Below are 60,948 nucleotides of genomic sequence, written 5' to 3'. Positions count from 1 at the left end.
GAAAAAATCCTAATGGGGAAATTCAAGAAAATTTAGGAAGATCTAAGTTCAAATCCAACCTCAGACACTTGCTAATTATGTGATTCTGAGAAAGTCACTTATCCCTTGGTTCAGTTCCTCATCTGTAAAATGGGAACACATTGGAGAAGGAAATGGCAAACTGCCCCAATATCATAACCAAGAAAATCCACGGACAATGTGTGTGTGTGTGTGTGTGTGTGTGTGTGTGTGTGTACACACCTATATGTACACATATTCAACAAAATATCTTATCAAGAACTCCACTGATTCACTGATGAATGGAAGAAAGATTTATTTTACATTCTTGCAAGAATGAGTTCCTAAGTGAATAGACACACCTTTGGAACTCTAAAGGCAGCATTTTATTTCCTGTCCCTAAGAACAATTCCCTCCTGAGTCCCCATTAATCGAGTTACACATCATGAATCTCCAGCTAGTCCCCGCTCCCAAGGAGTTTACATTCTAGAAGGAGAAGGATAACAGAGGAAGCTAAAGTCAAAGAACAAAAAATTCTTTTCAAATCTCAGGCATTCACCCCGATGACAAAAGTCAGTCCCTGCTCCCATAGTTCTTCTTTGGCCACATAATATCATATATAGAGACATAGAAATGTAAATATATGTTAATTTTGAATGTTGAGTCCATTATCAGGAAGTGGATAGCCTGTTTCATTGCGAGTTCTCTGGAATTGGGGTGAGTCATTGTGTTAATCAGAATTTCTAATACTTTCAAAGTTAATCATTTTCACAGGATGTTATTGTAAAAACTTCTCTTGATTATACCTACTTCGCTATCAGTTCATGATACCACATACCATAAAGTCCCCAATTAATAGGCGACTCTATACATTTCAATTCTTTACTGTTGGAAATAGATGCATCTTTTGTACCACAAAATTCATCAGTGTGTACTAGAAATGTAAAATACAAAAAAAAAAAAAAAGGGGGGGGGGAGGGGAAGAATTGTTTGACTATGCATGTTTGAAATGGGATTTTTCTTTTCTTTCTTTTTTTTTTTCCACAATGGCAGAGTGAAGTGAGGTGAATGATACTGATTGGATGAAGTTTTCTCATTTTGAGACCAAGTCACATGATCCCTATTCCCAGGCCTTGAACCCTGTATTGCAGGAAGTCACATGAAGTTAGTGAAGTTACAGGAAGTGACATGACCCAATGGAAGCAAACACTATCCAATGAAAAGGTTTGGGTCTTTTCCTATTTAACTGGGTGTTCTACTTCAGGCTGATCAGGTAGAACACATGGTGGGAGCTGGGATGCCTCCTGTGTGTGCTGGACCTCTCCCTGCAGGGACTAAATAAATGCTTTCTCTTTGTACCTGAAGATATTTCTGATTAATTAATTTGGGGAAGGAGGTCTAGCACCCATCTCACTCAAAAATAAATATTTTAAAAAATAACATTTAACATACATTGTGTTATTAACATACACAAATGGATTTAACAAGTCAGAATTAACAACCATCTTCCAAAGATAAGAAAATTGGGTGTGTGGTCCCACAGATATGCTAAAATAAGATATGCTTAATAAGAATCATGTCTCAGAAGCAACATTTTTGAAGGAAAACAAATATGGCTTTAATCAATAATTTTCTTCAACAGTCATTTTACTCTTTCCTGGTTTAATTCTTTTTTACTTATATAAAACTTTCTCCCCTTCCCACCTATTCTCATTTTATGTAAAAACTAAAGCTATTTAAACCACAAAAAGAGGATTTTTTTTTTTAAAGAACACGATAGCTATCTTCAAATCTTCATGTGATAGAAAAATTAGAATTAGAAATGTATTGCTTGGCTGTTATGAATAGAACTAGGAACAATGAGTGAAAGTTTCATAGAGGGAGAATTTGTCCTATATAAAGGAAAAACTTAACAATTGAAACTGATGCACAGTGGAATAAACAGCCTCAGGAGGTAGTGAAATCTCCAGCATCTAAGCTCTTCAAAAGGAGACCACATGACTATTTGTTAGAACACATTATAAAAGAGATTTTTACACAGGTAAGAGTCAGGCTTAGGTTTTCTGAATCCCTTCCAGTTCTGAGCTTTCTTCTTTTTCTCTGTTACTAGGGATAATATGAACCTAGCTTCCTTACATTCCTATTTTTGTCCCCCTTATTCTAAACTGCTTCTGGATTTTAAACTTGAGATTTAGCAGAGACAAATGAAATAAGTATGGAGTATTCTTTGCCCAAATTATTCATTATAATAAGCCATCCTGTTTATTGTATTGTCATAATTAGCTTAAGGCTAAGCATAAAGCTGCAAGTTCTCAAGATGTTGGTCATGTTATAGGGTTGGGGGGAAAGTATATAATTGATCTGTAAATCATAACCAAGTGATGTAATCCAGGAGCATAATTTACAATTCATGACTAAATGCTTAACTGTTTTTCAAAGGTTTTTCTCCACACCATTAGAAAACACACGTGGCTATATGACATTAATTTAAACTCTTTATAGTTGTATCAAACTTAGGACATTTAGACAACGTCTTTAGTAAGGCAAGGCAAGAAACAAAAGCACTGTCACAATATAATGCAGTCACATTGATCTCACATATGTAATTGGCTTTTCTACAGAATGGAAACCAGCTGTTTCAATACATACTAAGATACATATCAAGGTGTTCCAAATGAACAAACCTCAAGTAGCCTAAAGGACCTAAGTCACCTAAAGTAATTTTAAACAAAAGCCATCTACACCAGTGAGAATACACAATTTGGAAATGGCCATCTTTACTTCTTTTTAAACCCAGTGGTTCATGGTCATCATTTCTTGGGAACTTTTCTGAAGACAGCCTGTCCAATTGTTGCCTGACTGGCATAATTTTAAATAACTGCCTTTTTAAAAGTAAAGATGTGAGCCAGAGAAGTCCATCTCAAGGTTTTCTCAAGCTTTTACTTGGCACTACTTTGAAATATTCTTCTGTTGCAATGTTGGAGATTCCTCCATGCCAGTTCTGAAGTCACACATTTTTGACATTCATTTTCATGAAAAACCACTCATAGTGATGAGGCCACTTTCTCATCATTGGATGCCTATAAGAACAAAAAAAAACAAAGACAAAGATACCAAAGCACTCATTTCTCCTTAAAATATTTTTAATTTTCTTCTTTATTGTGCCTTTAATCATCAAATAAAAAAAAATTCAAGATACAAAGGCAAACAGGAAATAAGATTGTATAAGAAATTGTGAACTTCCATTAGAATAGTTTTTTAAAAAGGCATCTATCTGCTTGTTTCCTCTTTCTGTACTTCTTTTTTTCTTTGTGTTTTCAAAGATGTGTTAGTAATCCTCCTTTAAAATTCATATCTATACATCTATCTACACATCTGTTATTGGTCCATCCCTAATTTATGTCCTCATTCTGTACATTTTTTGTTTTGCACTTTAAAATTGTTGTATTAATACTCTTTATATTCATATCTGTCACTATCTATTAATCCATATTTCCTCCCCACCCACAAGTAGAAACTCTACTTTTAAACAAATATGTATAGTTAGGCAGAACAAATCAACACATTGGGCCAGGTCTAAGAATGTATCCCTCAATCTTTAGTTATGTGAGGTGAACACACTTTAAAAGCCTTCAGAATTCTGATCAATTTGTCTATTTATGTATATATATGTATTTTACTTAATAGTATTTTATTTTTTCTCCAATTACAGGTAAAGATACTTTTAAAAATTCATTTTTTACAATATTTTGAGTCCCAATTTTTCTTCCTCCTTTCCTTCCACCTGCAAAACAGCAAACAATCTGATATAAGTTACACATGTATACTCATGTTAAAAATATTTCCACATAAGTAATGGTGTGAAAGCAGATTCAGAACAAAGGAGAAAAAGTATGAGAACGAAAAAATAACAAAACAACAACAAAATGAAAAGAGTATATTTTGATCTTCATTCAGACTTTATAATTTTTTCTCTGCATGTGGCTAGCATTTTCCATCATGGATCTTTTGGAGCTGTCTTAGATCATTGTGTTGCTAAGAAGCTAAGTCTATCATAGCTGACCGTCTCATGATGTTGGTGTTAATGGTGTACAATATTCTACTGATTCTGCTCACTTCACTCAGCATCAGTTAATGTAAATATAGGTTTTTCTGATGTAGAGAGCCACAGACAGTGGAAAAACTCTCAGTGAGGTATAAGACCCTTCATCCCAGAGGGAACTTGCTGACAATGTCTGGTTTTGCTCTCATCTCCCCTTGAAGTGTCTCACTCTTCCTGAGAAGTGGGGGGGTGGGGAGTGGGGGGAGGGTTGTGTGACCACCTATGTTCTACTTGAAATAGGGATACTTACATTTGGTCCCAGTAAATCTCTCCATTAAATAAATTATTAAATTGTTCTCAAATCTCTATCTTGCTCAGTTTCTCTGGCATTTATACTCTGGTGAGTATAAAAATATTCAAGTGGGAAGATTCGTAAGGGCTAAACTAATCACTTTTGTTTTTCAGCCAAAATGGGGCAGATAGTAAGAAATGGGCCTCCCTCCCAAGGGAAATATGAAGCATGCTTAGATAGATTAGTAGAGAAGCAAGGTTTGTTGGTAACTCAGAAGCAGATAAAGTTCTCAGATTCTCAGAAGGGCATGTTTCCTTGACTCTTTAAGGAAGAGAGATTAGAGCCAGAGATATGGAAGGTAGTGGGAGAACAGCTAACTGAATACAATGGGTTAAAATTGGCTTTAAGGAATCCCTCAAGTTTTAAAACAAGAAAAGATTTTAACCTGGGTGGCCAGACAAGGAAGTATCAGAAGAAAAACAAGCAAAGGGCTGTAGCCCCGGAGAGTATAGCACATGGGATGTAGTTAAGGAGGTTTTTGTTTTGTATGTTGCTTGTTATTAAGTATTTTAAGTACTTTTATTTTAAGTATTGTTAGTTAAGTATTTTAAGTACCATGGCAAGTTGGGCAGAAAAGGAATTAAGTGCCTTAAATATATTGTTGATAAGAAAAGGTGTGGTGCTTTTCACTTTCACAGCTAGGCTTCAGTTCTGCCTATGCCCAAGCATTTACCCTTAGGATATTCCCTATCACCTGACCCTCCTCCTGCAAATCCATCTTTGAGCTTGGGAGGAGGGGAAGTGGGAGGGGCAATGATGCCATTGGTACCCCCCATGAAGCAGTCTTACCCACTCCTTATGTCTTCATTACAAGAACTGGGGGGCCCCAAGCAAAAAACACTTAGGGCATGATGTCAACTGCTGTTACACCCAGAGAGCCTTTAAAAATCTAGTACTTCAATATGGTCAATCAGATGAGAAGCAAGCTGATGGGGGGAAAGGATTGCAATTAGGAAGAATAGAGTTGTATTCCACTGGAACTACTGAAATGTCCTCTGGAGAATTGAAATCTGTCCCTGTTTGGCCTATGGATCCCTTGCCTCCACACAGAGTAGGCTTGGCTATTTCATCTTCTGAGAGTGCTTACAAAATACTGTCTATCCATACACCGATTTGGGAAACTGGGGAATGTGTAGCTAATATCCCAGTCACTAATATAGGTAGACAATGTGTGATTTATCCCCCCAAGAAAAGTAGTAGCATCAAGCCTCCTGATAGACACTCCTGAAATGCAATTTGGTGATATTTACCCAGATTTTTGCTTCCCAAAAACAGAATCCAGGAATATTTTAGACTGCAGCTATTACAGCTGACATTCCTATGCTTACTATCTATGTAAACAGTATACCACTGAATGAGTTGGTAGACATGGGTGCAGATGGTATAGTCATTAGAGGTGCCAGCTGGCCCAGTCACTGGCCAAAAATTATAGCAAATACCTATATGTCTGGCATAGGAGGATCAATAGTAGCTGAACTTAGTGCTACCCCTTTGAGATGGAAACGTGAAGATAAAACAGGAGTTTTTATTCCTTTTATATTAAAAAAATCAATCAGTGGGAAGAGACATCTTACAACAGTTAGGATTACAATCGAGTACTTTGGATTTTTAGGCAAGGCTGCTCATAGGCAACTTGACCAAGGACACTTACAACCTTCTCTAAGTCCTTGGAATTCACCTGTATTTGCTATTAAGATATATAAGGCAATCTTTTAAGAACTCATGGCATATGAGCTCTTTGATCTCAGAGGCAAGATGAATGAAGTGGGAGACTCATAGAGTGTGAAAAGAGCTCCAGTTTATTATGCCTTGTTGATATACATTTTTGCAAGGTGATCAGCGGAATGAACAGTGGTGTGAGTAGGCAATCCCCAATCACTATTCAGTGAAGCAACTACTGGGCTTTGCATATGCATGGTATCTGCCAATGGGAGGAGAGCCAATCCAGCAATTTAGCAACTCACTCACAGGTGAGAAGGCTTGTCAAGACATCCCTGATTATGAGCAATTAGCTGTGACCATTGAACACCTGTTCCCATGATTACAAATCATTGTTCCTTGCTCAACAAAGGAGTTTCTGCATCAAAGGTGAGGAGGCCTCAGTACTCCCTCTTGGAGGAAGCCATACCCTTGCAAACTTATTTTCGTGTGCAATACTGCCTGGTTTCAACATACCTTAGAGGACCAAGAAAAATGGCCCAATTAATGGGTCCATTAACTATAACATTCTGCAGCTTGATTTGTTTTGCAACAGACAAGGCTTCCCTAAGTCCAAGCCTTTATGGTCTTGTCCCAGGAGCCTAAATTAAGACAGCACTGCAGGACGCTGCTGGCAAAATCTAACAGAGGAAAATTAAAAATAGACACTGGGGACAGCTAGTTGGTGTAGTAGATTGAACACCAGCTCTGAAGTCAGGAGGACCAAAGTTCAAATCTGGCTTCAGACCTAGCTGTATCCCAATTGCCTCAGCAAAAAAAGAAAGAAAGAAAGAAAGAAAATAGACACTAACCTCCTAGGTGACCCCTCCTTTCCATGCTTCTGTGCTTCCATCTGTTCCCTCATGCAGTCCTTATCAGGAGGCCCAAGAATTGCTTCTGGGAGACATTTATATCATTATCTCCTCTTGCTGCACCATAGAGAAGAAAAAGAAAATCTGGGATCTAGCCCAGAAATTGGGATTATAGGACTGAGTCCTCTTCCTCCTCTGGTAGATACTCTCTTCCTCCTTTCCCCCTCTCCCCCCCTGCCCCAAAAGCTGAGGAAAATCTCCTTGTAAAGGCTCCAAAGAAATATACTAACCTAGACCCCACTTTCCCAGCGGGGACTACTGTCCTCAGCATGCATTTTATTAGTCAGTCAGCCCCATACATTTGGAGGAAGCTGCAGAAGTTAGCTATGATCTTAAATTCCCCAGACAAAGACGATTGGAAACAGCCTTTGGAGTTTTCAACAATAGGAATCAAACTGTAGCAAAAGTGGGGGAATCTAATCCCCACTAATTAACATAGAAAGTCCTACCTCAAGGCTTCTGGGATGACAGAGAACAGGCTCAAATTTGGGCTGCTGCCATAGCCAAGAACCATGGAGGCTCTGTGCCTCAGATGCCATGTCCAGGGGCCTTGGCCTTGTGACTGTCCTCAGAGGAAACCCCCAGGCCCTTGCCCTAAGTGCAAATGGGAGGGGCCCTGGAAGAGAGCCTGCCGAAGGATCCACCTCTAAGAATCAGGAGTGACAGTGCCCAGTTTTTAGCCAGGCTCCCCCTTATTCTACCATGATGGCTGAACCCAGGGTAAATTTGAATGTGGCAGGTAAGTCCATTGAATTTCTCTTTGACACAGGACCTCCTATTATGTCTTGCCCAGGCATCCCCTTCCCTCATAGAGTGACAGGAACTGAAGGAAAATTTAGGAACTGTTTTGAGACCTTCCCTCTGCTTTGCCAGGTTGGTGACCTGTTGTTCAAACACTCATTTCTTATCATCTCCTTTTGTCCTTCCTCCTTTCTTGGGACTCAGTTTTCCTTTCTCAGTCCTTTGGGTACACTTTTTCTGCTTCTTTTAAAGGCATTCCGTATCCATCTGAAATCTGGGAGGGAGTAGATTCCTCTGGCACCAAGGAATTTCTGGGTAGACTACTCATATTAGTTCTCCTCCAGGATCCAGCATGTTCCTTCATAGGCACTAGTACCCAATGAAGCCAGGAGACAGAAAGGGATTGCAACCCCTGATTGAAAAATTTCTTAAGTACAAGGTTTTGGTTCCTTACCAGTATCCCTGTAATACTCCTACTCTCCCCTTTAGGAAACCAAATAGTGAATGTGGTACAGGACCTTGGAGCTGTTAATAAGGCAGTTTTTCATATTTATCCCATTGGGCCTAAGCCCTATACTATCTTGATTCAGATCTCAGGGGACACGCAATTGTTTTCTGCTTTAAATCTTATACCACCACATAAAGACTCACAATTTCTTTTTGCTTTTGAATGAATAAATATGAGGGAATCTAACTCCCATCAATTAACATGGAAAGTCCTACCTCAGGGCTTCTGAGACAGCCTCCACTTATTTGGCCTGGCACTGACTAAAGATTTACGAGACCTGGAGCTGCTTAATAGCAGCCTCATTCAGTATGTTGATGACATTCTGATGTGCAGCCCAATCTGGGAGGATTCTCTGACTGCTGCTATAAAAACCCTTAACTTTCTAGGTTCCTGAAGCTCTAAGCTTTCTTTGTCTAAAGCCTGAATTGCCTATCAGTCTGTTAAGTATTTGGGCCATGAATTAATTCCTACTTTCTTGAAGCTATAAACTTTCTTTGTCTAAAGCCCTATTGCCTATCAATCTCAAGTATTTGGGCCATGAATTAATTCCCACCTTCTGTTCATTCATTCACAGTGGAGAGGAAATTGGTAATCTTATCACAACCTGAACCTGCTTCAAAAAACTAACAAAAATACTTTCCTAGGCATGGCTGGATTTTGTAGAATCTGGATGCTTTGGAATTATTGCCAAGCTCCTTTATGATTCTATTCAAGACCCTAACATACTTCCCTTTGACTAGGGCTCTGATTAGACTGTAATGCTGGAGAAACTGAGACAAGATAGAAATTAGAGTTTTTTAATATTTTATTTGCATTTCTGAGATTTGGATCTCTGAGAGAGAGAGATTGTGTTGGGGGCATGAAGCCCCCAGGGCTGATGTCCAAAGCATCCAGCATCAAATGTGAGTTCTCAGTGATATATATATACCCAAAGCTCCAAGCTCAGAGCTCTAAGACAAAGGGAGGTGGAGTACAAACTCTGGTGAGTGGGAATCTCCAGGCAGGGACCATCAATCCACTTCTGACAGGTTGTGGGGTAGGACCATAAATTCTTACTAATTGGGAGTTAAGGAGGTATCTAGCTAGAGGCAGGAAGTCTGGATTTAGAGGATACCAATACCATTTAGCTATCTGAGATAGGACACCTGGAGTCTTATCTTCTGGAATGCCAGATCTCTACATCCCTAATTATCTCAGTCCTAATGAGCAGAAAAGGGGGGTTGCAACCAGGAAAACTGAGGCAGAACAATTCAGGAAACTGAGGCAGGACAATTTAGGGAAACTGACTAGAACAATTTAGGGAAACTAAGGCAGGACAAATTAGGGAAACTGAGCCAGGACAACAAAAAGGGCTTCTAATTGAGGAAACCTCTAAACTCACGCAAGGCTAACCTTCGAGGTTCTAACTCCTCACAGGATTCAGAGAATTTTGGAAGCCAAAGGTCACCAGGTTCTCCTGTGAAATACCTCTGATTTGACTCTCCAGATGTGGCATTCTCAATCCTGCCATCCTGTTCCCTGACAGCATATTATTCACAATCAGGAGGAAGTTTTAGATTCTATCTATTCCATTGAACTTGACTTGAAGGACATTCCTCTTGAAAATTGAGATGGTAAATAGTTTATTAATGAGTCCAGTTTTCTTGAAAACAGGGAAATAAAGGTAGATTATTCTGGTGAGTCTCAATAGCACTTTGGAATATAAGCCACATCCCTCTGGGACCTCTGTCCAGAAGCTGAACTTATTGCCCTCACCAGATCTTTAGAATTGGGGAAAGGAATGAGAGTAAATATCGGATACTCCATATGCTTTTCATGTTTTGCATCGTCATGGGACTATATGGAAAGAAAGGGGACTTTTGACAGCCAAACATTCCTCCATTAAACATGTACAGGAAATTCTACAATTACTGGAAGCTTTCCATGGACCTAGGGAGGTTTCTGTTGTGTTTTGTCAAGCACACCTGAAATCAGCTTCAGCTGCCTGTGTTACTGCCTGTTTGCTCTTAATAATGGCACCATTGATTCCTCAACTCCCTGACTCCTGCACTCCCTCAAATTACTCCCCAGAACAAGCTCTTGTTAAAAAAAAAAAAAGTGGGGCAGGGTACACCCTTTCTTCTTTTGGGTAATTTCAAACACCCTCAGGCCAGCTTCTAATTCCAGAGACAAGCCAGTGGAAACTTCTCTTTGACCTACACTTTCTATTCACTTGGGGAAAAATGCTCTCCATTTCCTTGTAAAACCTATTTTTGCCGATCCCAAGCTGGAAGAAACAATTAGGTTTGCTAGGTATTCCCAGTTTGTAGTACAAATAAATTCTGAAGGGGCTACCAAATTCCCCCCCCTCTCCTGAAGCTCATCCAGAGGAAGGGTACATATCCAGGGGAAGACAGTCAGATAGATTTTACACAAATGCCTCCTTTCAGGGGCTTCAAATTACCTTTTTTTTAAATCTCCTTTACTAATTGGGTATCTTCTCTTGTAGAACTGAAAAATCTCAGGAGGTATCAAAGTGTTTGCTGAAAGGAATCATATCTCATTTTGGCCTGCCAAGCTCTTTACAGAATGACAGTTGCCCAGCCTTCCCTTCCCAAATAATCCAAGCTTTGGCTGAGACACTTAAAATTACTCATTATCTCTACTCTGCCTGGCATCCTCAATCTTCTTGAAAGGTAGAGAAAATGAATCACATCCTCAAGTGAGTCCTTATTAAACTGTGCCTGTAGACTCATGAGGATTGGGTGAAGAATCTCCCATTAGGACTACTTAGAGTCCACATTGCACCTTCGGAGAATATTAAACCCCTTTGAACTTTTTATATGGGAGACCCTTCTCAATCTCTTACTTTCCTATAGATTCAGAACAGCATCTGATCACTCAGTTTGCCACATAGCTTTTGGTGTAGTTTGGAAGGCTCTTTCTGAATATACAAATAAACATCTCCCTAAATCCACAGAGGCTCATACCCAGACTGTCATTCCAGTAAATCTGGGGGACATGGTATACTTGAAATCTTTGAAGAACCAAGGTACTCACTCCATGGGTATAAAATGGAAAGGACCATATAGGGTCATTCTGACTTCTAAGTCCAGTCAGTTTTTTAGAATTTAAAGTGCCACTCCTGTAACCTCTTCTCTCTCACACTTTCCTGGATATTACTGTGAACTCATAAAGGATCTGAAACTATTCTTTCACAGTACTCCTGGAAACTACTAGATAGAGATTTTTTTCATCCTCACTTTTTTTTTTTTTTTTGGTTGTTATCCTCCACTTTCTCCAAGTTAACTTCTTTCTCCCCCACTACTTGTGAGCTTTTTATCTTCCAGACTTCTGGCCATGAACTTCCAACTGCTTGTTCAATCTGAATACCACTTGCTAACTAATTCTGAGACTCAGCACCCCTAGACGCCACTATCACCATCTTCAAGTCTCCCCTTCCCAGTGTGCTAGGAAGGGCTAGCTCTACACCCCTTATCTGCCTGAGGTAGCTAGAGAAGATGAGACCTTCTTCCCTTTGTCCCAAATGAATTTGAGTTCCAATTGCTTGAGGGAGGAGTGATGTGCTGTAGTTCCTAGGGAAGGTGTAGTAATAATTCTAAGGCTACTTGGCCTTGGGAGTGCCACATATAGTACTGGCTGTCAGATAATTTCAGTAATAACAAAGTTTCTGAGAAATACAATACTCCTCAACTCTACCTCTAGGATCACTCCTCAATTCTACCTCTAAGCCATAAAATTCAATAATGGGTGCAATTCTACCTCTACCACTCTTCAATTTCATCTCTAAGCCATACAATTAGCATATCAGTGACTTGAAGAATCTGATCTTTCTTTTTTTCCTATAAAATTATCTTCTTGTTGCTGATTTTTTACTAAATTCCACTGGAACTTACCTACTGTCAACAGTGTAGCAAATCTTTGTCCCTTAACTTGGAGACAAATCAAGTTTCTGAATTCTTTTATCATACTTATGACATACGTCTGGGAATCCTAATATTGTTGGAGTATTTGCCATCTCAATACTTGGTCTTAGCATTCTCACCCCTATTTCCTTCTCTGCCATCCTTATCCTTCTGTTAAAGTGGACTTTCTTACCTCATTAACATTCATTACCTCATTTATAACCTCATTAATAGGAAAAGTAAATTATCATTGCATATTTCAAGTCAAATCTATTCTAAAACATGTACAAACCTTGAGAACACAGCTTACTTAGCAGATTCCAAGTCAAAGAAACCATCTGGCCTGTAAGAGTTAATGTGGCACATCAAAGATCTTGCAAATCTATGATACTTTTTCTGCTTGGAAAGAATATCTTATAGATGTAATAGTAACTACACAAATAAGCATAGTTTCATAATATCCACAAAGTAACATTTTACTAACATGGAAAATGGAGCCCCTATCTATTAGTTACTCAGGCTTACTTTTCCCTGTCAAAGGGAAACTTAATATTCTACCCTCAGAGGCATCAAACTTGTGGCCAGTGTACCTCCCTGGAACAGCCTGAACCAGATTAAAATGTAATTGGAAAATGTCTAGTAAAATTAATAAAAAATACAACACAATATAAGTATTGTTGATTTGTGGTTTTTAAATCAGTGTGTGCAAGGAGTCATTTTTATTTAAATTTGACAGCAAAGCTCTGCTGCATTTTTCATAGTTTTCACCTTTAGAAGATTCAAGTCATAAAATCTTGTTTGAGAAGTAGATCTAAGGAAGGGAAAAAGACGGACCATATTATTCGTGTCATCAATTGGTTAGTGGCATAAGATAAACTGTTATTATTTGCTTTTAAATTAATACTGTTTTAATAATCATAGCGGTATCTGCTACACAGAAATATCAACTAGACTTGTGATGGTTTAGGTATAGGAAACTCCTGGGTGAAAAACTCCCTTTCCCAAGGAAATTCAGTATTTTTTCTGCAAAGTTAAGTGACTTGGTCAAAATCTCACAGGTGGTATTTATCAGAAGCAAAACTGGGTGTTTCTAGCTTTGAGGCTGACTCTCCAGCCACTATATCATGTATCAGGATCAAATATAAAATCACCTGGTGTTCAAAAATCCTTAATAATGTGGCCCCATTCTTTCTTTTTAATATTTTTATATCTTACTCCTTCACAGCACACTTTAAGGATCAGGAGCACTGGCTCTCAATATTTCTCCTCTCAGAGTTACTAAGTTTTTCTAGATATCATTTTGTGTGTGTTTTTTAAATGATTATAAATGGAAACAAAGCACCTAGATAGTTTTTTCCACTTTTTTTTTTTTTAATGATGCAATTGGGGCTAAGTGATTTGCCCAGGGTCACAGAGCTAGGAAGTGTTAAGTGAGGTCACATTTGAACTCAGGTCCTACTAAATTCAGAGCCAATGCTTTATCCACTGAACCATGTAGCTATCTCTACTAAATTTTTCTTTTCTTTCTTTCTTTCTTTCTTTTTTTTTTTTTTTTTTTTTTGCTGAGACAGTTGGGGTTAAGCCCAGGGTCACACATTCAGGAAGTGTGAAGTGTCTGAGGTCAGATTTGAACTCAGGTCCTTCTGACTTCAGAGCTGTTGCTCTATCCACTGCACCACCTAGCTGTCCCACTACTGTCTCTCAAAGCTGATTATCTTTACAATATTGCTATTACTGTATACACTGTTTTCTTGATTTTACACGTTACTTTACATCAATTCAGAACAAGTTTTCACAAGCTTTTTCTGAAAACATTATCTTCATCATTTCTTATACCAGTTAGGCACTAGGATTGGCTCTCAATCACTTATTAGCTATGTGACCCAGAGAAAGTCACTTTATTCTGCTTCAGTTTTCTCATCTGTAAAATGAGCTGGTGAAGGAAATGGCAAATCACAATATCTTTGCCAAGAAAATTCCAAGAGTTGGATATAGGCAAAGCCAAGATGGCAGAGAGAAACTAGGAAGTTGCCTGAGCACTCCCCAGTTTCTCTCAGAAAGCCTCTGAACAGACACTGTAGTAAACACAAACAGATGGACTGAAACAATTTTCTAGCTTACAGTAGCTTGGAAGGACTTCAGGAAAAGACAGTCTCTTTTGGGTAAAAGGGGAGAACATACCAGCACAGAGAATGTCTTGGCAAGTCAGCAAGAGGGTCTTAGCCACAACATAGATTAGATATTGGTGCTCCTAAGTCCTGACTGAACAAGACAGGAGCATAGCAGACAAGATGGAGAAATTCCAGTCCCAGCACTAAAAGCAAACTGCCAGTGCTAGAAACCAGGCAACAACGAGGCATGGTCTACTCCAATGCAGTGAGCAAGTCAGCAAACTTTAGTGCTCTAGCACTAAAAGCCAGTGACCCCACACCAGAAAATTGGGACAGAAACTCCTATACTCTATTTTAAAAGCCACAAAATGGTAGGGAAGAGAATGAGCAAGAAACAAAAAAGAATCTTGACCACAGAAAGCTACTATGATTACAGGGAAGATCAAAACAACAACTTAAAAAAGGACAAAATGCCTAAATGCAAAACCTCAAAGGGGGATGTGAATTGGTTTCAAGTCCAAAGAGTCTTCTTGAAAGAGCTCAAAAAGAACTTTAAAAATAAAATAAGAGAGGCAGAAGAAAACCTGGGAAAAGAAATTAGAGGTATGCAAGAAAGAATCAACAGTTTGAAAAAGGACAGACAAAAATTGAATGAAGAAAACAATTCTTTAAAAATTAGAATTAGCCAAATGGAAAAAAGAGGTACAAAAGCTAACTGAAAAAAATCACAATTTAAAAACTATAATTCAGCAAATGGAAACTAATGACTACGAAAGACATCAAAAATCAGACAAACAAAATTTTAAAAGCATGAAAAATGTAAAATACCTCATTGGAAAAAGAACTGACCTGGAAAATATATCCAGAAAAGATAATTTAAGAATTATTGGATTACATGATCAAAAAAAAAAAAAAAAAAGAGCCTGGATGTCTTTCAAGAAATCATCAAGAAAAGCTGCCCTGATATCCTAGAACCTGAAGGTAAAATAGTCATTGAAAGAATTTACCAGTCAGCTCCTGAAAAAGATATCAAAATGAAAACTCCAAGAAATATTGTAACTAAATTCCAGAATTATCATGTCAAGGAGAAAATATGGCAAGCAGGCAAAAAGAAACAATTCAAATATTGAGGAACCACAGTTAGAATTACACAGGACTTAATAGCCTCTATAGTAAAGGATCAGAGGGTCTGGAATGTAATATTCTACAAGGCAATTAGATTACAACCAAAAATCAACTACCCACTAAAATTAAGCATAATCTCCAATAGGAAAAGATGGACTTCAACAAAATATGGAACTTTCAATCATTTCTGATTTTTAAGACCAGAACTAAACAGAAAATCTGATCTACAAGACTTAAGAGAAGCAGTAAAAAGTAAACATGTTATATAAAGGTTAAATTGTTTGTGTTCCTACACAGGAAGATGATACTTATAACTTTTGAGAACTGCATCTTAATTAAAACAGTTAGAAGGAGTATACATAGATAGAGGGTGTGGATATAAGATGACTTTGATAAGAAGATATAAAAAAGAAATTAAGGGATAGAAAAAAAAGGATTGTACTGGAAGACAAGGAAAGGGGAAATGAAATGAGATAAATTAAATCACATGAAGAGGCACAAAAGTGCTATTATAGTTTATTATATTAAAAGGGAAAGAAGGGAGGGGGATGAGCATTGTTTGAACATTAATCAGATCATGTTTTGCTCAAATAAAGAATAACATACACATCCAGTTGTTCATATATTAGAACATAAAAATTCAAAATGAAATGCAGAAAGGAAGAAGTATTAAATGCATCCTTCTCAAATCATGATGCAATAAAGGGCCATGAAAAGATAGATTAAAAATTAATTGGAAACTAAATAATGTAATCCTAAAGAATGATTGGGTCAAACAACAAATCATAGAAACAATAATTTCATCCAAGAGAATAACAATAATGAGACAACATATCAAAATTTATGGGATACAGCCAAAGCAGTCCTTAAAAAAAAAATTTGTATCACTGAATGCTTACAAATACCTTCATTTTACAAAAGGTAATAAATAGCACCTGTAAAATGAAGGTAATAATAATGAGAGCTATTATGAGGATTCAATGAGTTAATATTTGTAAAGTACTTTGAAAATTTTAAAGCACTGTATAAATATTATTATGTACATAGTTATTTTTTTAGGAGCTAGGTGGCATAGTGGCTATAGAGCTAGGCCTAGAGTCAATGTGAATGGGATGAATTCTTCCATGAAACAGAAGCAGATAGCAGACTGGATTAAAAGCCAGAATCCTACAGTTTGTTGTTTATGTAAAGCAGAGCAATACATATAGAGTAAAGATAAAAAGCTGGAGCAGAATCTATGCTTCAGCTGAGGTTAAAAAAAAAAAGCAGGGATAGCCATCCTAATTTCAGATCATGCAAAAGTAAAAATAGTTCTAATTAAAAGAGATAAAGGAGGAAACTGCTTCCTATTTAAAAGTACCATAGATAATGAAGCAATATCAATACTAAACATATATACATCAAGTGTTATAGCATCCACATTCCTAGAGGAGAAGTTAAGAATGCTGCAAGAAGCAAAACTATACTAGTGGGGGATCTCAACCTTGCTCTCTCAGAACTAGATAAATTGAACCACAAAATAAATATGAAAAAGTTAAGGAGGTAAATATAATCCTAGGAAAGTTAGGGAACTTTGCAGAAAATTGAATGGAGACAGAAAGGAATATACTTTTGTCTTGGCAATACATGGAAGCTATACAAAAATTGACTATGCATTAGAGCATAAAAACCTCAAAATCAAATGCAGAAAGGCAGAAATAGTAAATGCATTTTTTTCAGATCATGATGTAATAAAAATTACACGCAATTTAAGCCTAGAGGAAAATAGATCAAAAATTAATTGGAAACTAAATAATCTAATCCTAAAGAATGAGTGGGTAAAACAATAAATCACAGACACAATCAATAATTTTATCCAAGAGAATGATAATAATGAGACAACATACCAAAATTTGTGGGATGCAGCCAAAGCCCTTCTTAGAGGAAATTTTATATCTCGGTGCTTATTTGCATAAAATAGAGAAAGAGAAGATCAATGAATTAGACATTTAACTAAAAAATAGAGAAAAAGAACAAATTAAAACCTCCCAACTAAATACCAGTTAAGAATCAAGCCTAAGTGCAGTGTAAGAGGCAGGTCAATTCTCTGAGAGCCTCCACAACTGTGAACATCTGAGGGAGTGGCAAAGCAGCCTTTACTGACACAGGTGTTGCTTGTGGACTGGCAAAATAAATTAGAGACAGAGGGAAGAGGAGAGAGATCAGACAATGCAATGGCCTCGCAAAGGGGAGGTCAGAAAATAGCAGCTGCCTCTCAGTCTCCTTGAATCAACATCATCCTCTCACAAGAAGAGAAGAAAAGGTCGACCAAGGGTAAAGCAAAGTTACATAATTGTGTTCCCAACAAATACCAAATTTGAAATTCTGAAAATGAAAAGGGAGATTAATAAAATTGGAAATAAGAAAACTATTGGACTAATAAACAAAATTAAAAATTGGCTTTATGGAAAAATCAACTTTTTAATTTGAGTAGACAAAAGAAAGAGGAAAATTAAATTAAATTGCTAGTATCAAAAATGAAAAAGAGAAACCTCCTACCAATGAAAAAGAAATTAGAGCAATTATCAGGAACTATTTTGCCCAACTATATACCAACAAATCTGATAATATAAGTGAAATTGATACTTACAAAATATAGATTGCTCAGATTAACAGAGGAGTAAATAAATTACTTAAATAGTTCCATTTTAGAAAAAGAAATTGAACAAGCTATTAATCAACTCCCTAAGAAAAAATCTCCAGGGTGAGATGTATTTGGAATTCTACCAACAATTCTCATATTATGCACACTACAGAGAAAAATAGGGAAAGAAGGAGTCTTACCAAATTCCTTTTATGGTGCTAATACCTAAACCAGATAGTGTCAAAACAGAGTAAGAAATTTATAGACCAATTTCCCTAATGAATATTGATAGAAAAATCTTATATAAAATATTAGCAAAGACAAAATAGGAAGTTACTCCCAGGAAAATGTAGGATTTATATGAGAAACACAGGGCTGGTTCCGTATTAGGAAAACTATTAGTATAATTGACTACATCAATAACCTAACAAACAGAAATTTTATGATTATTTCAATAGATGCAGAAAAAGCATTTTATAGAATCCAACACTCATTCTTATTAAAAACTCTACAAAGAATAGGAATACATGGAATTTTCCTTAAAATGATCAGTAGCATCTATCAAAAACCATCAAAAGCACCATATATTAATAAATTAGAAGAATTCCCAATAAGATCAGGGGTAAAACAAGATTGTCCACCATCACCATTAGTATTCAACATTGTATTAGAAATATTACCTTTAGCTAAATGAAGAAAAAGAAATGAAAGGAATTAGAGTAAGTAATGTAGAAATGAAATTATCACTCTTTGCAGATGATATGATGGTATACTTAGAGAATCAACTAAAAAACTACCAGAAACAACAACTTTAGCAAAGTTGCAGGTTACAAAATAATTCCACATAAATCATCACTATTTCTACATGTTACCGACAAAGTCCAACAGCAAGAAATGCAAAGGGAAATTCCATTTAAAATAATTGTAGATTATATTAAATATTTGGGAGTCTACTTGCAACAAGACAAAGTCAGGAACCATAAAACACTTTTTGGAAGAATATCAAGTGCTCATTGGTAGGCCAAGCTAAAGTGACAAAAATGGCAATTCTACCTAAATAAATCTACTTATTTAGTGCCATACCAAAGTGTGGAGAAATTGTTTTACAGAGCTAGAAAATTAATAGAAGAATAAAAGGTCAAGCATTTCAAAGGAATTAATGAAAAATGCAAATGAAGGTGGCGTAGTTGTGCCATACCTAAAACTATATTATAAAGCAGCAGTCATCAAAACCATTAGGTACTGGCTAAGAAATAGTGTAGTTGGTTAGTGGAACAGGTTACTTTCTTTTTTTTTATTTTATTTTTTTTTTTTAAAATAACTTTTTATTGATAGAACGCATGCCAGGGTAATTTTTTATAGCATTATCCCTTGCATTCACTTCTGTTGCGATTTTTCCCCTCCCTCCCTCCACCCCTTCCCCCAGATGGCAAACAGTCCTTTACATGTGGAATGGGTTACAGTATATCCTAGATACAATAGATGTGTGCAGAACCGAACAGTTTTCTTGTTGCACAGGGAGAATTGAATTCAGAAGGTAGAAATAACCCGGGAAGAAAAACAAAAATGCAAGCAGTTTATATTCATTTCCCAGTGTTCTTTCTCTGGGTGTAGCTGCTTCTGTCCATCTTTGATCAATTAAGGCTCTCTTTATCGAAGAGATCCACTTCCATCAGAATACATCCTCAAACAGTATCATTGTTGAGGTATATAATGATCTCCTGGTTCTGCTCATTTCACTTAGCATCAGTTCATGTAAGTCTCGCCAGTCCTCTCTGTATTCATCCTGCTGGTCATTCCTTACAGAACAATAATATTCCATAACATTCATATACCACAATTTACTCAACCATTCTCCAATTGATGGACATCCTTTCATTTTCCAGCTTCTAGCCACTACAAAGAGGGCTGCCACAAATATTTTGGCACATACAGGTCCCTTTCCTTTCTTTAGTATCTCTTTGGGGTATAAGCCCAGTAGAAACACTGCTGGATCAAAGGGTATGCACAGTTTGATAACTTTTTGAGCATAGGAACAGGTTACTTTCACAAGCCACAATAATCATATTTTGACTCAGCAATGCCATTGCTGGGTCTGTATCCCAAGAATAAAGAAACAAAAAGGACCCATATGTGCAAAAATGTTTGTAGCAACTCTTCCTATGCTTGAAAATTGGAAAATAAATACATGCTTATCAATTGGGGAATAGCTGAATAAGTTGTGGTATAGGAAGATAATGGAATATTATTGTTCTAATTAAAAATGATTAAATATTAATCATGTTTAAAATATTAAAATTAAAATGATGAACAAATTGATTTTGGAAAGTTCCAGGAAAGATTTACATGAACTGATGCTAAGCAAAACAAGCAGAACCCAGGTATTTCTGTTCTTGTTATTGTATACAATAACAGCAAGAATGCATGATGATCAACTATAAAAGACCTGGTTTTTCTCAGTGGCTCAGGGATCCAAACCGATCCCAATAGACTTTGGACAGAAAATGCAATCTGTATCCAGAAAAAGAACTATGGAGATTGAGTGTAATTCAACACATGCTGTGTTCACTTCTTTTTTTTTTTTCTCTGCCATGGTTTTTCTCTTTTGCTCTGATTTTTTTCTCCCAATATTTATCATAAAGCAATGTGTAATAAAAAGAAATAAATAGCCAATTTTTATTGACATCGTAAAAAACAAAAAGATGCAATAGTCAATGACTATAGTAGTCTATAATAATCTAGATAAACACAAAGATCCCAGCTCCTGGGATAAGAACTATTTAACAAAAATTGATGGGGAAATTGGTTAATAGTATGGTAGAAATTAGGCATTGACCAACACCTAACACCATATATCAAGACAGAGTTGAAATGGGTTCATGGTTTAGACTTATAGGATGATACTATAAGCAAATTAGGAGAACAAGGGATAGTCTGCCTCTCAGATCTGTGGGGAAAGAAGGAATTTGTGGCCAAATTAAAACTAGAAAACATCATGAAATGCAAAATGGATAACTCTGATTATATTAAATTTAAAAGTTTTTGTAGAAACCAAACCAATGTAAACAATATTAGAAGGGAAACAGAAAACTAGGGGAAATTTTTTATATTCAAGGGTTATGATAAAGGCCTCATTTTTAAAACATATAAAGAATTGACTCAAATTTATAAGAATATAAGACATAAATGGTCAAGAGATATGAACAATTTTCAGATGAAGAAATTAAAACCATTTATAATCATATTTTTAAAAATATTCCAAACCACTACTGATCAGAGAAATGCAAATTAAGACAACTCTGAGGTACCACTACACACCTCTCATATTGGCTATGATACAGGAAAAGATGATGATAAATATTGGAGGGGATATGGGAAAACTGGGACAGTGGAACATTGTTGATGGAGTTGTGAACTGTCCCAACTATTCTGAAGAGCAATTTGGAACTATGCCCAAAGGTCTATCAAACTATGCATATTCTTTGATCCAGAAGTGTCTCTACTGGGTCTCTATCCCAAAAAGATCATAAAAAATGAAAAGAACCTACATGTGTAAAAATGTTTGTAGCTGCCTTTTTTTGTAAAGGCAAGGAACTGGAAACTGAATGGATGCCCATCAATTGGAGAATGGCTGATTAAGTGATGGCATATGAATGATATGGAATATTATTTTTCTTTAAGAAAAGATCAGCAGAATAATTTCAGAAAGGCCTGAGAGACTTATATGAACTAATGCAAAGTGAAGTGAGTAAAACCAAAAGAACATTGTACACAGCAACAGCAAGATTATGTGATGATCAATTGTGCTCTTTTCAATAATGAGGTTATTCAATCTAATTCCAATAGACTTGTGATGGAGAAAGCCATCTTCATCCAGAAAGAAGACTATGGGGACCGAATGTGAATCACAACACAGTATTTTCACCTTTTTTGTTATTTGCTTGCATTTTATTTTTTCTCATTTTTTTTTTCCTTTTTGATCTGATTTTTCTTGTGCAGCATGATAAATGGAAATATGTATAAAAGAATTGCACATATTTAACATATATTGGATTACTTACTATCTAGGAGATGGAATGAGAGAAGGAAAGGAGAAAAATTTGGTACACCAGATTTTGCAAGGGGGAATGCTGAAAACTATCTTTGCATATATTTTGGAAATGAAAAGCTATCATTTAAAAAGAAAAGAATGATGGAAGAACCAAATGTTAAAAAGGGACTTTTAATCATTGAAACAGTAAAATAAAGGATGGTATATCCTAAGTCATGGAAATATGGGGGGGGGGAGGTTGCCCTTTCACTTTCTGGTGGTCCACATGTGCTTTGGTCTTTTGCTAAAGGCGATATAAGCATGTATAGCACTTTGTAAACCTTTATCTATTATATCAATGCTTGTACTCCTAGAAAGTACTAGGAAGTGTTACCCTGTGATGTTAGAATAGTTGCCAGAATGGATAAAGGGGAGTCAATTGTAGAAAAACAATAGTTAGAATAAAGAACAGATATGTCAATTGTGTCAGTTTTTGCATTAATTTAAAAAAATATTTTAAAAATTACTTTACTAAAATTTACATATATTTCTCTTACTTGTACAAATACATTTTAAATACAAGTAATTACAATCAGATTTTTTCAATTTTACTTTCAAGTTCATTCAAGAATCTCTTACAGGTTAAATACATGGCATCTATTGATGCACTTCAAAGAATTCTTAAATTCTGGTCTTTGTAGCCTTCCTATTGTCCCTCCCTACCACCGCCCCTATTCTCCCACCAAGTTGTATAGGACACCATATCATTTTCTCCTTCTTAGCAATGCAACATAGATTGTTCATTCCTATATATACTATGGACACTACATTGTCTTTTAGCCTCACAGATTCCATGAAAATTAATTATTTGAAGGAATGGTCTCTACTTCATCTATAATAGAGAGAATGGTAACATAGTAATAGCAGATACATGACCATCTTTGTCCTATCAGAAAAAATGTGCATTTAAAAGTTTCTCCCTTGATCCCTCTCCCCTTCCTTCCTATTTTGTTTTGTTTTAAATGTTTGCTTTAAGTCAATAGGAACATCTGCCTAGTAGAGTGACAGTATACTTTAATCTTTATTTTTTTTTAAAAGTGTGATTTGGTTGAATTCTGCAAGCCTCTTATTAACTACCTACTCTATGCCAACCACTATGCTGGGTACTGGGGATAGAAAAACAAAAATGAATCTTTTTTTATTAATATCTTCTCTTTATTCAGGTAAAGGGACTAGGTGACCTCAGCTTGCCTTCACAAAAAGCAATTTCTGAATTCTGATATTTGATTAAAAGACTATGGAAGCACTTAGAAATGAACTGTACTTTCACCAGATTGCCTTTGAGCCAAAGTGAAGTGAGGGGAAATAAACAAAAGGTGAATTGAGGATTCTGGAGCTTTACTGATTCATCTCTAACATCCCAAGCAGGTAGCTATTAGAGTCATTTCATTCATTCATTCATTTATTCAGTCACCAGCCAAATGGTAGATACTATATATACTAGGCCCTGGGAATACAAAATAAATTAAATAGTCTGTTACAGTCAAAGAAAGGTCAGGCCAGTGCAAACAGGATGTAACACAGGCCTATGTGGCCTTGAGATCCCCGGACATGATTGGCTATGAGTAAACAGGGACCACCTTCATGGGCAGGAACTCCCACCACTCCAGAGGGAATTTTGAACACTGAAGTCACCTCAGGAATGGGAATTGTCTCCGTCTCTGATTGGCTGTGCCTGTGATCTCATGGACCCAATATAAGCTCAGTGGGGGAAGAGCTCGTCCCTTTTCACCTGGAACTCTGCTAAGAGAAAGAACAAAGAGAGTGCAGGAGGGCTTAGAGTAGGATGTAACTCCCATGAATAAAGTTCCTGAGCTTGCCTGAAATCACTCTCGAGTGCTCTGTTGTGTTCTAACCATGTCCCTATGAGATTGCAGTCAGAGGGTCTCTGAAGACCTCAGAAAGAGGTAAGCTTGATATAAATACTTAGCAAAGATTTCTCTGAAGCCCTGGGAATTAGGAAAGACTGGCAATAGCAAATGCAAAGATAGCATGTTGCATGTGGCTCCCAGATGCTGAGGGTTAGCACAGTAGACTGTCAGGCTTCGAATTATTAATTAATAATACAAAAATTAATATTTGAGAAGACACAACAGTTTCTCGTCTGGAAGAGAAGCTAGAAAAACATTATGGGTCAAACTGTGATCAAACCTGAGAGCATAGTTGTAAATACAGAGCAAGCATATGAGTTAGAAAATAGAATGGGTGATTCTTTAACAAAAAACATGCCCAAAGAAAAAGAAAAGCAGGAGGAAAGTTCCCCAACTCCCCAACTATATCCCTCATTAGAAGGCCTACAAGGATATGTGCCCTCAGGTGATCAAGATAGTAAAGAAAATTACCTTCCACACCCCTTAAGTACAGCTCAGCAAGAGAGGAAGGGTGAGAGGATTAAACAGAACAAAAGATGCAGAAACTTTGCTTTTGAGCAAAATCAGGAGACAGAGCAACCTCTATTGCTGCTCAATATTATAGATAGATATAATGGTTGCTCTACAACCATTAGAACAAGAAGTGTGCTAAAAGCTGAGGCAGAAAACAGAGAAAAAAATTATTTTAGAGAAGAGAGGAAAGCAAGAGCTCTGTATACAAGCTGAGCCAGAGAAGAGACAGGAGATCACTTGGCAAATACCAGCTATTTTTCCTATAGATCATAGAAAAAGACACCCCACATAGCTTTACAGGAAGCTTTAATGAAGGCAGCTACTGAAGGGGAAGATATAATGCCATGGGATTCTGATTAGGGCCTACAGGCTTATCCTGTAGAGGAAGATGGGGCAGGAAGTCGGACACATGTTCCGATCCCATTTAAAATGTTTTTTAAAAAAAAGGTGAAACAAGCTTGTGAAAGCTGTGAATGCGCCCTATACTATGCAAATTTTACAACTGATATCAAGTAGATATGCCTTTAACCCAAATGAGTGGAAATTTATGGCATCTGCTTGTTTTACTCCTGGTCAATCAGTTGTATGGCTATCAGAATTTACACTTGGAAATATGACCATCAAAGCCCAGGAAGAGTCTGTGCTTATAATTACCAGCACAAGCTGCTATTCCACAACTCAGGCTCAGATTTTATACAATGTGACTTTATTTGCACTTATCTCACAGTGTGCTATGCAGGCTTGGGAGAGAATAGATAAGGAAGGGCTGGTATAGTAACATTTTACTTCAATAACACAGGGCCCCCATGAACTTATTCAAGATTATGTGTCTGATTAAGAACAGCAGTTGACAGAGTTATAGGAAAAAATAGTGCCTCTGACCTTCTTTTCAGGTAACTGCTAAAAGAAGGAACAAATAAGGTGTGCAGCCATATAGTAGCTGGACTTTCTAAAGAAACTTCTATTGCTAAAATTATAGATAGATATAATGAAGCAGATTATGAAGCTATTAATGCAGAGGCAATGGCCTCAGCTATAGTCCACAAAAGGGTGGACAGGAAGGAAGAAGGAAAGAAATGTTATAACTGTGGCAGAAAAGGACATTACCAAGCCCAATGCCATAAGCAGCCAATAGGGTGCAGAAAATCCTTTTGCTTTGCTTGTGGCAAAATAGGCTACATGACACAATTTTGTAGGTCCAGGAAGAAAAATAATACTATAGTTCAGGGAAACTGGCGAAGGGGTCCCACAAGGACCCCAAATGCATACTAGATAGATCAGGAACCTACCCAGAAAGGAGCTACAGGATTTAAAGAGAATTATCAGGCCTTGATGAGGAATATGGACAACACTTGGTGAATGCAATTGAGGGTTTTAACATCAACCCATGGACCAATGGTGGAAATGATGCTAAGTGAAATGAGCAGAACCAGGAGATCATTAAATACTTCAACAACAACACTATATGACTATCAATTCTGATGGAAGTGGCTATCTTTAACAATGAGAGGATCCAAATCAGTTCCAATTGATCAATAATGAATAGAACCAGCTACACCCAGCGAAAGAACACTGGGAAATGAATGTGGACCACAACATAGGATTTATACTCTTTCTGTTATTGTTTGCTTGCATTTTTGTTTTTCTTCCCAGATTATTTTCACCTTCTTTCTAAATCTGATTTTTCTTGTATAGCAAGACAACTGTATAAATATGTATACATATATTGTATTTAACATATACTTTAACATATTTAACATGTATGGGATTACCTGACATCTAGGGAAGGGGATGAAAGGAAGGAGGGGAAAAGTTGAACAGAAGTTTTTGCAAGGGTCAATGTTAAAAAACTACCCATGCATATGTTTTTGTCAATAAAAAGCTATAACACAAAAAAAGCAACAAAAAGTGAGATAATGACAAGATTGACAGGTTTGTGAACTAAAAGAAAAAAAAAAACCCAGAAAACTCATTATCAGGAAAGAAAAATTATAGAATGGTTTATCCTTTAACCATGGACTTAAACTAAACCAAAAAATAAAAGGGAAAAAAAAACCTGGAAAAAAAAAAGAAAAATTGATCTGAAGAGTAGATCAAGAAGAAAAAACTTAAGAATAATAGGACTACCTGAGAGCCACAATCAAGAGAATGTTGATATAACAATATAGTAGGCATTTAAGAAATGCTTATTGAATTGAAATAGGATATGCTTGAAAAGCTTTCTTTGATTTCAAAAGGGATGTTCAATATCAAATTATTCAACAAATATGCAGTAGAAGAGTTTAAATCTGGAATCAGGAGTTTTGGGTTGAATTTCAGTTCATGTTTACTACCTAAGTGACTTGGAACAAGCACCATTCACAGCAGGACTAAGTGAAGTAATTTAAAATGGAAAGTATGTTGCTTTTTTGTTTCAATGGACTTAGGTTTGAACTCTGCTTACTATCTCTGTGAATTTGGGCAAATCACCACTCCAGGAAATACCTGTAAAAGGGGTAGTGGTGGTGAAGGGGGTGGAGTTGAAAGCGTTAGGACTTGATCGCTTATGTGATACTTTAAAGCTTTACATCTGTGATTCTGTAGTCCTATGCTTCATTCTTCATTAACAGTAACATTATTATGCATCTTTCTTAGTAAGTCTGTACCTCTCCCCCAATCCTCTTATAGTTGGTAGAGATATCACTCTGTATCTGAGAAGCAATTGTGTTGTTTTCTCCAGCACCAAATGTCAGGAAATCAGAAACCTCACCAATGACACCTGACAATCCATACTACCTGCAGAAATCTCCTGCTGCTTCCAGAAAGGTCAAGGAGGCAATTGGATTTTTCATCACATCAGCAGCAATCTTGTCCTTTGAAGTCGCATAGAAGAAAGGAATTCCAGTGCTATTGTTAAAGGGACCGCCACTTATGGGTAAGCAATTCCTAGAGGGTACACCCTTGATTTGACAAATATTAGAGAAAACTCTTTAATAGTGAAGTACAGTCTGAGACTTTATTTTCCATTAGGAGATGTTCCAGGAGGGATATTAAATAGCAATGACAATAACAGCATCTATATAGTGATATGTTACAGATTTTATATTATATCATTGATGTTTAAGGAGAATAACTCTTGTACAGATGTATTAATTAAGGCAAGGTGATTTCAAATCCTACTATTTCCCGTAGGATGATGATTAAGTTTTTATTGATTGGCTTAAGAATACTTAAAATTTGCCCTAACTCTTAAGTTCTGGACTTACTGACTGGATTCATCATCTCATCTAATCTTTGGATCCTAGTAGTTTTTAGTTTGTTTGTTCATTTTGCATTTTCCTTCATAATTCCTTGCTCATTATTCATTAATATTAGTCAAGACATTAGAAAAAAGTTGTCTCAGTTACTAGTACTTATAGGTGCTTGCTATGTCAACTTTGCCCCTAATCATTCAGCAGTAAGCAATTTCTAAACATTCACTCAAATAATCAAGTCATATAACTAACAAATGTTATTTAAAATCATGCTGCTTTATTGTGGACTTGGTCACTGATGATCATTATTTTCTCCAGTTAGCACATAGAAGCTTAAATGAAAGGGTAGATTAAGTGTAGAGCCAAGGATAAGAATAGAGATTGGACCTATGATTTAATAGATATAGGGAGTTCCCAGTGAGAAACACTCCCTACCAGTTTGGTACTTCTTTCACAACTTAAAGTCTTAATAAGTTGTGTAGAGCACTAAAACAATTGTGATTTGCCCAAGTCACACAGTCAGTATGTGTCAGAGGGAGGATTTGAAGCAAAATTCTGTTGGCCCCGAAGTCTAAGTGTGGAGTTACAATGTAGAATTGTTTTAAATTTGCAAGGTAATTCACTGTTGGAAAATGCCTTGCTGTGATATAAATCTTTGGAGACTTTTTTTCTCATTTGTTTATGATAGGATATGATTTTAACTGTCAAAACTGATAAGAAAGACTACTACAATACTAAGTAACACATGTTCAGAATCACATCATTCATGGCACTGCATTTTTAATCACAAACAAAAGTTAAGATCTTCACCCGATATCCAGTATATTGGATGCACTATGACAGCAAGAAAGAGTAGTTAATTATCAAGTATTTACTCATGTCCCATTGAAACTCATACTAAATGTGATATTTTCACAGTGGATGATTTGTCATTATTTACAATTTAGAGATCACAAAGACCAACTCTTTATTTTATTATAAGAAAACTAGGCTAAGAGAAGTGTAGTAACTTGCCCAGGTTACAGCCTCTGGTAAAAATTATACCTTGAAACTACTACTGCCTATTTAATGGATAAAGCACCAGACATGGAGTCAGGAAGATAAGAATACAAATCCAATTTGGGATACTTATTAACTATATGACCTGAGCAAGTCACGGAACCTGTTTGCTTTGATTCCTCATTTGCAAATTGGAGATAATAATAGTATCTACTTCCAAAAGTTATGAGGATAAAATTTGTAAATTTTGCTTTAGTTTACTTTAAAAACATTAAAACACTATGTAATGCTACCACTTATTATTATCATTGTTTATGTTTTATTATTTTCCATTAAGTTCTACATCAATTGGACTGAATAATGTTATTTAAAATGAGACGAATTATTTGTGGCTTAACATATAGAACAATGTCAAGATTTTAATTCCCTTAAAGCTTACTGGAAACTATATTGTGAGAATTAAAGTCTCAATATTTATTTATGCCTTTTGAACACAAAGATGGTTGCATTATTTATAATTCCAAAGGGGGAAAACCTGCTGTTGTTAATTATAGCTTTTCATCATGTTTGTAAATTTCAATACATATTAAATTTCAATATCTACTAAGAAAAAAAAAACACCATTGTTCCTACTGTCTTTTACAGTTCAGCTAACATTTCTCAATAACAGTGAAATTCAGTGCTAAGACTATGTCTTTTGAAAATAGTACAAAAACTCATAAATTAATTGCCAATATATCATTTGTCTCATTTACATGCTGCATGATTTCCTAGACAGAAAGGGCTGTTGTGTAGTGATTCTCACAAAGCAGTCAGTTGCAATCAATACATCTGCAGATACTTCCTTAGAGCCACTAGTGGGTAAAGCTTTTTTTTTTAATGTTATTAAAAAAACAACAACACGTTAAATTCTTGGCACGGGATAGGATGACTTACCTTTTCCTGAATAGATACAGTAGCCAAAAAACCCCAGTTATTACTGTGAGCCAGGGATTGGGCAGTCCCGATGATCTGCTGGAAAGAAGAAAGAAAGTCTCTACCTTTGACACTTTCTTTTCTATAAGAAAACATCCTAGGAGGAGAAGAGATCTGCTTGGATCTCCCAGTCTTGGGATCTTATTTTGCTCTTTGTAAATAGAGGCCGGGTAGGTTTGTTTCCAGATGCTAGTAATGTCTTCAAGGAGCGAAGGCAGAGCCTCCTCATTGGAGGAGCTGTCCAGCTCCGCCTCTACCTCACTGATAATAGACCAAGAGACAGAGTTCACAATCACGTACTCCCAGAAAGAAAAGAGCATCATGCCGCATCAGAGCAGCCAGGTGAACTAGGAGATGAAGGCAATCCTTTTCTCCAGCAGTCTGTAACAGCAAAAGACAGATTTTTTGTAACAAACACTCCGCCCTGCGACCCGGGCAGTCTTGCCAAACCCGAGCCTCTGGAAAGATTGCAGCACCCTCCTGTGGCAGTGAGAAGGCAATGAGAAGACAAATTGAGTTTTTTCCTAGCGTTAAATAGTTTGTGGGACTTTCTGAGCAGGAACCTCATAGGCTGAACACCGGCAAACAAAGAGGGATCTGGTTAAAGAATCTCAGAAGGAACTAATTAATCTTCTCCTCCGGTGGAGTAAGAGGTTGAAAATGGAGGGGTGTCCCCACAAGGCACCAAATGTCGCTTTATTTGATCCATATGGTGAGAGTCACATTACGTAATAATTTGCTCCTATCAGGAATTTTCAATTTATTTTCTAAAGTCTAAGTTTTTTTTTCTTTTTTCTTTTTTTTTTTTAATTTTTATTTAATAATTACTTTATATTGACACTCGTTTCTGTTCCGATTTTTTTTCCCTCCCTCCCTCCACCCCCTCCCCTAGATGGCAAGCAGTCCTTTATATGTTGGATATGTTGCAGTATATCCTAGATACAATATATGTTTGCAGAACCGAACAGTTCTCTTGTTGCATAGGGAGAATTGGATTCAGAAGGTATAAATAACCCGGGAAGAAAAACAAAAATGCAGATAGTTCACATTCATTTCCCAGTGTTCTTTCTTTGGGTGTAGCTGCTTTTGTCCATCGTTTATCAATTGAAACTCAGGTTTCTTTGTCAAAGAAATCCACTTCCATCAAAATATGTCCTCATACAATATCGTTGTCGAAGTGTATAATGATCTCCTGGTTCTGCTCATTTCACTTAGCATCAGTTCATGTAAGTCTCACCAGTCCTCTCTGTATTCATCCTGCTGGTCATTTCTTACAGAACAATAATATTCCATAACATTCATATACCACAATTTACCCAGCCATTCTCCAATTGATGGACATCCAAAGTCTAAGTTTTTTAAACACTTCAGTTGGTTGTCTCCATTCCCAGTAATCCGAGTGTATGGAAAGTACCCTTACTTAGTACTGAAGCCTCTTTCTCCTCTTTAATGAGGCGCTTTTGTGATTTCCTTTTCCTTCTAAATAATTCTTGGGGGTTATGATGGGAAGAGAAAGGAAGGAAGGTGGAGAAAATACAATGAAAGCAAAACAAATGAATGAAAGAAATCTTGGAATTTTAGGGTTAGTCTGAACCTTAGAAGTTCCTTAATTAAAACTTGAATCTCTTCAGTGATATTCCCAACAATTAAACCTCAGTTTCAAAAAAAATTTTAAGTAAATCAAAATGATAGGAACATACCATAGTCAGATAATTTTGCACACAAAGTTCGGCACTTTGTTAAGTACAAGTGGTATCATTATAATATTTGAAAAGATTGGGAATAGTTAATACACAAAGGTTTTTATTATATATATAGGAAGTTTAGAGACTTGTAGATTATGTTCTTGAGCTCAAATGTCAACTTACTGGATATGAAAAATGAAGAAAATAACCTCACCCTTTTATTTAGTTTTGAGGTATATGATGAGGATTGATAAATTCATAGAAACTAAAAGAACTAGGGCAGCTAGGTGACACAATAGATAGCACACCAACCCTAAAGTCAGGAAGACTTGAATTCAAATCTGACCTCAGACACTTGATACTTCCTAGCTATGGGCAAATCACTTAATCCCAATTGCCTTAGCAAAAAAATGAAAAAAAAAAAAGAAAAGAAAACTAAAACAGCAATGTATTATTTAATCAATAATATGCATTGTTGACTATTACTATTATTTGTAATCTATTATCTATATCCATATGATTATGGGCAGGTAGATGGTACAGAAGATATAGCAGCAGCCCTGGAGAAAGAAGGATATGAGTATGAATTCAAGACCAGCCTTAGATATTTCCTAGCATCTGTAAAATGATCTGGAGAAGAAAATGGCAAACCACATTAGTATCTTTGCTAAGAAAACCTCAAATGAGGTCACAAAGAGTTGGACAAGACTGAAACGCGACAACAACAAAATATTATTTTATTGCAAATAATAAAAATTGACATTTGTCTAGTCCTTTAATGTTTACAAAGTGTTTTATATTTATTATGTCATTTGAATCTCACAACAACCCTGAGAAAGGTATATTAGATATTAATTTGCTGACTATTTAAGTACCTACTATGTGCCAAGCACTGTGTTATATGCTGAAGCAAGATAAATTCTCAAAATGGTCCCAAGAACCTAATTTTTTGTCCTCCCTCAGAAATGTATACATCAACTTTAGGACAAAATATGGAAGCCAGGATTCCAAAAGTTCTGTCTTTATTTGCTCTATCCACAAAGAATGAGTTTTTCAAATGCTATAGAACCTAGTAGTAAAGGATGGTCATACATTAAATGTAAATATGCTCAGGGAAGGCAATATGGCTATTTTATGTGAACACAATATCTTTTTTCTAGTAACTCAGCCCAATGGCTTTTAAAGAATAGCCACTTAACAAATGATTGATAAATGAATAAATGAACGATACGAAGCATAAACATGAAGGGTATAATAAAAAGTTCATCCTGATCTTTTATTTGGACTGTGGTAATTCTTTGCACCATCCTACTGAATAAGCTGAATCAGATATTATATTTACATTTCCTGGATAATAAGTAAGAACTAGATGATTGCATACAATTCATTCTGCTGAGTGGACTGAAAAGGAGTTCTGACTATTTTCTTTATAGTTAAGTCATGAGAGTATACAGGACAAATGTTATATTTGGATGCATCTGTAAAGTTGGTCCTTTAAGAAGAACCTTAGAAACCTTTTCTTCAAAAATCCATTGTCAATTATGTAATAGTTAGGTATTCTTTAATAGAGACCCATGTCTCTATTAAAATTTGGAACTGTAGCCAATAAAATTTGCCACTCTGGGATGGTTTCACAGCATACATTAATTTGTGCATTTATATAAAAGGTGTATATCTTGTCAGGTCCTATCCCAAATAATTGTACTGCTCAATTAAAGACCTTTAATAAAATTCTAGTCACAAGCACTGGGTAAGGAGTAAGGTTTTGGACTGGTTGTGCTGACAGGTTCACCCACTCGACCACATTGTCAGCTTGATGGACTGCTGTGGGTGCCACTTTTGTAGCAAAAACTGATATTTCCAAGGGTTTTTGAGTAACTCTTTCAACCACATTGAATAAAGCCAGGTCAACTTCTCTCAAAGCTTTTTGAGCTTCTTTAGGAAGATGGTGTGGTGAGTTTAAAGCAGTGTCTCTCCTTAAAATATCATATCTCCATAAAATATCATGATTGCAATTGATAGGTAGTTAAGTCTAACACTGTACACATCCATTGGATATCTCCTATCAATTTCTGAAAGTCATTTAAGGTGTTTAGCTTCTCTGTTCTTAGGAAAGTTTTTTTTTTTTTTTTACTATAAGCACCTTAGGATATATTTCATATCCAAAATATTAAAAAGGAGCGTACTTTTGAATTTTTTGTGGAGCTACATGCAATTTGTAATTCCTTAGTGTTTCTATGGTTTTTTGTAGTCATGATTCTAATATTTGCTCCTCAAGTACATACCCCAAGATATCATCCAAGTAATGTAACAACATAACTTTTGGAAATGCTTTTCTTAACTGGAGTAAGAGCAGCAGCCACATACATTTGACACATAGTAGGGCTATTTTTCATTCCCTGTGGCAAAACTGTCTGTTCATATTTTTTTAAAGATTCAGCTAAATTAATGCTGGGTACTGAAAAGGCAAATCTTTTCTTATCTTCCTTATCTAGAGGGATAGAATAGAAAAAATCTTTAATGTCTATAACCCAAAGAGGCCATTCTCTAGGCAATTGAGTAGGAGATGGAAGTCCGGGCTGAAGAGTTCCCACAGTTTCCATGTGTTCATTTACTTTTCTTAAATCAGTCAACATCCTCCATTTTCCAGATTTCTTTTTTACAAATATAGGGGTCTTCAATAGCAGCCCTGCCTAAAAAGCTGAAGTACTCAATTGTAATCCTAACCGTTGTAAGATGTCTCTTCCCCATAGATTGATGGGGATTTTTTTCAACTACAAAAGGAGTAAAAACTCCTATTTCACCTTCAAATATCCATCTCAAAGGGGTAGCACTAACTTCAGCTGCTATTAATCCTCCTATGCCAGACATATAGATGTCTGTCTTAATCTTTGGCCAATAACTGATTCAACTAGCACCTCTAATGACTACAATCTGCACTTGTATATTTACCAACCCTTTCAATGACATTCCATTTACATAGATAGTGAGCATAGGATAGTCAGCTGTATCAGCTGCAGTTCAGAATATTCCTGGATTCTGTTGTTAGGAGTCAAAATCTGAATAAATATCACCAGATTACCTATCAGGAGTGTATATCAGTAAACCTGATGCTACCACTTCTCCTAGTTGTTAAGTCACACATTGTCTACCTGTGTTAGTGACTGGTATATTAGTGACACATTCCCCAGTTTCCCAAATCAGTGTATGGATAAACACTGTTTTGAAAGCACTCTCAGGAGGTGAAATGATCAAGTCTACTGTGCCTGGAGTCAAGGGATCCATAGGATGGAGAGGGACAGATTTCACCTCTCCAGGGAATATCTCAGTAGTCCCAGCTGCATACAACTCTATTCTCCCCAAGTGTAATTCCTTTATGCCATTAGGTTGCTTCTTGGCTGGTTCTGACATGAACCATGTCAGAAGTACTGAACTTCTCTGGGTGTAACATCAGCTGCCATCATGTCTCAAGTGTTTTTTGCGTGGGATCCTGGAGCTGAGCCCCGTCTCTCGTTTCCCTGAGTCAATCTCTACATTCAGATGCCCAATGGAAGCCTCTGTTGCATTTTGGACATAGGGTTTTTTTGGTCTTGTTCTCCCATCCTATCTTATATGCCAATCTTCAGATGCCCTACTTTACCACATTCAAAGCATTGACAAGTCTCTCTGGAAGTCCCTTGCCAAAAGGGACCCTGTTTTCCCATGTTCAGATCTTCAGAAGTCTGCATCATAGTCTGAGTATAAAAGGCATTTGTGCTCACTATGGCACAGCATCTTATGATCTTCTCTAAAGAAGCATCCTTGTGTAGTCCTAGTATAATTCGTCTACCAACCTCATTAGCATTTTTTTTAGCAAATTGTCTTATCATAATTTCTGTTGCTACATTTTCACCAATAGTTCATATGACAGCTGTCTGCAGATGTCCCACAAAATCAGCAAAAGGTTCATTTGGACCTTGTGCTATTTTTGTGAAGGCTTCCACTCTACCTTGTCTTCCTAGGAGGGAGCCCCATGCTTTGATAGCAACAGAAGCAATTTGTTCATATGCTGTCAAAGGGTAATTAATCTTCTCTAAAGTGTCTGCATAAGGACCTACACCTGTTGGTTAGTCAGAGGTGACTGGTATATTAACTCCAGGTTGCCTACATCATTGGGCTTGTATTCACTATACTCAGAAAGCCACAAGTTTTGTCCATGTTTTAAACATATCCTTGCTATAGATTTCCAATTATTAGGGATTAAAATTTTAAAAGCCAAATTCTCTAATAGCATCTTAACATAAGACGATGTAGACTTAAAGAGTGCAAGCCTTTTTCAGATCTTTGATAATTTCCAGATTAAATGGAGTGTATTTTTTTCCTTGACCTGAAGAGTCCAATTCTTCAATCACAAGGTATATTTATATTCTCAAATCAGATGTATCCTGACCTTACTCTTTGGCTTTAATTAGTGCCCTTTGTAATTGTGTCATAGGGAGTGGACAAAGCTCCTGCATGGGTGATGCTGATGGTGTTACTTCCCTTCCCCCTCCTCCTCCTCCTTCGTCCCACAAAAGCAAAATTGGGGGATAATAGTCAAGAGATGGGGAGTGCCCTAATGGTGCCTGCTTTGGTGTAACTGAGCTGTGAAAGTCAGAAGCACCATGCTCCTTAAGTTCATCAGTGATATTCTTGTCCAATTCTCCATGCTTTTCAGCTGCTTTGTCAGTACCATTCCCCTCCTCCTCTTTCTCCTTACACTTCCTTGTCTAGCTGTTCTCCTTAGAATTTTTCCTTTTTTAAGAACTTATGGGATTCTTTAAAAATAATTATATTATATTGTACATAAGGAATGTTTCTTTGGGAATTGAATCAGGACCCATAGCTCCATAATATTCAATTAGTTGCTCTCCCACTAGTTCCCACATATTTGGCTCTAATTTTTCTTCCTTAGATAGCCAAGGAGACATGCACTCATGTATTTAAGAGTCCAGTGATCTGCTTCCAAGTTACCAACAAACCTTGTTTCTTTATTAACCTAACTATGAAGTCTGCATATTTCCCTGGGTAGAGAAGAAAGTGATTAGTTTAGCCCTTACCAAAGTTTCCTACTTTTCTAATTTTATACTCTCCCTATTTCCAGGTCACAGGGGAATTCACTGAGCTTATGATCGCATCAATCAAACTGCTTTGTGCCCTGCTTTGCAAGGCCTTGTGTTTCTAGGGCCCAACGTTTGACCGCCAAAATGCAATGTCCAGATTAGTTCTCTGGAGGACCTCCGGATTAGCCCAAGTCCTTGGTCTTAGTGGGAAGTGCAGGAGGCAGGAGAGCCACCAGTAGGATGGTCAAAAGATAAAATGTATCTTTCCCAGTCCTTCTTAGCCCTTATATACCTTGTTGTAATTGCATAATTACAGCATATTATAATTTAATATACATGTACATGTATACTAAAGAGCCATCATCTCATCAATTCCACTGAGTTCACATCTTGTGGTAAGTATCCTTGTTTCAAGTATACTTCTCCAAAGTTCCAGCCCTCTATATAGCAGACCCAGGATTAACTTCAGTTCAGTTTAAACCAAGTTCAGGGCTTCAAATTAAGCATTTTTTCTATTATTCTGGTTTGTTTTCCCTTACAATAGAAGTGTTTCTGAAATCCCCAAATTTCTTAATATAAATGGCAAAAATAAATTTAAAACTATAAATCTTTGGAATAGATATCTGCAGAATGATACTGCTTACACCAGAATAAGAAGTTAGTCAGGCTTAGCTAGCAAACTAGATGTAGCAGAAATATTCCAGGGGTTGGCTATATTTGCATTTTGCCTTGTAGACTGGATTGAGGCAGAAGGCATGGAAATTGGACTACACTTGTTCTGTTGGTGCAGGAAACATGTCACTGACAGAGGCTTCCCAATATATCTGATCACTCAAGAGAAAATATGAGCAAGGGTGAGTTCAATGTAGGATTTGGGAGGGAAGATGTCTGGCATGGCAGAAGCAGATGGCCAGATAGAAAAACCCTCTGGTATGTGTTGAGGAATTACTTCCCAGGTTACTTCTATGATTAATTGAAGCTTGTATGTATATGAAATTTTTGGAAAATAGATTTTTATTGATCTTTTGGTTTTACATTGTCTGAATTTCTGATTGCCTTATTTACCTCTTCTAGAGGTAAACCTCACCTCTTTTCCTAAAATCTTTCTATATAACAGAGACTATGTTTAAAGAATCAAAGAAAAAACAACAATAGGGAAAATCAGTTAAACCAATCAATAGAGAAAAAAAATCATAAAGTATAAACAATGTTTCACATTTGTGGACCTCTGACCTCTGAAAGGGATAATTAGGGAACTATCTTTTTATTTCTCTTCTTTGGAGTCATGCTTGTGTTGAAGTTCAAATGGAAATCCCAAAAGGCTCCAAAAAAAAGTATCTCAAAAGAATTTGCAGGCTTGAACCCATCTCCAAGTCAAGGAGCAAATTTAATTATAATTGTTACTTATTTGCTAATTTTATGGCTTACAGGTAGGTTTGAGGAGTTGGTCTATTCACTATTGTCTCAGGAACTTGGTTATCACTGATCAATAGTTTATTTGACAGTCAGCAATGTTTGTAAGACTATATTATAATATTCCTAAGGCTAGGAAACTTTAGAATCATTGACAGACAGATTGTTAGAATAGCACTCCTAAAGTCAGAGGGCCTCAGGATTACTGCTATATCTTCCCTAAAATCTAAGGGAAAGACTATATATATATAATATTCCTAAGGCCAGGAGACTTCAGAATTTCTGCTATATTTCTCCTAGAAGATGCACCCCATCATTCCCCTCTCAAGAAGTTTGAAGTCCAAATTCAGTTAGGATAAAGGAATGAAGGTCACATCTTCTGAAGCTGCTTCAGACTGATAATGGGTATAGAGCTGTCCCTGCCTAGTGGGGTCCATACTGAGAAGGGGAGACACATGACTTGAAGGTAATGACAGCAACATACAGGGGATGCTGAGTGATAGAATCAGGTGTCAGGTGATATTCAGGTTGACCAAGTAGTTGGAATTTCATGACTTGGAGTCTGGAAGAAACAACTCTTATGAGTAGATTAAAAATGCAGGGGAGCCAAATATGAACAAAAAAAGAATAATTAAAAGTGGACTTAGTATAGAGGTTACTAGAGATAGTAATCATGAACTCCACCCAGAGAAAGACTTGGGAGGGGGCGGAGCTGAAGTTATCATGAATGTCTCATATCTAGACAGATTAGTTTCCTAGGATAAATACCAAAGAATATTTTTCCCAAATTCCTTATTTTTTATCCTCAAAGGAATAGGAGTAATATGGCATTGTACACAGTGAAAGGACTACTCAGGTGCCTAGGGTGCAAGCACCAAAATATTTAAAAAGCATAAAGCATTGGGTAGAGGATGACAGGCAGAGTGGAGATGATAGCAAAAACTTTGAGCCTTTTTAGTCTTATAAGGGAAGACTTTTACCCAATCAATAAAAGTGTCAACAAAAAACAAAAGCAGTTTGAAACCCCTGTAAGGAGGCATATGTGTAAAATCTATTGGCCAGTTCTCTCCTGGTATGTATGAGCTTTAGGAGAAGGGGAGTTTAACAGCCCATTCAAGATTTTTCACAAGGGATTGGAAGTTCTTTCCCCAATTCTAAAGCTCTGGTGGTGTCAATGAGATTGGCCCTCTGAGCAGAAGTCATTGTTGTTTTCAGCGTCATAAAATCCTTGGCCTGATCGGGGGCCCCAGTCAAGGGAAAGTGTGTCAGGGCCTTGAGTAGACTCACAGAGGGGCTTGACAACTAATCTCAAAGTTAGGTGTCCAGATTCTACAAAATCCAGCCATGCCCAGGAAAGTAAGTACACAGTTGTTCCTTTGAGGCAGGTTCAAGGAGTGATAAGATTGTCTGCTTCCTCTCTACAGTGAGTAAACAGGAAGTGGGTGGTAATTCATGGCTCAATACTTAACAGACTAACAGACAGTGTGGGTCTTAGACAAAGAAACTTTATAGCTCCAGAAGGCCAGAAAATTAAGGGTTTTTATGGCAGCAGCCGGAGAAGCCTCTTGGGTTGGGCTGCAGATCAAGATGTAATTTACATATTTTTATTGTGCTCATGGATTCTACTGACCACTTTCTCTGATTATAGAAATTTGCTATAAGAGGAAAAGGCAGGGACATGATTATAATGGCATCAAAATAGATCCTTCAGGCTTCAGCCTGAGAGCACATACTTGACAGAATAAAGCATCCTTAGTTTAGACAACCGATCATTCAGTAAAAATGCCATCTCATAGCCAGACTCAGAAATAATCAGGTGGGAAACAAAGAAACAGAACTGGGAAACTGAGTCTAAAGTATCCAACCATGAGCAGGGACTAAAATTTTCCTCCCATTTCTTGCCCAGATAAGATATCCACCTGTGACAGTTCAGGAAACATCCCTTTGATTAACATGACATTTCTCTCAAATGGGGGGGTTACAGATTTCCATCAGGAAATCTTACCCAAATTCAAAACTCAAAAGAATATCAGTTACAATCCCAAGAAATTTGATCTCCAATAGCAAATTCTACTAATCACAATTTAGGACTAGATACATTATTTTTAAAAGTTTACCAGGATGGGAGCAGCTAGGTGATGTAATGATTAGAGCACCAGCCCTGAATTCAGGAGAGGTGGATCTGAGTTCAAATTTGACCTCCCACTTAACCCCTCCTAGCTGTGTCATCCTGGGCAAGTCACTTAATCCCAATTGCCTGGGGGGGTGGGGGGGAGGGGAAGGGGAGGGAGGAAAGGAGTTTACCAGGACTGACACACATAGGACATTTTGTTTAACATGTTTTTCTTTTCTTTTTCTTGAGTTTAAACTCATCCTGATGCAAGGACCAATCATTAAACTTATAGAGATTCTTAGTAAACACATTCCTTTTTGAGGAACAAAAAAATTTCCCAAGGCTGATGACCTTGCTTACCCTGATAGTTTCAAGAAAACTGGCAAGCTTACAATTTAAGGGGAGTTGACAGAGACCCCAGAGAAGGGGTCCCCATAGCTATTGCTGCTTCCCTCATGTCTACAGGTGGGGCAGAATTTGAGTTTCCCTATAGTTCTTTAGCATTCAAGTTTCTTAATCTAATCTGAGATGAAAAGGAGGCTAACGGGGGACATATCTTGTTATCAAGCCCTACAACTGAGATACATTCAGGACTTTGGGGAGTGAAGCATGCTGAGTGATCAGGTTTGTGGAGAGTGCTTTCCTAATGGAGCAGAAGGTGACTTTAGACAAGAGAGGAGTCAAGAAAGGGTTAACAAAAAGTTGCTATTTACCTAGTTTGTTTTTTTCTTTTTCCCTTCTTTAAGAATGGAGTAAATTCCTGTTTGTAGTGGCTAGAAACTGGAAAATGAATGGATGCCCATCAATTGGAGAATGGCTGGGTAAATTGTGGTATATGACTGTTATGGAATATTATTGTTCTGTAAGAAATGACCAGCAGGATGAATACAGAGAGGACTGGCGAGACTTACATGAACTGATGCTAAGTGAAATGAACAGAACCAGGAGATCATTATGCACTTCGACAACGATATTGTATGAGGACATATTTTGATGGAAGTGGATTTCTTTGACAAAGAGACCTGAGTTTCAATTGATAAATGACGGACAGAAGCAGCTACACCCAAAGAAAGAACACTGGGAAATGAATGTGAACTATCTGCATTTTTGTTTTTCTTCCCGGGTTATTTTTACCTTCTGAATCCAATTCTCCCTGTGCAACAAGAGAACTGTTTGGTTCTGCAAACATATATTGTATCTAGGATATACTGCAACATATCTAACATATATAAAACTGCTTGCCATCTAGGGGAGGAGGTGGAGGGAGGGAGGGGAAAAATCGGAACAGAAACGAGTGCAAGGGATAATGTTGTAAAAAAAATTACCCTGGCATGGATTCTGTCAATATAAAGTAATTATTAAATTAAAAAAAAAAAAAAGAATGGGGTAAATTCCAGGAATTATGCTCAATGTCTCACGAATTTTTCTTGTAATCTTAAAATGACTAATTGCAAAACTCTTTAATCATTGCTCTCAAAACCTTGAGAATCTGCTAAGAGGTTATTTTAGCAGTTCTATAATTTTAATTAGCTAACTTTATTTCTGTAGTCCCCAGTTTGTCCAGAACTATTGTCCATAGGGGAAAAAAAAGTCAGACTTTTCCTTTTTTAAGATGGGAGTCAAAGATATTAAATCTTTCCCAATTTTTTTTTTCCTTGATGGCTACATTTTAAATCTTTCCAGGTAACAAAGTCTATCTCACCTGAAGGACATTCTGTACAGAGACAAAGATAAAATAAGATGGAAAAGATAAAAATGACATGGAAGAGGACTGTCCCATCTTTGCCGAAAGCCATAAAATTTCTCCTCCAAAGTTAAAAGGGTTATAAAGGTTAATTCTTTGACAAAAGTCATCCTACAACACATCACCTCTTCCTCCACCATCCCAAAGAGGATGAAAAAGTGGCAAAGGTTAGTTTTCTGAGAACTGCAGAAAATTGCAAGTCTGGATGTCCCCAATAGAGGAAATTATGCTGAGTGTGGAACTCAAGATGACCCAGACAAGCCTTCTCCCAAACAACTAGTAGGCCAGACTCTGTCCATACAGGGCCACCAAATATTGAGATTCAAAAGGAGACCCCAAAAGGCTGGAATTGCAAACCAGTGTCTCAAAATGTCTCAAAAGAATTTGTAGACTTGAACTCATCTCCAAGTCAAGGGGCAAAATTTATTATAATTTAATGCCAATTGAAGCAGGCTAAATTCAAAAAGAATTTAGCAAAGAACCAGGAACAAGAAGATAAGTTTATAGGACAAAGAGAGACCAGAGCTTTATGTTACTTCTTTGTTAATTTTATGACTTAGATGTAAAGTTGAGGGGTGGTCTATTCACTATTGTCTCCGGAATTTAGTTATCACTAACCAGTACATTGTTTATCTAATGTTTATAAGACTTATACTATAGTATTCCTAAGGCTAGGAGACTTCAGAATAATCGACAGATAGTTTGTTAGAACAATACTACTCCTAAAGTCAGAGATCCTCAAGCTTACTGCTATATCTTCCCTAAAATCTAGGGAAAGAAATGTATAACTATATTATTATATTCCTAAAGCCAAGAGATTTCAGGATTACTACTATATTTTTCCTAGAAATTACACTCCATGCACACAATCACTTGTACTTTCTAATTTTGCAAAAATTACTTTTAATTATTTTTTCCCATTTACATTGTAATTGTATCATTGTGAATGATGTTTTCTTGCCTCTGCTCACTTCATTCTGCATCAGTTCTGTTTTTCATTGATCTTCACATTACATTAATACTTTATTTCTTTAGTCATTATCTAATTGGTGGACATTTACTTTGTTTCTATTTCTATATATAACTTAGAGTAAAATCTCTAAGTCAAAAGGTAGGGACATTTTAGTTATTTTATTTGCATAGCTACAAATTGCTTTTCCAAAATGGTTGCACTAACGCATAACAATGTATTTGTATGGTATATAAAACATACAAGCAGTATGAATATCTTATCTGATCTTTATATCTCCCCTAGTACCTCCCATAATGTGCTGGATAATTGGGGTTTAGCTAGCATTTGATGAATTTTTAAAAAAATTTGTTCCTGGAGAGAAATCTCTCGTGGTATTCAGCAAATCCTGTCCTGTTCAACCATTTTAATTGATGACATAAATGGTATACTTGTCAAATTTTGTGCAATATGAAGCTAGGAAAAAAAGTTATTGACACACTTAATGACAAAATCAGAATTCAAAAAGGCTAGAATGAGGAACCAATTCTATAAGATTAAGTCTATTGTTGTTAAACTGGACCTGTAAGTTAATCAGTTTAGGGTGATCCTTGTAAAGACTTTTCTTTACCAAAGCATATCAATATCTGTGTAATCCTGGGCAAATCACTTAACTTGTACTTCAAATAGCTCTTTTAAAAAAATTTTTTAATGAACTTTTTGTATAAATTTAAAATCCTAAAAATGGATCAGAAAAAACCCATAACATCTCAACTACTTAAATACAGGTTGGGAAACTATGGCTAGTGAAGTTCAAGGGTTTTTAGGTAGTTGCAATCTCAATATGAATTAATAGTAAAACAGAAGTCAAGAGAGCCAGTGTAGTCTTAGGCTATTATATTCTGAGAAGCCCAGTACCTTTTAAACAATTGAGATAAATCAGCCCTATAAATCTAGTGCACTATATTGAGATCTAGACACTTCCATTTGAGGTAGAATTTACAAGTTGGATAGTATCCAAAGAAAGTTGACCAGGACGGTGAGGGGACTAGAAACCATATTATAAAAAGATCAGACAAAGTAATTAGATATATTTAATGTGGGAAACAAATAATCAGTCGACCTGAATATATTAAGCAATACGCTGAATCCTGGAGACAAAAATGAAACAGATTTTGACTACAAGAAGCTTATATTATGAGAGAGTCAATATGTGCATGTGTGCACACACATACTTATATACATACGTGTGTGTGCATGCATGTGGATAGGGGTTGGATTACCATATATACAAAATGAAAAAGGGACAGTTTGGGGTGAAAGGAAGAAGTTGGTTCAGGAAGATCTTCATACAGAAAGTAAAACCTAAGCTAAATCTTGAAGAAAACTGGGGATTCCAAGAGGCAGATTTGAAACCTTCCAGGTACAGAGAACAGCTAGAGCATGGGAAATGTTAAAGATTTAAGGAGACCTGATAATTATTGTAAGATGTGTCATATTGAAGAAGTATTAGATTTGTTTTTGTTTGTCACAGAGGCTACAACTAAGAGCTGTAGTTGTTGCGTACCAGAGTTGAGTTCCATAGAAGGAAAAACTTCCTAACAGAGTTGTTTGAAAGTAAAATGGGCTGCCTCAGGAGATAGTTTTTGCCTTTCATTGTAACCCCAACTCTTAGCACAGTGCCAAGCATATAGTAGGCTATTAATAAATATTAAGTCATAGGGGTAGGATGCTACTCTATATAAGTATAGGGAGTCTAATGGAGTTTTAATGATTGGTTTCACCATTTTGCCAGAGGAATTTCTGCTTCTAATATTGATTGAACTTGATGCCTTTTGAAACCCCTTCTAATTCAAATGCTGTGATTTTAAAGTTCATTTTATAGCCAAGTAATTAACTAATAAATTAACTATTTATTAAATGCCTGAAGTTATAAAAACAATAGAGAAAGAGTCCTTGCACTCACAGAACTCTTCTTTTCTTGAGGAAGACAACATATACACTTGTAAGTAGGTATAATTATACAGATTAATAAACTGAAGCTCTGAAGTTGAGCATTGCAAGGTTAGTAAATGGAAGACCCAGGATTAGATTTAGGTTTTCTGCTTGCCAGTCCAGAGGTTTTCTCAGTGCACTACTTCCTAATATTGGATGTCATTAAAAACACAAGCACTATTTAAAACCATAGGCACTGCTAAAAATATGGATAGCCCTTCTATCATATGGTAGAGATTCCCTCCTTCCTTTCTCCTTTCTTTCTTTCCTTTTCTTCCTGTCTTTTTTCTTTCCTTCTTTCCCTCCACCTTCCTTCCTTCTTTTCCTCCCTCTATCTGATGTAATAGAACTGTGTACCCTTGATCTTTGTTGGGGGAAGTAGTCCTGGGATGGAAAAACCTTGAATCTCAATCCCTCCTGGCCTTTGGAAGCATCCCCACCCTCCTACTTGATCCCCAAGGGAAATTCCCACAATAATTCCCATCTATGATTTATTTGGAGATCTTGGCCTGGGGCATAATTACCACCCATTATTGACCTGGAAATTAGTCCCTCAATTTATCTGGATTGTTCCCTAGCCTTGGGCCATAGCATGCTAAATAAAAATCAAAGTTCTGTATCCTAAGCTTTGCTATGTTCCTAATCAGGAAGTGACTCATTGAAAGAGTTTCCTCAATGAAATAAACCCATTTTGCCAAAAACCTTACTTGTAGACTGGGACTACTCAAAAAACCTGTGACACTGGCCTAAGGACCCTCATCACTGTTAAGGTATCCTTACCCCTCAACATGTCCATATAAAGTACCATACCCTTATCTACAAGTGCTCTTAAAAGCATTTTTTCTCTTTTGCACTTCTGAATCTCCCAAGATCTCCCAAGAAAACCCAAAAATCTTAGGGTTTACTGGCTAGATTTCTTTCTTAAGGACTAGGTCTTAAACCAAAACTAAACTGAGTTTAATTGGCCACCAACAGGTCCTAGACCATTTGGTCATTGTTTGAATCCTGACTAACTCAGATTGAATGTAAATAGCAGCCATTTTGTAATGCTGGAGAAACTGAGCAAGACAGAGATTAGAGACCAATTTAATAGTTTATTAAATGGAGAGATATACTGGGACCAAATGTATCCATGGTTGGTCCCAGGGCTGGACGAGACTATCACCTCAAAGAATCCAGCACTGAGTATTAGACAGCAAGATTTTTTTATAGGATAACAAGAACAATGATATAATGGGGAAAGTACCTGGATGGGGAATAACCTAATGGGGGGAAGCTCCTAGGATGACACAATGGAGGGAGGTACTGGAGAGGTTACTGATATTCTAATGATGTCTAAAATGGATAGACCTTTATCCTCAAACATTAAAAAGAAATGATTATAGCTTAAAGATATAAAACCTTTATCTCATCAAACATTAAGAGGGAAAGGTTATAATCTGAGGCAGAGTAACTAAATAGGACAATTGGAGAAACTGGGTCAGAACATTAAAAGGGAACTGTGGCATAACAGTCTGGATATGTGTATAAGTTTGGATTCTGAAAGCATATACTAGCAGAACATAAATTCTAACTAGTTCATGAAGTTATAAAATTCTCAGATAGAGGTCTTGAAGAGGGAGGGAAACTGTTAAGTTGTGTTCCCTTTAAGATTATCACTCTTAGAGATTGTGTTCCCTTTTCTGATTTCAGAGATCAGGATCTCCCAGGCTCCAAGGAGTCTAGAGAAGACCCACCCTCCCAGGATAAGAGAAGCCATACTATTCAGGGGCAAATCAACTCCCATAGAAATTCTAAATTCTCATTCAGTTGAGGACCAGGGTCTTATCACCTCAGGCTGTCCCAGCCCCCACCAAGATACCCAATATAAGGGCTTCCCTCAACTAAGATCTTTGCAGATGGCCCATGCACTTTGCTTGTACCCTGCCTACTGAGCATTCTCAACCCCAAAATGCCATATCCAAATAGGTCTTTGCCACTATAGAAGTCAGTTTCTTGGCAAACTGATTTCTATCCAACAATAAACTTTCATTTTGCAGCTAATAATTTGGGAATGAGTGAATTCTTTCACTCTAAACCTGTGGCCGATTTACAGGGGATTTTTAACAACTCTCTTATTGCCACTAACTTTTTGACCACTAAGAACTGAGAGCATTCAAACCTCATCAGTCTGACAATAGACTGTATGTCTACAAGGATAGATCATAGGATCATGGATTTAGACATTGAAGAAACTTTAGAGGTCATTTAATCCAACTCCCTTATCTTATAAATGAGAAAAATGAGGCTCAAAGAGGCTTCTGAAACCTCTGCAGCTTTATCTGCAGAATTTTTTGATTATCTATTGCAGGAGTCAAAAAAGTAAAAAAAAAAAAAATTCTATGAAGAACTCTCTTCTCAAATAAAGAGGCTAAGTGATTTGCCTGAGATCATGCAGGTAATAAATGACAGAGCCAGAACTGGAACTTATATCTTATGAATCCAAATTCAATCGTCTTTGTGATGAGGTTCTAGTGGCAGTCAAAGAATTGTGGAAATCCCCTTTTGAACAGAGGTTCAGGTCCTTTGTGAAGAATTCATGAATCTGAAGAGTTTTAAGTGGCAAAAATGGAAGTTTGTTGTTAGATAAGAAGTCAGCTTTGCTAAAAAAAAACTGACTTCTTCAGTGGCAAAGTCCTTTAGGGAAATGGAGGCTGGCACTGAAAAGAGAATGTCTTCTCTGCGAACAGGAGTGCTGACAGGCAGCCTTCTCCAGACTTCAGACTTCTCCAGACTTCTGCAGGGATTAGGAGTTTAGAAATATCCTTTAAAGGAAAACTCCAGGCTCAGGTTGAAAAGAAAGCCAAAGTCCCCAGGCTTTGGGGGGACTCCAATTGAATGGAAATCTCTTTTTGAAAGTTTCTGGAATTTGGAATTTCCTGAAAAGGGTCTGCATCAATAGGGTGATTTGCCTTAGAAAAGGCCCAGCCAGGAGGATATGCTCATAGACTCACTGGCATCTGGGAGGTGTCAGGAATCAAAGGGGACAGAATTTCAGAGTGTTAATTTTACATATCAAAAGGGAACACAGTTTCACACCCCCATCATCTGCACCAATTCTTCACCAGAGTAGTCAGAAATATGTGAGCTTTTCCACTGCTACAATGACAGTGGAATGGTAGGAAGGTTTTGTATCGTTAAACAACATGAAAACACAAATTTAATTGCTTGTGGTTTTTTTTTGAGTTTGTTGTTTTGTTTTGTTTTTGTTTTTTTGATTATAGGAGTTTTTTGGAGGTACTGGGGATTAAGTGACTTGCCAGGGTGACATAGCTAGTAAGTATCTACAACCATATTTGAACCCTCCTGATTCCAGGTCCAGCACTCCAACCACTATGTCATCTAGCTGTCCCTGGTACTCTTAACATGCCCTTTTTGTTCAACAACCAATGAGATTCATACATTATTGAAGGAATAAATATGTGAAGCTAAGTTATAGTGGGAGTCCTTTTTTTAGACTAAAGGTTTTCCCTTTAAGTCGGCTTTAAACCCAGATTTAAATTCTGTGATTTTATTAAATAACTTCAATAATTAACATTATATCGGTGATATGAAACCAGAAGAGGTGAGATGTTATAGTTAAAAATAAGAATGGTTAATACATTCTCCTTGGAGAAGAAAAGAAAATATGTGGTAGAAATGGTTTCATCATGCACCTAAAGATAACAAGAGACATCATTTCATGTGTGTTTAAACCTCTCTTCTTCTTGTGCTCATAATGAGCATAAAGTAATTCATCACTATATCAAAAATTGCAGTTTCTGCACCAAAATCCAGAGCAAGGTCAAAGAAATAGAGACATCACATAAAGAATTGGATAGTATCTTCCAAAATAAGTTAAGATATAAATGAGACTTAGTGATTTTCATGTCAAATGGGTGTAGGGGAGGATAGCATCTTATTCTTTTTCCACAGTTATTGGAAAATACACATTCCATTTCAGGATTAAGAAATCAAAGAAAACTAAAACTAAAACTAATGATTAGTCTTGTGATTTGGATTTACAGACTCAGAAACCATTGAATGTGAACTGACCATCACACACAAAAAAGAAATTCACTATATTTTAATAGGCAAGCATTGACTGTTTTGAGATACGCAGTCATTCTTATATGAACTCATCAACTATAACAGGCTTAGTTCTTTGTAGCAATACAATTATCCAAGACAATTCCAATAGACTTGGGATAGAAAATGCCATTCACATCCAGAAAGAAAACTATGGAGAATGAATGCAGATCAAAGTATACTATTTTCATCTTTTCTGTTTATTTGCTTGCTTGTTTTTTTTTTTTTTTTGCATGACTTTTCCTTTTCATTCTGATTTTTCTTTCACAAAATGAGTAATATAAAAATAAGTTTAAAATGATTGTACAGGCATACCAGATTATTTGTTGTCTTGGAGAATGAGAAGTTAAAGGGAGGGAGAAAAAAAAATTTGGAACTCAAAATCTTACAAAAATGAATGCAGAAAACTATCTTTACATGTAATTGAAAAAAATAAAATATTATTGAAATTTTTAAAAGAAATATAAAGTTTGACAACACAAAAAAGAGATTCAGAAGTAATTATAGAATTGGTTCTCTGTTTGGTCAGATTATATATAGTTGAACCAAATGTCAAATATCATTAGAAAGTTAATTATGAGAAGACAAAACTAGTGATCACAATAAATTCAACCTATTTAAATAAGATCATCACTTTCAAAAATAAGAAATGGAAAAAATAAAAGACATTGGTTATGATATCCTTACTTTTATTCACTTGTCTACAGAATTTTTACAAAGGGTTCCTTTTCAGGTCAAAGACAGCAATTAGAAAAGCTCCTTTGGAATGGACAAGGGGAGAATAAAAGGATATCTGTCAAATCCAAGACTTTATATAAGTCAATATACATTTACTAAGCTCATGTCTGCCAGCCACTAGTAGTAGGTATAGCAGATACAAGTACAAAAAATGAACTTGCAAAGAATTTACTGAACTAAAGAACAGAGGAGGGAAAAGCATGTTTAGACATTAGTAATATCTGACTACCCATCCTGTGGTCCTCTCAGCTATTACACTTGATGAGTGACCCACATGTTTCAGTGGGAAAGTTGCCAGTAGAATCAGTTTTACAGAAATCTGTATTGTCTGGGATGGGGCAGGAGAAGAGGGAAACTCTTTATGCTCTGGACTGTCTGAGTTGCTTTTATTTTTTTACACTTCCAGAACATGTTATAAACTAAAGACAAGATCTGTTTTAAAGTGGACACAAATTTTGCCCTAACAAGAGATACAAGTACATTTTATTGATGTTCACTTATTCAGTTATGTCCAGCTCTTCATAACCCATGAATAACCCATGTCAGGTTCTTCTGTCTTCCATTATCTCCCAAAGTCTGTCCAAGATCATGTTTCTTGTCCATTAATTAGATCATCTATCCATCTCATCCTCTGCCATCCCCTTCTCCTTTTGCCTTCAATCTTTCTCAACATCAAGGTCTTTTCCAATGAGTCCTGTCTACTCATTATATAGCCAACATATTTAAGCTTCATTTTCAGTATTTGTCCTTCCATTGACTAGCCAGTGTTAATTTCTTTAAGTATTTATTGATTTGGTCTCCAACCAAGTACATACATAATATATATGTATATATACACATATATAATATGTAAAATGAAGAGAATAAGTACAAAGTAGTTAAATACAAGATAGTTTGATACGTAAGGTTCTAAAAGTTAGGTTAGTGGAACAGGAAAGATTTCATGCAGAAGGTGGTATATATGTATTGTTCCCATGTTTTAAAGCCCATTGGTATGGCTCTCTCCTCACTCATGAAGATAAATGACCTCCTTTGTTTAAGGGATAGAATAGAATTGTCAAGGCAAGAGAGTTCCAGGCTTCTTCAGTCTTCTTTGGGACTCTTCAAGCTGCATTGTTCTTTGGGACTTTTCAAGCTTTAAATCATTTGGGAGTTTTGGGTTTTCAACTTCAAAAAGGAAAATGGAGGAGGCCAACTACTTCAAGAGTGGCCTCTGGTCTTAACTCCTTTTTTTCTCCTGGCAGGAATTGAAGTCTCCCTTGGAATAGGGTAGAGGGAGAACAGTCTAGACATTCTGCCTCCCTTTGAGAACTCTCTACACCTGGGGTTATCCCTGTGGCATATTGAAGGAAAAAGATAGGAGATAACCAATGAAAAGACATGAACATATAAAATGGAAACTCTTCTGTAAGGAACAGAAATGAGACCAGCTGAACTAGATTACAGATTGCAAGATAGAAAGTCATGTCCATGGGTTTTGGAGTGTGATAAGTTTCTAGTAGAAGATATTTGAAAGAACCTCAGGAAAGGTCTATTTCAATCAGGAAGGGGGGAGGCAGCCCAGCACAGGCTCAGAGCAGAAACTCAGGGTAGACAGGCCTCCCCATCAGGGGAATCTACAGGAAGGCTCTTTGCCAAAATACAGCAGTGTTGGCTACTCTATCCTGGTTCAGAAGCCAGTCAATCAGAAAACTAGCTATGAGACCTTCAACGCAATTACAGAAGGCAAATAGTGAGCCCCTGAACCCCAACATAACTCAGGATGTGGCTATACCCACCCAGCATAGGAAGGAAGCCTGCAGCACTGGCCCCAGGACAACATGAAGTTACTGTCACTTCTAGAGGAAGGTTGAAACAGTCTTTTCTTTGCTCTAACAGCAAACCTCAACCTTTAAAAATGAGCAAAACAGCAAAAAGAGTTCTGACCATAGATAGCTTTTTTTGAAGATAGGAAGAATAGACCGTAAGCCCTGAGGACTCTAAAGGCAAAACATCTCCAGATGAAGTCTGAAAGGGTGATATGATTTGGTCTCCAACTCAAAAGGCTCTTGGAAGAATTCAAAGTATCTTAAAAGAGAGTTAGAAGAAAAATGGAAAAAGGAAATAAGAGCTTTTCAGGAGAGTTTGGAAAAGGAAACACAGAAATTGTCTGAAGAAAACCTCTCCTTAAAAATAGGTTTGATAAAATGGAAAAAGAATACAACTCCTTAAAAAGCATTGGTCAAATGCAAAAGTATAAAAAAGCTAACCGAAGAAAATAATTCACTAAAAATTAGAAATGAAAAAAATGGAAGTGAATGACTCAATGAGAAATAAAGAATCAGTCAAACAAACCAAAAAGAGAATGAAAAAACAGAAGAGAATGTAAAATACCACATAAAAAACAAACAAACAAAAAAACCTGACCTCCATGGAAAATAGATTCAGGAAAGACATAAGAATTATTGGATTACCTGAAAACCATGATGGATTAAAAAAAAAAAAAAAAAAAAAAGCCTAGATAACATATTTTAAGAAATCATCAAGGAAAAGTGTCCTGATGTCCCAGAACCAGAAGAAAAAATAGTCATGGAAAGAATCCACCAAACATAATCTGAAAGAGACCCCCAAATGAAAACTCCAAGGAATATTGTAGCTAAATTTCAGAATTATCAGATCAAAGAGCCACAATCAGAATTACCCAGGATCTAGCAGCTTCCACTTTAAAGGATCAAAGGGCCTGGAATATGATATTCTAGAGAACAAAGGAGCTTGAACTGTGTCCAAGAATCACATAATCAACAAAATCAAGCATTATCTTTGAGGGGAAAAGATGGACATTCAATGAAATAGAGCAATTTCTTTTATTTTTTGAAGAAAAAAATGGAACTGAACAAAAAATTTGATCTTCAAATACAGAACTCAAGAGAGTAGAAAGATTAAAAGGGAAGGGGATAAAACTATGTCTTTTTAAATGTTAAAAAGTTTATATCCCTATGTGGGAAAATGATATGCTTAACTCTTGAGAACTGTATCTTTTTTGGGGGGTATACTTAAAGGATATAGGTATAATTTGACTTTATTGTAATGATATAAAAAAGAAACTGGGGTGGAAGAGGGATTGCACTGAAAGAAAAGGACAGGGGAGGTAAAATGGAGTAAATTACATCACATGAAGAGGCAAAAAGACTTCAATAATTTTATGATTTTTAAAACTTATTATTATATTATTTATAATTTTATAATTGATGGAAAGAAGGGAGGGGATGAGTATTGTGTGAACCTTAATCTCATGAGATTTGGCTCAAAGAGAGAATAACAAACATATTTAGTTTGATAGAGAAACTTGTCTCATTCTATAGGAAAGTAGGAGGGGAAGGGAAAAGAAAAGGAGAAAGCTAATAGAAGAAAGAACAGACATAGTAGAGGGAAAAGATAAGAAAGAAGGTATGGGACTATAAAAGGGGAGGGCTGATTGAGGGAGTTGTGCTCAGAAGAAAAATACTGGGGAGGACAGGAAGAGAAAATTATAATTTGGGGAAAATAAGAACTTAGGGGAAAATTATATAATAGGAAATGCATTTTAACTGTGAATTATGAATAAACTCTCCCATAAAATGGAAGCAAATATCAGGTTAGATTAAAAGTCAGAATCCTACAATATGTTGTTTACAATCAACACATTTAAAGCAGAGTGATACATATAGAACAAAGATAAAAGACAGGAGCAGCTGAAGTACAGGAAAAAAAAAAGCAGGAGTAGCAATCCTGATCTCAGATCAAGCAAAAACAAAAATAGATCTAATTAAAAGAGACAAGGAAGAAAACTACGTTTTGCTAAAGGGTGTCATAGATAATGAAGTAATATGAATACTAAACATATATGCACCAAGTGATATAGCATCCATATTCCTAGAGGAGAGGTTACAAATAGACTGCAAAACTATACTAATGGAGGATCTCAACTTCACTCTATCAGAATTAGATAAACTGAACCACAATATAAGCATGAAAAAAGCTAAGGACATAGATAGAATTTTAGAAAAGTTAGGTATGATAGATCTTTGGAAAAAATTGAATGGTGACAGATTTTTTTTCTTGGCAGTATGTGGAACCCCCACAAAACTGACCACTTATTAGGGTATAAAAGCCTCAAAAAAAATGCAGAAAGGCAGAAATAGTAACTTCAGCTTTTTCAGATCACAATGCAATAAAAATTACATGTAATAAAGAGTCAGGGAGAAATAGACCAAAAATTAATTGGACATTAATTAATCTAATTCTAAAGAATGAGTGGGTGAAACAACAAATCATAGGAACAATCAATAATTTCATCCAAGATAATGAAAATAATGAGACAACATACCAGAATTTATGGGAGGCAGCCAAAGCAGTTCTTAGGGGAAATTTTATATCTTTAGATATTTTAGAAAGTTTATATCTCTAGATTGCATAAAATAAAGAAAGATAAAATCAATGAATTGTTTGCAACTAAAAAAGCTAGAAAAAGAACACGTTAAAAACCTCCAATTAAATACCAAATTTGAAATTTTAAAAATAAAAGGGGAAATTAATAAAATTGAAAGTGAGAAATCTATTGAACTAATAAACAAAACTAAGAGTTGATTTTATGAAAAAAACAACAAAATAGATAGATCTTTAGTTAATTTGATTAGAAAAAGGAAAGACAAAAACCAAATTGCTAGTATTAAAAATGAAAAGGGTGAACTTTTCATCAAAAAAGAGAAAATTAAAGTAATAATCAGGAAGTATTTTGCTCAACTGCATGACAATATAGATTATCAGATTCATTGAAATGGATGAATACATACAAAAATATAGATTGCCAGATTAACAGATCAGGAAATAAATTATTTAAACAGTTCCATGTTAGAAAAAGAAATTGAACATACTATTAAAGAATTTGCTATGAAAAAATCTCCAGGGCCAGATAGATTTACATGTGAATTCTACCAAACATTTAAAGAGCAATTCATTCCAATATTATGCAAACTATTTGGAAAAATATGGAAAGAAAGAGTCCTTTCAAATTACTTTTATGACACAAATATGGTGCTGATACCTAAACCAGGTAGGGTCAAAACAGAGTAAGAAAATTATAGACCAATTTCCCTAATGAAAATTGATGCAAAAGTCTTAAATAAAATATTAGCGAAGAGATTATAGCAAATTATCATCAAGATAATACACTATGACCAAGAAGGATTTATACAAGGAATGCAGGGCTGGTTCAATATTAGGAAAACTATTAGCATACTTTATCAATAATTAAACTAATAAAAATCACATAATTATCTCAATAGATGCAGAAAAAGTATTTGTCGAAATCCAATACCCATTCCTGTTAAAAACACTAGAGACAAAAGGAATAATGGAGTTTTCCTTAAAATGATCAATAATATCTATTTAAAACCATTAGCAAACATCATATGTAATGGGGATAAACTAGAATCATTCTTAATAAGATCAGGTGTGAAACAAAATTGCTTACTATTACCATTACTTTTCAATATTGTATTAGAAATACTAGCTTTAATAATAACAGAAGAAAAAGAAATTAAAGGAAATAAGAGTAGATAATGAGGAAACAAAATTATCACTCTTTGCAGATGATATGATGGTATACTTAGAGAATCCTAAAGAATCAACTAAAAAATTAATAGAAATAATTAACAACTTTAGCAAAGTTGCAGTATGCAAAATAAATCCACGTAAGTCATCAGCATTTCTATATGTTACCAATAAAGTCCAGCAGCAAGAGATACGAAGAAAAATTCCTTTTTAAAATAACTATATATAATATAAAATATTTGGGAATCTACCTGAAGCAAGACAAAGTCAGAAATGATATGAACACAATTACAAAAAAAAAAAAAACTTTTCACACAAATAAAGTCAGATTTAAACAATTGGAAGAATATCAAATGCTCATGGACAGGCTAAGCTAATATAATAAAAATGACAATTCTATCTAAATTAATCTACTTATTCAGTGGCATACTAATCAAACTGCCAAGAAATTACTTTACAGAGCTAAACAAAAATAATAACAGAGTTCATCTGGAAGAACAAAAAGTCAAGAACTTCAAGGCAAGTAATAAAAAATAAATGCAAATGGAGGTGGCCTATATTATAAAGCAGCGGTCATCAAAACCATTTGGTTGATCAGTGGAATAAGTTAGGCTCACAAGACACAATAGTCAATGATTATAGTAATTTAATGTTTGATAAACCCAAAGATCCCAGCTTTTAGGATAAGAATTCACTATTTGATAAAAATTGCTGGGAAAATTGGAAAATAGTATGTCAGAAACTAGGTATTGAACAACACCTAACATTCTATACTAAGATAAGGTCGAAATAGGTTCGTGATTTAGGCATAAAGAATGATACTATAAACAAATCAGAGGAACAAAGGGTAGTCTATTTCTCAGATATGTAAAGAAGAAAGGAATTTGTGGCCAAAGAAGAACTGGAATATATTATGGAATGCAAAATGGATTTTGATTATATTGAGTTTAAAAGTTTTTATAGAAACAAAACCAATGCAGACAAGATTAGAAAGGAAGCAGAAAACTGCGGGGAGGGAGGAGAATTTACACCCAAGTTTTCTGATAAAGGTCTCATGTCTAAAATATATAGAGAATTGACTCAAATTTATAAGACTACAAGCCATTCTCCAATTGATAAATGGTCAAAGGATATGAACAGACAAATTTTCAAAAGAAATTGAAGCCATTTCTACTCATATGAAAAAATGCTCCAAATCACTATTGATCAGAGAAATGCAAATTAAGATAATTTTGAGGTACTACTACATACCACTACATACCTAAGATGACAGGAAAAGATAATGATAAATGTTGGAGAGGATGTGGGAAAACTGGGATACATTGTTGGTGGAGTTGTGAACTAATCCAACCATTCTGGATTACAATATGGAACTTTGCCCAAAGGACTATCAAATTGTGCATACTCTTTGATCCAGCAGTGTCCCTATTGGGCCCGTATCCCAAAGAGATCATAAAAAAGGACTCACACATGCAAAAATGTTTGTAGCAGCCCTTTTTTGTACAGACAAGGAACTAGAAACTAAGTAGATGCCCATCAATTGGAGAATGGTTAAATAAATTATGGTATATGAATATTATGGAATATTATTGTTCTGTAAGAAATGACCAGCAGGATGATTTCAGAAAGGGCTGGAATGAGTTACATGAACTGATGCTGAACTGATGCTGAGTGAAATGAGCAGGACTAGGAGATCTTTATATCCTACAACAATAATACTATATGATGATCAATTCTGATGAATGTGGCCCTCTTCAACAATGAGATGAACCAAATCAGTTCCAATAGAGCAGTAATGAATTGAACCAGCTTCACCCAGCGAAAGAACTCTGGGAAATGACTGTGAACCACTACATAGAATTCCCAATTCCTCTATTTTTGTCCACCTGCATTTTTGATTTCCTTCTCAGGCTAATTGTACACTATTTCAAAGTCCGATTCTTTTTGTACAGCAAAATAACTCTATGGACATGTATACATATATTGTATTTGACTTACACTTAAACATATTTAACATGTATTGGTCAGCCTGCCATCTGGGGGAGGGGGTGGGGAAAAGGAGGGGAAAAGTTGGAACAAAAGGTTTTGCAACTGTCAATGCTGAAAAATTACCCATGCATATATCTTGCAAATTAAAAACTATATAATAATTAAAAAAAAAAAAAAGATCAGCAGGATGATTTCAGAGAGGCTTGGAGAAACTTACAGAAACTGATGCTGAGTGAAGTGAGTAGGACCAAGAGAGCAGTGTACACAGCAACAATGAGATTATGTAATCATCAATTCTGATGGACTTGGCTCTTTTCAATAATGAGGTGATTCAAGGCAATTCCAATAGACTTTTGATGGAGTTATCTACATCTAGTGAGAGAACTATGGAAACTGAATGTGAATAAAGCATAGCATTACATGAGCTCTAAAGTCCTTTCTAAGTCTAAATCAATAATCTTATGAATAAACTCTCTCTCTTTTTTTAAGCTGGGTAGAAGATGAGTTAGAGAAAAAAAAGAAACTAGTAGAAACCCATCAGGAGATTATTATAATATTGGAAGTTCAAGTTGGTGAGAGCTTCAATTAGGATGACTATAGTATAATTGGAGAAAAAGGGTTGGCTGTGAGAGATGTTAACGAGATAAAAATAGATCAAACCCAGGAACTGACTAGATGGGGTGAGAGCTGGGCAGGGCAGTGAATGAGAGTAAAGAATTGAGGATCACTTCAAGTTGCAAACCTGGGTGTTTGGAAAAATGGCTATAAGCTTGAAATATCTATGATACATCCAAGTGGAGATACACAACAAGCAGTTAGTGTTTCAGGAGTGGATTTGGGGAAAAGGATGAAGTGCTAGATGGTAGATTTGGGAGCAGTTTACATGGAACTGATACTTTAATTTTGGAGAGTTGCAGGAGAGAAGAGAAGCCCGTCCATATAAAGCATTCTATTCTAAAAAAAGATGCAAATGAAGATTAATTATTTACATATTAATATAAATTTAATTGGATCAAAGTGCTTTCCTTCCAGATAAGGAAATAGGAAATTTGCCTGGGGACAAAGGATCTAAGATTGAATCCCAGCTCTGTTCCTTTCAGGAGTTCCTTTCAGTTAGGTGGCACAGAGGAATGAGGAAAACCTAAGTTCTAATAAGCTTCAGATACTTAATTGCTACCCTGGCCGAGTCACTATTCACCTCAATTTCCTCATCTGTAAAATGAATTGAAAAAGGAAATGCAAACCACTTCAGTATAATTGTCAAAAAAACCCAAAGGCTTGGTGCTATATGTGCCAAGACTATGAGGCACTGAATGAATCTTTATACAGAAAGACTAACTCTGTGTGTGTGTTGTGGGGGGAGAGGGGAAAGTTGAGAAGGATAAGGGTAGAATCCAGTCGCCACCTGTTCTCCTGGCTGCCTTCCCAAGAAGGTCAACACACCAGCAGAGCACCCTGACATGCATAGAGAAAAGCAGACCACTAGGGAATGTAGCTGGCTGATTACAGCCAGAATCCTGTCTCCTTCACATTCTCTTTTCATAATAATCGCTCTGAATTTGCTTGCAGAAGGGAAAGTGGCTAGTTGCTCTCTTTCTCCTTAAATACCCTGACTGATTGCAGCTGTGGCACTCACTCATTCAGCAAAATTACTCCACCTGTGGTCTTTCTAACAGCTGCCTTTTCCCTTTGTTCTAATGTAAATTTTAGAGGCTGAGAGCTGCCTAGTCATTTATTATGAAAACACTTTATTAGAATTATGGTTTTCTTATATCCCACTGACATGTTGTAAACTTGACTCTTCCTTATAAATAACTATCCTAACATAAAACTTTAAGGTGGCTCAGATTTAGAAAAGAGTAGCTGTTCCAAGAGACATGACGTAATAGGAAAGTCTTTGGAATATTGGGTAGGAGAAAATTCATGGGTGAGACTTTTAGGACAGGACTATTTGAAACAATTGACCTACATAAAGCAACAAAGTGTTAAAATGGCAGAAGTGGTTCTAGGGCACAGATGGATTACTGAAGTGTATATAAGCCACTGGCCATTGGTGAAAGAAGATTTCCATTTCATATTTTTAGCTGCCCCAAAGCTGCCTCTCTATGAACATTCCAAGGTGGCAGAAATCATTTACTATCTCCTACCTATATATTTTTTTTTTTTTGCTTAAATTTTCCCAGTGGGTAAATAAACTGGATTCACCAAGGACAAACTAAACATCCGTTTAATAACAAGTATAAATTCTCTTGTTAACCCTAGCGGGTAGGGAGGGAATAAACAAAAAAAAACCTTCTTTTTCCTTCTGGGAATTCTCTATTTCTCAACTTCACAATCTACTTTCCTAAATGTAGCTGGGTTCACTTGAGCTGAGTATTTTGTCCACAGGTCTCCACACATATTTTATAAATTAGCTAACAGGGAACACTGTAACTTTCAGAAATGCAGAAATTATCAACTAACCTTAATAAAGGGGAGGGTACAAAAAAATTAGACCTACACGTAAGCAAATAGGATCCAGAGAATACCTATGAGTTAGTCAATATATTATTTCAATTAATATGTACCAAAACAATGAAGTGAATTGAATTGAACTAGCTAATATCATTATTTATTTTCATTTATTAATCCATCTAATGTTTGCAGAGTACTATGCTAGTGCCTGAGGAATGTTGTTGTTCTCATTCATTTTGAGCTTATTAAATCAACATTTCTGTCTCCAATAAATTTTATGAAAAATAAATCTTGGGATTTTGAATTTGCATTATTCAGAGATACAATTATATAAAACATAGTCATGATTCCAGACCAATGGAAATATGCAGTGTGTATTAGTCTCTTTTAAAATATGTACATATGTACATATACATATGTACAAATAAAATTTTAAAACTTTTCAAAAATTAGTTTGTGGAAGGGAGAAAGTAATACTAAAGAGAGGCACTTTGCTAAGTTTAGCAAACACCATTTTGGTATCCCTAATAAAAATAGCAACATCAGTTAGTTAATAAAATTGACAACTGAATCTATTATTAGCCACAATATTAAATGCAATTATCAACTACCTACTTGTAGAAATCTGCCAAGTAGATTATATACTGTACCAAGATCTACTTCTCTTATTCTGCCTCACTCACGCTATTAGATAACTTGTACTGTGGCCCAAGGAGGGAGAGGTGAGGGGGAAATCAGGACCCTTCTACATCTAAGCATTTGAAGTTGTCCTCCTTGCAGTTCCTCATCCCATGCTGTAATAAGATGCTTTAGAATGTGATTGTACTGCTTACTTTGCAGTGGAAAAATTGTTTGACTAATACTTGAACACTGATTAATATCTTTGCAGGATAAGGGAGGTGGGGGGAAGTGGCTAAGTGGATAGAGTACTGGACTTGAAACCAGAAAGACTCATCTTCATGAATTTAAATCCAATCTCAGATACTTACTAGCTATGTGACTCAGGCCAAATCATTTAACCCTGTTTGACTTAGTTTCCTCATCTGTTAAATAAGGTGAAGAAAAAAATGGCAAACTACTCCAGTATCTTTGTCAAGAAAACCCGAAATGGAGTCACAGAGTCATGTGATTGACATGACTCAACAACTTAAATGAATTTATAATGAGTTTGCCCTTGATTCACAGTTTGCAGGTAGGGTCCCCATGTCTTTCATCTATCAAGTGCTCAATAAATATTTGTCCAACAAATATATTATTGGCATAAAATTGTGCTTGTCTATCCTTAATGAGCTTTTTTAAAGCTTCATTTGTTCTTTTATCCCATTTTATTTCTCCCACTGAGTAGTATCTTGGGTTTATGATGATTATTCTTTTTCTATATATGCTTAGCCATCAATAGTTAACTTGTCTTTTGTCTTGCCCACTGGACTCTGTTGACTCTAGAGAAGAGAGTG

At 36.1% G+C, this 60,948-nt stretch overlaps 1 protein-coding gene across 1 annotated transcript; it reads right to left on the bottom strand.

Annotated features, from left to right (window-relative positions):
* Positions 1-316: 316 nt before the first annotated feature.
* Positions 317-30,020, bottom strand: CREG2 (cellular repressor of E1A stimulated genes 2). The gene is given in 6 exon segments (XM_051990555.1): positions 317-3,077; positions 12,408-12,444; positions 12,447-12,547; positions 27,224-27,387; positions 29,617-29,795; positions 29,798-30,020. Coding segments are annotated over 6 exon segments (822 nt in total). The 5' UTR covers positions 29,979-30,020; the 3' UTR covers positions 317-2,917.
* Between the last annotated feature and the right edge of the window lie 30,928 nt (positions 30,021-60,948).

Source organism: Antechinus flavipes, chromosome 3 (genome assembly GCF_016432865.1).
Source record: "Antechinus flavipes isolate AdamAnt ecotype Samford, QLD, Australia chromosome 3, AdamAnt_v2, whole genome shotgun sequence".
NCBI lineage: Eukaryota > Metazoa > Chordata > Mammalia > Dasyuromorphia > Dasyuridae > Antechinus > Antechinus flavipes.
This window is presented reverse-complemented; position numbering and strand designations above follow the sequence as displayed.